The 56,853-nt window shown below is 39.0% G+C and overlaps 2 protein-coding genes across 3 annotated transcripts; both read right to left on the bottom strand.

Annotated features, from left to right (window-relative positions):
* Positions 1-22,901: 22,901 nt before the first annotated feature.
* Positions 22,902-35,665, bottom strand: si:ch211-266g18.9 (transforming growth factor-beta receptor-associated protein 1). Its single transcript, XM_053510098.1, has 11 exons — positions 34,861-35,665; positions 34,360-34,554; positions 32,474-32,628; positions 28,631-28,713; positions 28,194-28,538; positions 28,045-28,102; positions 27,246-27,387; positions 26,790-26,932; positions 24,203-24,362; positions 23,326-23,747; positions 22,902-23,200 (listed from the first exon to the last, which is right to left on the bottom strand). Exons 1-11 carry the CDS (start codon positions 35,525-35,527, stop codon positions 23,054-23,056), a joined length of 2,517 nt encoding a protein of 838 aa, XP_053366073.1. The 5' UTR covers positions 35,528-35,665; the 3' UTR covers positions 22,902-23,053.
* A 3,093-nt stretch (positions 35,666-38,758) lies between these two features.
* On the bottom strand, positions 38,759-43,173 carry fhl5 (four and a half LIM domains 5). 2 transcript variants are annotated; one of them, XM_053509828.1, is made up of 6 exons: positions 43,091-43,173; positions 42,758-42,918; positions 42,193-42,367; positions 41,371-41,540; positions 40,306-40,492; positions 38,759-39,203 (listed from the first exon to the last, which is right to left on the bottom strand). In XM_053509828.1, exons 2-6 carry the CDS (start codon positions 42,914-42,916, stop codon positions 39,052-39,054), a joined length of 843 nt encoding a protein of 280 aa, XP_053365803.1. In that variant the 5' UTR covers positions 42,917-42,918; positions 43,091-43,173; the 3' UTR covers positions 38,759-39,051. The 2 variants fall into 2 exon arrangements, with proteins under 2 accessions (XP_053365803.1, XP_053365804.1); XM_053509829.1 differs by having other exon boundaries at positions 42,758-42,939; positions 43,091-43,147.
* Between the last annotated feature and the right edge of the window lie 13,680 nt (positions 43,174-56,853).

Below are 56,853 nucleotides of genomic sequence, written 5' to 3'. Positions count from 1 at the left end.
GAGTTTGGGGACAGGATTGCTTACTGTACATTTTTCTTTAGTTCTAAGAAATGACACACGTTTACTTGGGGCCCTTTGACAGTCTTGATATTGAATGGTAAAATAATAGTAGAATATGCAAATTTCTTTGTGACATTACTTTTATAAATGAGCGTTAAAGCATGAGCTCACATTACAGAAAGAGAAAATCACTATGCATACACACAGGAACGAGCTCGGTTATTTAAACGCCTATTTGTCCTCAAGTCCATTGGTTCAACAAATAGAATTTGCATGACAATTAGACTTTTATTTTTTACTATTACTTTTATTTTTTCTGGAAAGAGATGGAGGGCTAAAAGGTCATGTTTGGTTATATTTATTGTGAAACAACACTGGAACTCTGCGAAACATTTGTTTCCCTGTTTCACTTTTTAACTACACCCTAAATCAAATCTAGGATGTCACAATCACTGTGATTCAATTTTATAGCAGGTTCTCCTCCAAAAGCCATCTGGAAATGGGAGATTACCAGAAAAGGTTTCAATCTCAGTACACATATATAGCACAATAGTGTTAAATTCTCAGATCTGATTGGTCAAATAGAGTCAATACATTTTGTACTACAATCACCACAACAGCAACAGGTCTGATTATAGTTAAGGCTGTTTATTTATTATTCATGAAAGGAGACCACATGAGTTTCTTGGTTCCATCCATCCATCCCTTGTAAAGATTAATATTGTAAGGCTTGTTCAAGGGGTGTTCAAGTCAAATAGTAAAACAGGCCATTGACATTTACAGAAGACTTACAGTGATATGTGTGTATGATAATCCTGGGCAAGGTGGCTCGGAGCCCACGGCACTTATTTCCATGAATATTCAACAAGTAGAACGTCTGATCCTTGAAAATGAACGAATAACTTAACGCATCTGTCTGTGTGAACTGTAAACACAATCAATCATCAACACCACAGGAACTCGGCAGGGATGTTATTGTCGTACAGTCAAACCTTTTCCACGTGTTTGAGCCATTAAAGGAGACGTGAAGCAGACAGTCCCATCATGGCTACGGCGTACTCGGAAAAGTTTCTACCTTGATGCATTAGTGTAGCAGGCGATTATATGGAGAAATAAAGGGTGTTTTAACTCATAACTGTGTTCTGTTATTCTGCACAATCAAAAGTCCCAGTTTGACTCGAACATCCTTAGTATTTTGTTAGCCTGCTTTTAGCAGTGATTACAGCATGCATTCAACGTGGCATTATTTCTGCAACCTTATGCATTTATTTCCATCCAGATTTGCACCTGTTTTTGGCTGAGATTTAGTTTCAGGGGAATCAAACCGCTCTGTAAAGACCTTTAATGGCATTAAGATCTGGACTCCCAGAACACAGTTTCATAATTTGAGCCTGATGAATCTTAGCATTGTCATCAGGGTGGAAAATAAGTGTATTGACTGTATAACCTGATCATTCAGTACATTCAGATAGTCAGCTGACTTTATTTTTATTGCCACATAACTTTGCTGAGCCACTCAATGATCTTAATTTATATGTCACAGGCAATATGTAGTTTCTGTAGTTACAACATTAATGTTAGATTACCATTAAAGTCAAGAACATAAGTCAACTTTATGTAAGTCAACTACATAAAGCATGTTGCAAGTTTTTTTTTTTTTTTGTAAAAAATACAAAATAAAAGAAACATATCTAAGACCATATCTTCCATTTTTTAATAACATTGTAGCAATGTATTTAACACAATAATTAACCTAAGATGTCGTATGGTACCTGGTCTTATTTCCTATATAACTTTGGCTTGGATTGGATTACTGAATGGTACTTTAGGTAAAGCTAAAAATAAGTATGAATAAAAGATTTAAGATGAATCCAAAAATGAAGGGACAAATTGTATCTAATTTAGTGAGGACGATATTTAAGACCAAGTCAAACATTTGCACCCTTTCTGAAGATTCTTATCTCAGCCATGCAGCATGTATACTTTTTAACCTAAGCTGAGGTTTGCAATTCAGCAAATTATAATGAAATTAACCAAATTATATTCTTTTTAATTTGGAAGCCTACTGTAATCTATACATTCACCCTCCATTATCTTTGAGGTTCCATGACATTTATGTAAAACACCCTTTTTCCAAATTAAAGGCCTGAGGCACGCTGAGGGCTGAGATTATGAGCTGTGTGTGTGTGTGTGTGTTTCTTTTTTTCTTCTCTTTTTTCCTTCTTTAACAATCCACACATGAGATCACTGGATCAGAGGCAGACGTCACACTAAAGCACTCATTGTTGCCAATAAACTCCCTTAGACTCAAACTCACAGTCAGTTGGAGGAATAAGAGGTAAAGTTGTGTCCTGAAGCAAATTGTGTAAATCTGTTAAAAGATGGCAGGTGGTCTCTATTATATAAGATTTATATTGATAAGTTAACATAAATATAGCACAATATAGTTGCATGATGAAAAGTTTACGCTGTTAAAGCTATAATGCACAAGGAAAGATCATGTCATGAAAATATGCATTAAAGAATTTTTCATTTCTGTGGCATGTCATATGAAATACTATATACTATGAATGCTTAAACACCTCTTTAAAGTCAGTTTTAAATAAATATTTTATTAATAAATTTATTTTATTTACATCCTTTGTGCGACATGAATGAGCCGTTGTTAAGAATCTGAAAATATATTTAAATATACTCAAATTCTGATCTGAAATAAAGCACTTTGTTTTGCTGCTGTAGAAAAAATAATCAATGATGAGGTTCTCAATACTTACATTAAAATCGTTTTAACTTAGACCATGTTGTAAATTTTAAAGGCACAATAATGCACTGAACGAACACATGAATAAACACAAACACACTGAATGAACACAAACGGCAATTTAATCTGATGTAATCTAATCTAACGTAATGTGACACAATAATATAATATAATGTGCAAACAATTTCCTAACAATTTAATGCTAACATAAAACATGTGAAAAAACTTTTTTTTCTCTTAGTTTTAAGAACAGAGGAAACTGAGCATGTGTGCAGAACGCCGTTTGTTGAACTGTTAGAGTGTAAAATGGTGCATGTAAGAATACATTAAACGTCAACATCAAACTTTCACAGTCCTTCCAGTCTTAAATTAAGCCCATCTGCAGTGATGTCGACAGATGATTTCCCTAGTTTCATTTCAAGAAAAAACAATTGCTCAATATAATTAAATTTATTTTATTGAAACAAGGCTTTAAAAAATGTCAACACAACAAAACTAATTCATATATTATTATTATTATATTCTTAAGAAAAAATTTCTTCAAAAACAAATAGAGAGCTGGGGAACTGTTTTTTTTTTCAGGTTTCCATTATGTGCTGAGTGGACAAGGGGAACATAATATCATGGAGACTTAGGACTAGAACTAGAGAACATAGGGATGATCCCTTCCTCAGGAGCCCCTCTTTTACCTTCTCTTCAATTTGATATGGGACAAAAATGCAAAACAAAAGGAAATGCAGCTAGTCATACAGGTACAGTAAGTCATAAAAACTTCAAAATACAGTTTTACAGATATAATAAACCCGATTGCACTGGAGACTCCAATGAAACACACCAAAATGATTAAGAAGCATCTCATGGCATAAAATGCATCACATCCTCCAAACTAAAAAAGAACATTAATATATAACATAGGACATCTAAGAGGGGTGTTCAAGTCAAACCAGGACTTGTGATGAAATTTCTGTCGAATGAAAGCATAAAAGCGATTGACATTGACGGAAGACAAATACAGTCAAAATAACGAAATACCACGAGTCCCTTGACTTAAACGTCCCTCGTACATACAAAAAAAGCATTTTGTAAGAAATAATAAAATAAAATGGAGTTGACCAGAGGGTTTTATTAATCTCATCAATGTCTCGGGTTATTTTGCTGTAACCCTGTTCCCTGAAAAAGCGGGAACGAGATGCTGTGTGAAAACGCTATAGGAACATCTTTTTGTGTTGCCGGTTGTGAAGCATGTGTGTATCAAACATGCCAAATTTTGGCTTATATAACCTCGGTCAGGTGACGTCATCTGATGAAGTGCACCTGCAGGTTATAAATAGGAGTGAACCGGAAACATTTCTCAGATAAATTATGTCTGAAAGAACGTCCAGTCACGCAAGCAGTGCGGCATTGGAGCGCAGCATCTCATTTCTGCTTTTTCAAGGAACAGGGTTACAGCAAAGTATCCCGAGGCGTCCCCTTTCAAAAGCTACACTCGATGCTGGCTGAAAACACTATGGGAACGAGAATACCAACGCCGCCGCACTGCAAGTGTCTGGACCCCCAGGGTTGTGTTGCGTGTGCGCACAATAGCCAAGGAGGTCTCAGATCTAGCTCTGGGAGGCTGACTCGAGGACCTGTAAGCCCGGAGTAGCATGAACATCCAAACATAGAATCTAGCAAATGTGTGCGGAGAGGACCAACCTGCCGCATAACACACTTGCTGCGAAGGGACACCTCTTGCCAGCGCAATAGATGAGGCAATCCCCCTGCACGAATGAGCCCTGATTCCTGAATGCACAGTGTGACCGCGCGCCTCGTAGGCTAGGGCAATAGCATCTCTCTTGAAAGAAGTAACTATAAGAAAAACCATCTTAAGTGTCAGAAGCCAAGCAGGTGCTGACTCTAGTGGTTTGGAAGGGGTGTCAACCAGACCCCATCAGTCAGAACATGACAAGCCGAAATAGTGGCTACGTATATTCTAGGGCATAAGCCCGGGGGCAACTTTTCTTGCAGAACTCCAGCACTGAAACAATTCGGCAGTGGACTGGGTCTACATGTTTCGCCATGCACCACTTTTAAATACCCTTACCTTGCAGGCATAAGTTCTTCTAGTGTGTGAAAGTTCCAGGGCTCTTAACTTCATATGCCCTAGAATGTAAATCGCCATAAGGGACAGGAACTCTTCCTGTGCCCAAAGCAAAACCTGGTGCGCTAGCTTATTTAAGTGGCGCGAGCACAGTCCGCCCTGGCGATTATGTAGAGTACGAGACTACCGTGGTGTTGTCCACCCGCACTAGGACATGGTAGCCTCAGCCGCTGAAGGGGAGTTTCAGGGCCAAAATAAAGCCGTCATTTCGGGGCAATTGATATGCCACGTGAGACCATGGCCTCTCCAGCTCCCTTGGGCTGGACGGCCATCTAAGATCACACCCCAGCCCCTGAGTAAATCCCCTGGCTTTTAGCCAGAATATACATCACCCTGTGGGACAGCGACTCGCCCTGTGCCCAAAGCAGAACCTGGTGCGCTAGCTCATTTAAGCGCCGGAGCATAGTTTGCCCTGGCGATTATGTACAAGACTACCGTAGTGTTGTCCACCCGCACTAGGACATGGTAGCCTCAACTGCTGGAGGAGGTGTTTCAGGGCCAAAATAAGCTACCAGTTCGGGGCAATTGATGTGCCACGCGAGAAGATGGCCTCTCCAGCTCCCTTGGGCTGGACGGCCATCTAAGACCGCACCCCAGCCTGTGAGGGAAGCGTCTGTCGTTAGCATCTCGCAACGACAAAAACGCACATAGAGTGGGACCCAAAGTCAAAGATCTAAAATTAGATGCACCCCCCCCTTGGAACTAAGAAATACCGGCTGTAGTAGGCTGACTCTCTGTCTAATAGGGGAACATGTTCTATGGCCCCTATGGTTAGAAGTTCGGCATCATGAAACATGGCAAGAAATGACCGAAGAACTAACATCTCATTGGAGATCGGTGGTGTCTGAAACACCTGTGGTGGCAAAACATAAACACCGACCTCCTGGGGGTGCCAGGGAGAACACTTCATTCTCAAAAGGAATTCTACGTGCCCCTCCCCGGGTGGTGGGGGGTCACCCTCAGGGTCTGAGCGAATGAGCCTCAAGAGTTATTCTTCGTGTAAAACAAAGTATGCCGGTCCGACTTCTTTGAGGCGCCTCAAAGAAGTCGCTCTTTACGAGGGGGTGCCCGGCTCAAAACACTCTCCTTCTGTGCTTCACGCCTCAAGAGGCCACAAGTGCCTCTCCACGGAAACCATCGCAGCCATAGAATGGCCAATAGCACAGCCTGTCTGCTTTTTTGCACGAAGAGACAAGTCTGTGGCTCGGCGTCTGTGGCTCGGAATAAATCGAAGTCGATGGCACGAAAAACATGGGATAAATATGGCTTGCTCCATGAAAGGGTTACCCCGTCATGGAGGTCGCTAAAGAAGAGGAGAGAGCGTGCTTGAAGTTCCCTCAAACACTCGAAGCAAAAAGTGTGGAGATCGCCCTCCGAAAGAGGTTTACCACACGGAGGGACGCATCTAGCCTGAAACTCTGCCATATCGATGAGTTAAACACTTTCTTAATTTTGCTTGTTCACACACACGCAAACACAACAAAGCAGTCCTGAAGACAAAAAGATCTGAGGCATGTTTCCGGTTCACTCCTATTTATAACCTGCAGGTGCACTTCATCAGATGACCGAGGTTATATAGGCCAAAATTTGGCATGTTTGATACACACATGCTTCACAATCGGCAACACAAAAAGATGTTCCCATAGCAGCATCGAGTGTAGCTTCTGAAAGGGAACCAGTTTTTCGCAGTAGCTACAATCCGTGCCCTTTGTCCATTTACAGTTACGTTAAATGCTAACAATGTTGATTTTTCAAAATTAACTGTTAAAAACATATGAAAAAATCATTTTTTTCCTTTCAGTTTTTAAAACAGAGGAAACTAAGCATGTGTGCAGAACACCGTTTGTTGAACTGTGAGTGTAAAATGGTGCATGTGAGAATACAGTAAACATCAACATCAAACTTTCACAGTCCTTCCAGTCTTAAATTAAGCCCATCTGCAGTGATGTCGACAGATGATTTCCCTAGTTTCATTTCAAGAAAAAACAATTGCTCAATATAATAAAATTTATTTTATTGAAACAAGGCTTTAAAAAATGTCAACACAACAAAACTAATTAATACACATCACTTACTCACTTGGACACCAGAAGGGGGAATTATGTTAAAATGCTCTTCATCGACCACAGCTCTGCATTTAATACCATAATTCCCTCCACACTCACCCCCAAACTGGATCACCTGGGACTCAGCTCATCTATGTGTCAGTGGATCTCCAACTTCCGTACTGGCAGACCACAGGAAGTGAGGATGGGCGGACACATCTCAGCCTCCATCACTCTCAGCATTGGAGCCCCCCAGGGTTGTGTTCTGAGCCCCCTGCTGTACTCTTTGTACACATATGACTATGTGGCCACTACCAGCTCCACCATCATCATTAAGTTTGCTGACGACACCGTTGTGGTGGGCCTGATCTCTAATAACAACAAGACGGCCTACCTGAAGGAGATTAGGAATCTGGAGAACTGGTGCCAGAGGAACAACCCCCTTCTAAACGTCAGTAAGACAAAGAAGTTGGTAGTGGACTTCAGCACCAAGCGGGAGAGGAACTACCAGACCCCCGTCATCAACGAGAGCCCAGTGGAGAGAGTGGACAGCTTCAAATACCTCGGTGCTCACATCACGCAGGACCTGTCATGGTCCTGTCACATCAACACCGTGGTGAAAAAGGCCAGACAGCGTCTCTACCACCTCAGACGCTTGAGAGACTTCCGACTGCCCTCTAAGGTGCTCAGGAATTTCTACTCCTGTAGCATAGAGAGCATTCTGACGGGAAACATTATGACCTGGTTTGGGAACAGCACCATGCAGGACAGACGAGCTTTACAGAGGGTGGTGCGATCAGCTGAGCGCATCATCCGCACCGAGCTTCCTGACCTGCACTCGATCTACAGCAAGCGGTGCTGGACCAAGGCCAGGAAGATTGTGAAGGACCTCAGCCATCCCAACAATGGACTGTTCTCTCTGTTGAGGTCAGGAAAGCGATTCCGCTCCCTGAAGGCCAACACAGAGAGACTGAGGAGGAGCTTCTTCCCGCAGGCGATACAGTCTCTCAATCACAATCACATCAACACACAGTACTGACCCACACATATGGTTTTTACACACACACTGGACATTCTGGACATTTGTTTACACTATTGGCCACTGCACAACTACACTTCGTGGTCATCAATTCAAATCACATCAAATCACTCCAGCACAAATCACTTTAAGCATATTTGCATGGCACAAATCACTTTTAATATGTGGATTGCACAACCATGGACATAACCCTTTTTTTTTATTACCATTCATTCGGCTGCTCTTATTGTTTTACATTTTTCATATATTTTCCATATATTTTCTATATTGTGTATTTTGTGTACAGATATTTTATTTTAACTTTTATTTGTATATTTTTATTTTTCTTTTATTCTTCTCTAGTTAAACTTACCCTTTATTTTAATTTTCATATTTATTTCCTATTCATATTCTTAGGTCACGAGCAGTTGTCTAAGCATTTCACTGCATATCGTACTGTGTATGACTGTGTATGTGACAAATAAAATTTGAATTTGAATTTAATATATTATTATTATTATTCTCTTGAGAAAGAATTTCTTCAAAAACAAATAGAGAGCTGGGGAACTGGGGAACTCAGGTTTCCATTATGTGCTGAGTAGAACATAGGGGAACATAATATCATGGAGACTTAGGACTAGAACTGGAGAACATAGGGATGATCCCTTCCTCAGGAGCCCCTCTTTTACCTTCTCTTCAATTTGATATGGGACAAAAATGCAAAACAAAATGAAATGCAGCTAGTCATACAGGTACAGTAAGTCATGACGGAAGACAAATACAGTTAAAATAACGAAATACCACGAGTCTCTTGAATTAAACGTCCCTTGTACATAAAGAAAAAGCATTTTGTAAGAAATAATAAAATAAAATGGAGTGGACCAGTCTCAAAGGGTTTTATTAATCTCATAAACCAGATACAATCCGTGCCTTTTGTCCATTTACAGTTACGTTGAATGTTGTGAGACGTCCCTAAAACTAGTTTCTGTAATCACTTTAATGTTCTAACAGCTAGAAGTAATTGTTCCCTCATGAGCCTATCTCATTCATCTCTTCTGTGTCTCTTTAAGTGAAGTATTAGGGAAAAGGGAAACAAAATGCAGCTTGCTAGGTTACTGTGTCGTTTGTTTTGAAGACATGAAGGAGCAGCTCGAGTTGTTGCTGTGGACTGTGTTAATGTGGTAAGCATTATTTTACATCTTTTTCACAACAATAAAAAAGTGCATTAAATTCTTAGACTTTTGGGATATAAAATGAAGTGAGCATCTCTTCTGAAAAGAAGAGATAATGTACTGAACGAACACATGAATAAACACAAACACACTGAATGAACACGAATACAAATCTAATCCAATGCAATCTAATCTAACGTAATGTAACACAACATTATATAATATAATATAATGTGCAAACAATTTCCTAACAATTTAATGCTAACATAAAAACATATGAAAAAACTTTTTTCCTCTTAGTTTTTAAAACGGAGGAAACTGAGCATGTGTGCAGAACGTTTGTTGAACTGTTAGAGTGTAAAATGGTGCATGTAAGAATACAGTAAACGTCAACGTCAAACTTTCACAGTCCTTCCAGTCTTAAATTAAGCCCATCTGCAGTGATGCCGACAGATGATTTCCCTAGTTTAACACGTGCACGTGTGGAGTTTGGCAGCCTCGAGTATCTAATTACTTTATGTGTGACGTTCGGTTTGTAAGAACTTGATTGTAACTCAGACGGCGTTAAGTCTGTAATCATAAACGCTACATTCCAGATGGCTTTAATCCTCATATTTACTGCCGCGCGGCTATGCTTGAATGACTAGCATTAAGTGGGTAAAGACACATCAAGCACAAAACGGTAGCATCACCTCGTAATAACGTTTTCTATTCGCTGTTTTTCTGACTTTGTGCGAGCTTTGAGGGTTTAACAAAAGATTCAGACCTTAGTTTAAGCGCTGAAACAAATCTGTCTGGAATAGGTGACGCTTTAAAGTTAAATCGTGTGCATTTGAAGTAGTTAAAGACCTGCACTTGCTGCTTACGCTTCTGCTCATGCGCTAACAGACATACCTCTGAAAGAACCACAAAGTGCCTGTAATAGAGCAGAACTAAAGCCACAGTGTGGATTCTGCAGGAGTCATGAGTCAGCAGCAAAGCTTGGACTCGCTCCCGGGAACGAGGAATGAACCGTAGTAAAGGAGAGCTTGTATAATACACTCAGGTCCACGAGTTTTTTCAGCGTTTTTCGTATATCTGGTTTAAAATCGTGTAACTGCACCGTGCTGGTTGGGGAAACCTTGATTTACGGACTCCCGTCAAAGTGAACAGGTAGAGTGAGAAAATGGCTAATTAAAGCTATTTCAGTCATCAATTAAAGCTTATATGGCATCACTAAGTGTCCATGGAACATTTCATTAACATTTCATTAAGCGTTCAAGTTTTAGCTGACTTAAAGTCAAATGCATAACTGCAGCCCGTTGCTCCATCTATATTTACCTGTTTCGTCTCGGTACGTATATTTGGACCCAGACACGGTCAGCTGGAAATATTCATGAGAGCCTTCTTAAGAGCCACATACATTTTGTGCGGTGTTCCTGTTTTCCATCCTGCCTTTAGAGATGACTGGAAATAGCACAATCGGACACTTGACACTTGAAGCTGGTCATTATAGTTCCTGCTTAGGTGGCATTTATTCATACCATCGTATAGGTTTATTTCCTTGTCACAGTGTGCTGCACTGTCAAATTACATACTGTACGTGTGGCTGCATTGGGAAATCCCTCATCTGGGAATTCATTTCTGATTATTTCTATATACACAGAGTTTCCTGAAATAAAGAGTGTTTCTCGAGTGTGTGTGGATCTCGACCAAAAGTAAAGATATTTATGGTAAAGTATTGATGGTATTAATGTTTTTTTGTTTTTTTATTGTTTAAATGAGCTTTTAATTTAATATGCAATACATAAGATATATGCACTACTGCTCAAAAGTTTGGGATCACTTTCTAACTCCATGGTCATTCCTGATTTTTATTTCTTTCTACGCTGTAAAACAATGCTAAGGGCATTTATCCAAAAATACACAATAATTTCCTTTAAACAGTTGATATTGAGATGTATCTGCTATTTCTGCTCTGTAAAGCTTCATAATGCCTTTAATCTGAGGCTGGGGACTCTAAATGAACTTCTCCTCTGCAGCAAAGGTACATTTTGGTCTTGCTTTCCTGAGAAGGTCTTCATGAGAGACAGTTTCATCACGGTGCTTGATGGGTTTGGTAATTGCACTTGACTGTTCTTGCAAAACTGTTCCAGAACAATTGACCTTCATGTCTTAAAATAACAACTGAATGTTGTTGTTATTGTTATTATTATTGTTGTTACACAATTACGTAATTCCACATGTGTATTTCCATATAGTTTTGAAATCCCCAGTGTTGTTGTAGAATGTAGAAAATTAATCACAAAACAAAAGAAGGAAATTTGAAATTGATCCCAAACTTTTGAGCGGCAGTGTAAGTTTAATACGATTATACAATATGAGTTTGAACATGTTAACTACCTTCAAGACTGGCTGATGGGATCACAGTGAGAACAATCAGGGGTTCAGGTGTTCCTATTAATGTGGCAGATGAGTGTCGTGCAAATGGTTTTCTCAGGTGACTAAGCATATTAAGGTGTGCATGGTACTGTAGAATACTCTGAAATTATTTTGTTGTTGTTGTTGTTGTTGCAAAAATAAAGTACAAAAAAAGGTTTTAAAAAATTCTAAAACGTTTTTCTAATTAAAATATCACATCAAAGTGTTAACCAGTGAACTGAAATCACAAAGATTTTCCCCAGTCAAGATTTTGAAGCTTGAAGCCAGAAATGTGTACAAATCCTGCGTGGGCGGAGCCTCTGAGGCTGAGAACACAATTCAATTTATATACATGACCACCATAAAAATTGTAAAATTAGTGTTGAAAGATTTACTGGGTGAACATCACAGAAATGAGTCGGTGATGTCTGAGCTAAGGGGCGAAAAAAACTGCCAACTGTAACGAATTAAATGGGAACTCCATGCCTGCTTTGAGTCTGCAGCTCCACAGTCAGCAATAAAAACCACAGAACTGTTGTGTTGCATGTAAGCGTTGTCTCCGATGACGTATTTGTCTCTGCTTTGACAGATGGCAAAGTGCTACTTGTAAAATCCTTTTATTTGCACCAAGCTTAAGTTAACACGACATCTGATTACGTTCACCCCTGAAAATGCTGCCTGGTTGTTTGGTGATTCCCTGTATGCGGTGATATTTGTATGACCATTTTGATTCATACAAATTCACATTTCATACAAACCTAAATAATTCTTTTGACTATGTAAAGCTGCTTTGCGGCAATGAAAATTGCTAAAAGCGCTATACAAATAAAATTGAATTGAATTGAATTGAATATGCACTTCCCTCACTGTGTAGCATTAGCTTGGAAAATTCCAATTACGAGCTTATCTGCTAATGCAATTATATGTTGTAATGATCATGCTACACAACTTGCACCAAACAATCTTACACCTGGAGAAGTTCCAGTCGAAACACATCTGAGCAACTAAGCACTGTAAAAAAATCTGTGTACCAATTGAAATAATATTCTCTCAGAGCACTCTGAAAGTTTATCATTTAATGCTTCAGCTGAAATCTAGTTCTAAATTCCCCTTGTTTTGTTCCTCCTCCAACCTCACCGTTTCAGTGTCTATGTAAATGAGCTACCCCTATGCCACGCCCTCTCCAGAGAACAGCAGACTTGAGCACTTAGCTGAGGGAGGGTTTTCCTTTTATGATGTCAGAAAAAAGAAAAAATCTAATTGGCTTGTTTAAGCCTTGAACAATTCACAAAAAAAACTGAAAAAGGCTACGTACATGGAAATGACTAAAAAGTGAATTTTGCATAATAATGCCCTTTAATGAAAGGGGGAACAGTTCTAACAGTTGTTCACTTTTTATTAAGCTGTTAATATTTCTCTCTTTCAGAATTAATAACCTCACCTGGATAAACATAAGTGCCTGAGCAATGGCATACCTCGTGCTGATGTCCTAAACCGCGTAATGTTCACATCAAGTAGGCTAAATAATATTCTCGCGATGACATTTAGCTGCAACACCAACCCAGGACTTGAACTTTCCCACAGTGAAGGTTGTGATTTCCAGATTTAAAATGAGAACTCTGCGTTTCCATTTTGGTTCACTTCCTGGACCTGTGGTGCCTACACTATACTGTACACATCCAAAGTACATTCATGGATTGCAAAGTCCTGCCAGTCATTGCGATATTGCCAAACACTGCGTACATTCCGAGCCTTCTTATTGTTGAGATAATTTGACCGTTATCCTCCTGGTTTGTCCTTTGGATGATCCTCTGGCCTGGTTGCGCTGTGATTTCCTGTTTTATTACTACTTCACTACTTGGACCTGGATTGTGATTTCTATGTTCATTTTTTCTATTATTTATAGCACCTCGTTACGTATTAATTAAAGTGCATTTTGGTGTCTGAATTGTTATACCAGTGTTGTTTCCTCATACAAAACTCCAGGGTCACTGGTTCACTCTTGGTTACTTGTGGGTTTCCTCTGGGTTCCTCCCAGCTTGTAAACACATTCCGGTAGGTGGACTGGAGACTCTAAACTGCCCCAGATGTTACAGATAATTTAGTATGTGATATTTATGAAGGTGTGATAGACTGATGTCCCATTTCGGAAGAATTCTTTCGCCCTCTAAAGAACCTCAACGACCCAGACCAAAATAAAGTTGTTGTTGGTGTTTCAGCTGCTCTCGGCAAGGGGTCACCACAGCGGACCATACACAAGCTTGGCGCTGGTTTTACGCCGGATGCCCTTCCTGGCGCCACCCTCCCATTTTATCCTGGGTTGGGACTGGCACTGCATCCAGTGGCTGAGAATTGAACCCAGTCCTTCCACATGGCAGGCGAGAATCCTTCCACTGAGCCACCAATACCCTCCTGATGGAAATAAAATGAATACTGAAATTGCGCTGAGTGCCGCTAAATACATAAGTCAATCCCAGTCAGCTTGTACAACAGCTAATTCCGATAATCTCAATAATGATTAGATTCCTTAACAAATGACACATTTTACTTGTGTTTAATGTTGTGAAACTAATTTATTTCAGCTGGATAATTAATAATATTTCCCATATTTTATTATTTTTTAACAAGTTAACACAGGCTTTAGAGCACCCTGAAAATCTATCTTATCTGTTAGTGCTCCAGCTGAAATACACCTGCAATGCATCATTTATAGGGTTCAATTCCCGCGACTGGTCTGTTTCCGTGGAGTTTGAATGTTCTACCCCATGCTTGGTGGGTTTCCTCCAGGTACTCCAGTTTCCTCCAAAAACATGCAGATTAGGCTAATTGGCGTTCACTTTATTATTTTCTTCACATATCCTAGCTTGTGAAGAAACTGGGGTCAGAGTGCAAGGCCATGCTATGGTGCCCTTAATGCAGGGACGATTAAGGGCTCTGGTCAAAGACCCAACAGTGGGAGCTTAGTGGTGCTGAGGCCTAAAATCTTGATGTCCTGATCTGTAACCAGTTGAGCCACCACTGCTCTAAAATAAAGCATAAATCATTGCAAATTCATTTGTCCTGCAGACTTGTCTTGTGTAAATCTAACTATTATAAAACACTGACACTGGAGACTCCTTCCATAAATGTTAAAATCGTTGTCTCCTTGTAATGTTTTTTTTTTATGCTAAGCAACAACTTTGCTAGACTTTTATGTCATTAGCATTAGACCATGTGGAGCGTCTGCCACGGGAGTCCCAGCTTTATTTGTTTTTATACAAGTGATAACGCATTAGAACGGATACGAATTTCTCATTACGACTATTATTGGGAAACTCATCACGCACAGAACGCATATTGAGAGGAAACATCTCATTCCTGTTGCTGTGAATGAAAGGGTGACACTGCTTGCACTGTTGAGGAAGCTAGCCGACCAGCAGTGTGTGTGTGTGTGTGTGTGTATATTTGGTGAGTAAGTGTGTCCGCGCTGTGGCTTTACTCCACACGATATTCTGCAGGAGCCTGTGGTCTCGTCCCACCCCCCTCGTGTCTGCCGTGGTTTGCGTCCTTACACTCCCCTGGTGGTGTGTGTGTGTGTGTGTGTATGTGTGTTTCCCCAAACCGAAGGTAAAGAAAGCTGTGGAAATGACAGTGTTGCGTCTAGCGGGCAAAAATAAACGTTTTGATCATTCTCACAACTATTTGCGCACGTGTTTATTCCTTTCCATCTATAGAATTAGTCATTTTTAGGGGAAACCAGAAATTAAAGTAGGTTCTGTCTTTAAGGCCCATCTGCTAGCTAACAATTATCACAAGCCAAGGGTCGTAAATTAAGACTGTCCTTGTCGCTGCGTGACCAAAAAATGCGTCACGGGAGACACTCTGCAATCATACAGTATGTGGCTGGTTTGTTAAAAATAGATGAGTTGCGCCTCATCTTATAGTTCCCAAGCCCAACTTTAAATAGTGATACTGTATAATTGATTCGGTGCCAGTGTTTGTTTTACGCCCATGCTGCCTTTGATTTAAATATATGCTATAACTTAGAGTATGCACAAAGGTGCATTAATGATAAATGTATTAGCCAGATTAGTGAAAGCTCTACACTGTTGCTCATCCCCATGTTTTGGTAACAGACATGCTAAAAAGCGCTTGCTAATGTAAGGTACTGACGTATGGCGAGCTAGTTAGTGGGTTGAGCAGATCAAAAGACTAAAAACAATAAAAGATGATTGATAATGCTGTTTTAAAACAGTTTCTAACTGTTTCTAGCGACAGTGCTGACCACTGAGCTTTAAAATGTTATATTGAATTAAATGATGTGAATTAAATTCATGAAATGCGAACATTAGTTGTGTCTAAAGATACAGTTTAAAAAATCTTATTGTTTTTTGATCTTCAGTAGCAACCTCTCGTCTGTTCCAACCACTCAGCATTCAGCACTTATCATCATCTTAAACATCTACAGGTACAGGGACTGAAAATAAGAGACAAACAAGTCCTTCTGGAGAGCTATTCCTCAGAATGAGATTTAAAAAAAAATACGGGAAAAGTCTGGCTCTTTGGAGGCAAAATATAAAGAAATGAGGGGGGGCCAAGACTTTTGCACTGTACTGTAAGTAATAATCAGCATGTTTTTCCTTGATACTTTGCTCACTAAAGCACTGATCACTCCTTTACAGCATAACACTATAATAGTTCCTGAGTTGTCTACCTTATGAATATTGTTTATTAAGATTTATTCATCCATCTCAAAATTTTTCTAATCTTACTCTCAGAACACACACACATACACACACATCTCAGTAATTTAATGCACGACGTCCCTAATGCTAATCTCCCCCTGTTTGTACTGCACCTCACTGCGGTCTGCAAACACGACCAGTTCCATTTCGGCACCGTTTTTCGTCTCGTGTTAAAATAAATCTGAAACAAGCTTTAGAGTAAACACTTCACAATTTGTCTGCTTTTTATATTTAGTGAAGAGAATGTTCTTGTTTTTCCGTCGCTTCTGTCTGTGGCTTAGATATTTATAAAAAATAAAAAAAAGATTCATGTCTGCTCCGCTACCGTACTTTTTATTTATTTTTTGCATCGTTTCTGTTTCCTTAAGTGTAAAAACGACCATCTGTGCAGAAGCCATTACAGATTCTGAGAAACCGTTCAGTCTCCATCAATGATTAGTAGGTTTGCAGGTCACACAAGACATAAGATGGTTTAATCGTGATCGTAAAAATTTCCCGTGAACAAGAACATTTCGGTCTGTCTGAGTTCTTCTGTGTCTCTCTCAACATCACAGTAACGTCTCAATGATCCTGCAAGCTTTAACATTTTATAGCAATAATTAAAAATTAAAATTCCACCCTGAACACCAGGAATGCGCTTCGGAATTCTAGCGCTAATTTCTTGGTTCATATCATGCCATGTGCTTCTGTTTTGGTTCCTGTCTTCTTATTAAGCTCGCCTGGTCAAAACTAAACTATATAGTTTATGTCTTTATACCCAGTGGTGCTTTTGTTTCATGTTCCATGCTTTATGTTTGAAAGTCTGAGACACTCAAACATAACCTCCATTTAGGTCTAGTTTCAGTCTTTCTTTTGCATGCTTTTTATTATTATAATATTAATCTGTTCATTTGACTTACATTTTTGAAGTTGCACTAATAAATACACAGATCAACCATAATATTTAAGTCATTAACATTACAAACACATGGGTTTTTGGTTCCTCTTGTGCCACTATGGTATGATATGGCCCTTTGGGGCGTGGCTCCACAGCGCCTCTAGAGGTGTGCTGTGGTGTCTGACACCAGGATGTTGGCAGTGGATCCTTTAGGTGTTGTGGGGTGGGGCCTCCATGGATCAGACTTGTTTTTCTGGTGCGGCCCATGGGGGCTTGATCTTATCTGGGGAGTTCTTCGCCCGCTGGCCGGTGGGCTGTGGTGCACAGGGTGTTCTGGTGCTTTTGGTCCATGCTTGCTTGTTCTGGTGCTTTTGGTCCATGCGTGAGCCTTTGGTGCCCATGATCCTGTCACCAGTTTACTGGCATATGGTTGGTGATCGATGTTGATCAATTCACTTGATGGTAGAATTAATGCTATGGTGGAATGATGTACTTAAGGTGCAAAAATGGCATTACATTAGCATGAAAGTAGAAGCTGTAATCTGTTTGAAAAGCGTGCAAGTTAAGGACTAAAGCTTTTAACAACATTCTCTTCAGGACAACAGGTGGTAGGATGCACATGCTTGGTTTGTAAGCCACCACAAGAGGAAAAAACAAAACAATGAAGTTAACCTTCACATGATGCGTGAAAAAATTAAAGATCAGTGCTCTCGCTATACATAAACTTCCTACTTTATCAGCTATGGCTGTGCGTTGTGCAGGTACGATTGGTTTCTATATCTGATTTAATTTGTCCCTGAGTACGCTGTATCGTTCCTGAGACCACAGCTACCAGTGGACTTGGGCACTGTTCCCAGGCGCGGGATGATGGAATGATGAGGGGCCCCAATTTGAAACGCCCTCAATCTCACCAGCACTGCTGACAGCAGGTAGACAAACTGCAATCTGGGTAAAGTAGAATCCTATTAAATTTTAAAATGTAAAAATTAATGGAAAATAAATCTCTTGCTCTATTAAAGATTATATATCGTTATATACTGTAAATGTCCCAGTGGATTCCTGGTTTAAAAATCTAAAACTTTCCTGGCAGTGATTACAAATATAGAAAACATTGCTGGAAGCCACAATATAAACAATACTGAATGTTATTGTCACATGAGCGTGGTAGTGAATCTCCCAAAGAAAAACATGGTCCTTTTTAATTTTCTCAGCATGTTGGAAGTGCGTCCTGGCTCCTGGTCACTGCATCTGGTGATGCGTTTCCTGTGTGACTCAGTCGGAGGACAGGGATACACAAAAGGACAACAAGAGGCTTGGAGAAGAGCCTGCTGGACATGACCGAAAACCTCAGGACAACCAGGGACACGCCTGGTGATGAGGACATGAAAGAGAAGAATTGGAGAAAAATAAAAATAAATATTTACACAGTTTATTCATTCGTGGTCTGTAAGCCAAGACATGTTTAGTGTCCAGCGCAGTAGATTTACATTGGCTCGATCCTCTTACAGTGCCATTACTTTTGGTGATGTCTAAAATGCATGTTTGTGTTAGGATTCAGATCCCTATTCATGCAATTATTGCAAGTCTATAAAAGTAAGCAAGTTAAAATCTCCAGAACATTTCACTAATATTTATTCTCTAACATGTTAAACATGAGGACAGTTTGAACTTTGATGGTGGTGTATATTTCGTTGTATCTGTATTGAATACAAACAACAATCTTTATCAATATTTAGTGAATCTTTATTCGCGTGCTGCTGCTCTGTCATACCGGACTCTCAGTTCAGGGATTTTACACACCCTCAGCTTGGACTGCTGCGCGTACTTTTGCTCTAACGATCTGGGTTTTGTCCCACAGAAAGAATAAACATACACTGGGCTGCCCATTCATCTTTAAAGGTTCAGTTTTCATAGTCTACTTTCCGTTCCCTGGAGTAAGCCATGCTGTGTCGCGCTTTCATTTCGGTTTCTTCCGGACACTATCTGTCTATACACGGTCAACTATCACGTTAATTGGCTCTGTTCACAAAAGTGACACGTAAACTGTAGGCACGTCCACCTTAAAGGAAAAAGCGCTAGAATACTGTGAGAGAGCTCGTTCACAATTTTGTCCAAGAACACAGCCATGAATAAAGAATAGTACAAAAACATCCTCCGAGAGCGACTTCTCCCAACCATTCAAGAACAGTTTGGTGATGAACAATGTCAGCATGATGGAGCTCTTAACCATAAGGCTAAAAGGGATCACTAATTAGCTCGAGGAATAAAATATAAAAAAATTTGGGTCCATGTCCGGGAAACTCCCCAAATCTTAATCCCATTGAGAACTTGGGGTCGATCCTCAAGAGGTGTGTGGACGAACAAAAACACACAAACTCTGACAAAATCCAAGCAATGATCATGTACGAATGGGCTGCACCATCAGTCAGGATGTGGCCCAGAAGTTGATTGACAGCATGCCCGGACGAATTGCAGACTTTTTGCGTAAAATTAATGTTATCGATAAAAGCCTTTGACACTTATAAAATGAACCCTGTAGCCTACTGTAGCAATAGCCTTAATGCTTTTGCTTCACTGGATTAAAAGGACGTCTGCCCATGCATCCTGCATCACCTCAATTTTGTGGCACTTTACAGAAAATTCCATTAAATTATACACACTACCTGAATTTTCACAAATAGAACATTTTTGGTGGGGGAAAGAAAAAAGCCTAAAGGAACACTGAATGGCACGGATCTGAGAGATAAACAACAAAAATTCCTCTATGCTTATAATTGCTGACCTGCTGGTGGAGCGGATACAGTAAACAAGAGAACGCCTGTCGCTCCAGCTGGCAAAATAAACTGTGTTTTAGTCTATTTAGGCCTTTAATATACTTCTCTGGATGATACTCAATAAAATCAAAACACCAGGGTTGATATAAAACCGCAGGTTTACGTTGATATTTGTGTACACTAGGGCTGTTGCGTAAGTATCAAATCTGTGTGGTTGGAGTTGGACGGATTTATATCAAATATATAGAGAATGTAGCTGATGTGGCTTTCTCTAAACGCTCGGCAGGAAGAGCGTTTAGGACGTTAGTGTCGCGACTCTCTCTGTATAACACATCACTGCACACCCCGTCTGTGGCATTTATTTTCGTATCTCAGTGATGTACACAATCTGAACTGCGATATTACTTATGTAAGGTGTGTTTTATGTGTTTGTGTGTGTGTGTGTGTGTGTGTATGAGATTTAGCCCCACACGCTGAACCATGGCACATGCAGCTAGAAATGTGAACGCATGAAACAGGAATTCAGTCGAGTCAAATGATACACAAATACTCACAAAAGTGTTGTCTATTCGTTTGGTTTTAAGAAGATTTGTAAGCGCCGGAGGAGAAAGAACGTGAGTGGGATTTATTCATTTTGTGTTTCAGTGCTTTTTTTTTTTTTACTGCTCTGACTTTTTTGTCCTGCTGAGCTTCAGCTTTTCTCAGCTCACTTGCAGAGAGAGAAAACTTTAAATAGAGCAATAAATCTTCTTATATAAGATATGGTTTCCTACGTTTAAATCAGAATTTTTGGCAAAAACGAAAAAAAACAAACAAAAAAAAAAAATGCTTTTTGCTTATTAACATCTAAGAATGAACCTGTCCAACAGAGTGAACCTTTTTGCCAACCATGATACAGTATCATATTAAGCAACCTTGAGCAGGACACATGTTGAGGAGTATAGAACACGCCAAAAGCAACCTCAGATGATGTGCACTGTAGATGATGAAATTAGTGGCTGCTGCACTGTACATGCATGTCATACCGGTCTTGCATAGTTAAGAAGAAATGAGCTGGAACCACAAACAAAATAGTAACGTCTAATACAACAAACATTCGTCTTCATTAACCGTTTCATCCTGATCAGGTTCACCATGGATCTGGGGATCACCGCTGGATGTTATTAAAAGCCCATCGGGATGGGACGCTGGTCTACAGACGGACAAATTCACACCCTCAGACCCATTACACATTAGCAAACCTTTGGACATGTGAAGAACATTTAGGACATTGAGGGGCAGTAGCTCTGCTCACTAGGATTCTTTTCTCTTCCATATAAAGACAAACACAGATGCTTGCAGTATGGTTTTTATTAATTCATGCTTTTTTTATTCAAAGGCTGTATGTATCTAAACCCTAAAAGAAAACATTACTATTTGTACAACTATACAGTCTTATGTTATTTATCAGTCTTCCGCTTGATAAATAACAGATTTTGGTGATTTTTTTAATTGAAAAGATGTTAACAGTCTCTCTTGGAAATGGAAAAAATAGACAATATTTTCAGCAAGCATTGATGCATAGTTACTTCTTATGCCATAAATTGAACAAAAATAAAAATAAAAACATTATTATGGCGCTGTGCAAAAGTTTGGGCACCCTAAGAGTTCCAGAGGTTTCTTTTTACAAGGTTTCAGACCATAATCAGCTCATTAGATCTGATGTCATTAGTAATTGGCAATTTTAAAGGTAAACTTTAATACTTTTTAAATACTTTGACTCTTCAAACCTCGTGCACACACTTGCAGGCACTCAACAACCATGGGACCAAGCTCTAACCAGCTGTGTAAGACTTTAAAAATGAAGAAAGTTTTCAATTAAAAAATCACCCAAATCTGTTATTTATCAAGCCTTGCTCAAACGTTTGCATAGGACGGTACATAAATATACATGTAGTATTGTGCTAATTTGCTGCCAACATTACATACTGCAAAGAATTAACCTTCTATAGGGCACTTATTGAAATACTTGTGATTTCATCTACATCTTCTCCACTACCTCTCATGAGTTTGGGATCACTTTCTAACTCCAAGTTCGTTCCCGATTTTTATTTCTTTCTTTACAGTAAATCATTGCTGAAGGCGTTTATCCAAAATACACAATAATCTCCTTTGAACAGTTGATATTGAGATGTATCTGTTACTTCTGTAAATCCTTCATAACGGCTCTAATCTGAGGTGCTGGTTGTTAATTGGTGATTTCTGGGGCTGGTGACTCTAAATGAACTTCTCCTCTGCAGCAGAGCTCAGTTTTGGTCTTGCTTTCCTGGGAAGGTCTTCATGAGACACAGTTTCACAGTTGGAGCTTGATGGGTTTTACAAACACACTCGACACAATACTGTTCTTGTGTTCCAGAACAGCCGACCTTCATGTCTCAAAATAACAACTGACTGTTTACCTAATTCCATTTGTGTTATTTAGTAGAATGTAGGAAATAAATCACTAAAGAAAAACAAAGAAATTTGCAAGTGATCTCAAACTGTTGAGCGGTAGTGTTTACTGCTTATCCTGTATACAGGGTCACGGGAACCTGGCGCCTATCCCAAGAAGCTTATGGCACAAGGCACAGTACACACACACACACACACACACACACACACACTACAGGCAATTTGGGAACATCAATAAATCTAACCTTCATGTCTTTTGAATGTGGGAGGAAACCGGAGTCCCCAGAGGAAACCCACCAAGGAGGGGGAGAACATGCAAACTCCACGCACACAGACACTGAGGTGGAAATCGAACCCGGACGAGTCCCCAAGTCATCATGCCTCCTCTTTTGTGATTTTTTTGAAAAACAATTTTATGTTACAAATCAAGATCAGTGAAGACCTTATTACTGTCAAGAGTAATATTTTTTCTAAAAAGTATATATATATATATATATATATATATATATATATATATATATATATATATAATTTTTTTTAAACACATTGAAAGCACATTTACTGCATCTAAACATAAAAATGTGAAAAATACAAACAATATACGTCTATAAATATGTGTGTGTTTTATTGAAGTATTAATACTAGCACTTTAAACGTTACCTAATGTGGTTCTTCACCAAACTAAGCATTAAAATTGTGTGATTTAAAGTGTTTATGAGTTGTTGTTTGTGCTGGAGCAGTGTGTGTGAACGAGCTCTCCTGTAGACCTGCGCAGAAATTCAGGCCCTGTGAACTGCCTCCGACAAGAAGAACACACCCGGCTTCTGTCCATTCTGACCATTCCCTGTGTTGCCTCCGTCTGTAGAAATGATCACAGGAACTATAATGTGATCTACAGTACAGTACAACCAGATTTTTTTTAAAAACATTGTGATTATTGGCAAATTGCCGAGGAATGTAATGAAGCCCTAATGTCCTCCTCACCCAGGCGTGTCTCTGTCTGAGGTTGTCCATCCTGGCCAGGCTCTTCTCCAAGCCTCTCATCCTCCTGTCGTGTGTCGTCGTTCTCAGTGACTCACACAAGAAGCGCGTCACCAGCTGTAAGGACCAGGAGCCAGGAAGCACTTCCAACACCTCCAGCAGATTAAAAGCCGCCGCGTTTGCGTTCAGGAGATCCACCGCCGCAGACATGTGAGGCTTGGACTCGAGGTAAGCCTGGAGCAACCAGCTGAAGATCTCACCTGTGAACTTCCTGTCTCGTCCAGCAGAGGTCCTCCAGCAGTAGTTTTCCGCAGCCTTTTCGTCTCGTTCTTCGTCGACGAGAAGCCGCAGGGCCTCTCTGTGATCCCCGGCTCGGCCCAGCAGGATGGCTTTCTCGACATGGAGAGCAGATGAGCGTATTTTGTCTGAAATATTAATAAATCAAGGCATTATTTATTGTTCCTGGCTGCAGGGGGAGGGATGTGCTTTAAGCTTTAATGTTCTGTTCAGTTCTTTATTTCTGATTTGAAGTTTTTATACAATTTAAAAATTGTTTGATGAATGCGCTGTACGCTGAAAAAACATGCAGTTTATAATCTTGCACAAAATTGCTTATTTTTCTATAACAGCATGTCCAGGAGTTGTTTTTTAATAATTTGGCAATTTGGCAAAAAAATATTTTGTAATGAATATATATATAAGCATATATAATGCTTATATCATATATAATCATTTATAGTTATCACTAAGACGTCTTGTTTTGTTGCTGTTTTATTGGTGATTTAAATAAATTTCCAATTCAAATACAAAAGCAACTCTCTGGCTCTAAACTCCTGATTTTCTCCAGCCTGTGTGTAGCAGAAACGAGATATCTCTTTACCATACACAGCATCAGCATCATATAAGGAGGACTGCCACAGGAACTGCTGCAGTTTGTGCCTCATTTCCTCCCTGTGTGTATCAGCGTTCTGCATCTCTGCATCAGCGTGGAGGATCTGAGTGGCGTAGGTGTTGGCCAGCAGAGTGTGGTGTTTCTCCATCTAGGCAAAGAGGAGTTTTTCAACTGTACAATGCAGTGAGAGAGGGATGTGCTCACTTTGCATTTTAAAAATGAAAGGCAAGAACAAAGACATGTTTTCTGCTGAATATGATACCACTTTGTATCAGGTACTCAAAGTTAAGGAAGCACAGGAAAGTTATTTGTAAATGTATCTTGTGCACTTAATTGTAAGAACTTCCAAAAGGTTCATTTTAGAGATTAATCCGGTTCTCAAACCTGGTCCAGGAGGAACCCCTGTCTTGCACATTTTGGTGTTTTTCCTGATCCTGTTAGTGTTGCTCAGTTTTATGCTGAAAGTCTTACTGCTTCCTTCTGACGTGTGATTATGGTAAGCTGTGTAGAATATTCATGAGGAGAATAAAAAATACTAAAATAGCTCAAGTCCTGAACTCCTGGATAAAAAAACATCCTCAAATTCAGGAGCATTTAAATTATCCAGCTCTGTTTGTGAAACATGTGCCATTCAGATTTTTTTTTGTCATTAATGCAGGACTCCGATGCTTTGCTTTGTAGTCTGTTAATCCCGTATGTTACGTTCTAAAAAAATTAAAATGCAGCATTACACCTGTTTGTAGAGTTCGTCTGATAACTTCATGTACTTTGTAAAGGACTTTTGCAGAAAAATCATTATTCCAGCACTGACCTACTGTACGTCACTTGAATTATATCATATAATATATATTTTATATAACATTAACTACAATTCAATATATTATAATGTATTGGCACATGTACTTTGCTATAAAAATTAATCTAATAACATGTAAAATAATAGATCCAACTCCAGTCTTTGAAATTTTTATAAGATCATTTCTTTCTTTCTTTCTTTCTTGTTTGTTTGTGTGTTCGTTTGTGTGTTTGTTTTTAAAACAGATACTTGGCTTGGAGTTTTAATTATTATTTTAATTATATATATATATATATATATATATATATATATATATATATATATATATATATATATATTTAATAATATTATTATTATTTAATAATAATAATAATAATAATAATTTTTACCTGGGTGATTTGCTAACCTGTTAAAATAAATTGAATAATTTAATAATTATTTAAAGGATTTATTTACACACAGTGGACAAACTGTCTTCACTATTTTATGGTCTTATATGACGTTAGATTTTCTGATCACAATAAACAAAATCAGGATGAAAACAATAATTTAAATATTTTTGATTAATATGTGTATCATTTTACAAAGTGTTTAGATGTTATAGTATATATCCTATTTCTTCTCACACTTTTAACTTTACTTTTTTTACTTTTAACTGTAGTTCCACTTTAGCTTTAAGACTAACACTATTGCTCTAAATCCATAATGTGTGAGGCTTTGGAGGTTTGCTGATTTGTGTAATTAAGAAAATCATGCAAAGCACAAAAATAATTGTGTAAAACTCCTTCTTTAGCTCAAACTATCACAGCTTAAGTGAAAACAAAGGCACATTCAGTACATGATTACATTGGAGAGTGATAACTGCACTTCAGCTTCAGCATTTCTTTTCACATTAAATGGATTAAATGATTAGTTTAAACACTGCTATAATTTTTCTTCAGGCAGACTTGTTAGGATTGCACGAAGCCTTTTTTTCTTTATGAAAACAACATAATAAAGGGTTTTATGATTTGCACTTGTATAAAAAAAAGGAGCAGCACTAAGTTTCCAAATATTTTCTTCCACAGCACTGTTGAATTTATTTCTATTTAGATATTTTTTGTTTCTATTGATATCTATTAGATATTATTACCTACTGCATCTTCCGTTTGTTATAACACATTTATTGTAAATAGGCCACTTATGCACTTCTGGTTGGATGCCAACTGCATTTCTTTGTCTCTGTACATTACTTTGCACAATGATAATAAAGTTGAATCTAATCTAATCTCATGTAATTATAATCTATTATATTATGTTATTATTCTGATTGGTCATAAGATTTTGATTAATTTCATAAAACAGCATTTAGTTACACCTGCGAGAGAAATCACTAGTTCATAGGAATGCAAAATGATCCAGAATCATAATAAACAGATATATAATGAGTTGTTTTATCAATAATGAAAAAACTTTAGGTTTTCTTCTATGGGGAGGTGTTTGTGCCAGTGCACTTTATGGTTTCTAATACGATAATCTATGGGGTTTAATTAATGAGCTTCGTTGTCGTGTAATCAGTGATGTGATGGACAGTTTAAAATCTGATTTGAGGGGGGGGGGGGGGGGGGCATCCAACTTTTTTACTGTTTAGACTACATGAAGGCAAAGTGATTCCAATCTGATTCACACTCCTAATGCAAATAAGTAGCTGCTATTAAATTTCCATTGACATTAATCATTAATTACAGTAATTGCTAAAGTAATGTGTCTGACAGGTTGTGTATGAGGTAATGCACCTACCTGACTTTGCTGTTCATTGACCAGAAATTCCAGATAGCAAACTAAAGCAACTGGATAGTTTGTTAAAATAGAAAGTACTTCTTGTGGTTGAAATGTGCTTTGATCAGCGGGATCTCTCTCAATAAAGATTAATACTCCAACCTGTATATTATAAAAATAGGAATAAAAGTTAGTAAATTGGATGGATAAAACTTTATTCTTATAATGAGAATAAAATAAGATTAAAAATATAATAAGAAGATTTAAAGATGATAAAAATTATACTAATAGTAATTAATCTTTTTTTGTGTCTATATACAGTATATTACATTATGTACAGTATAAATAGTCCTTCTATTGCGTCAAGACCGCACTTGAAAGCCAACCTCAGATTATAAAACACTTGCATTTGACTCTGTGTGTGTGTGTGTGTGTGTGTGTGTGTGTGTGTGTGTGTGTGTGTGAATATACTTTCTTTTTGGTCTTTTTGAAGAGCCCAGTCTATAAACTTCATGATGATAGATTTCTCTTTCAGTTGAGAGAGAGTTTTTACAATGTGCAGCAGAACATTTGGCTCGGAGGAATCCACGCTCTCATCATCCACCATCCACACCCAGGTCTAGCAAAATTACAGGCTTGTTTTTTCATTATTTCAGCACATTCTGCACTATATTTAGAATGATTCCATTGCAAAGAAAAAAACATTTTATGTAACTGTGCCAGTCATTCTTATTAATTACATTATGCAAATGCATAATGAGGATCTACTTTTCCATAGTACACTGGCCCACCATTATTGCCCTTGTCAACTTTTTCTCAATGGCTTGCTCCCCTCCTTCACACTATACTGCCCTATAATGTAATGATGTATGTACCTGCTCTCCTGGCTCACTCCTCTGCTTTGCTTGGTCCAACCCTTTCCACTAACCGGATCCTCTCATCCCCATTGCCCTGGCCCACATTTTCACCCAACCTGCTTCATTCTTCCATACTGTCCTGTAGCTCACCACAACTGCCCTGATGCACCTTTTCCTACTGCTCTGGTACACCCTAATGGTAATATCCCTCTGACCAACCTAGACCCCATACTAAATGTCCTAACCAACCCTTCCCTGGTCCACACTTGTCCTACCACTTTGGGTAAACCTTCCCCATTGCCACGCTTCACCATTTCCCATTTCCCTGTTATCCATGACCGATCTACCCTACTGACCTGTCCAAATGTAATTTTGCACTAAGGTATTATTAAGAATCATCAGGTTATTGAACAGCAGACCTGAATTGCATCGAAATGCTGACCGTGGCTTTGATAGAGCAGTCCGATCGCGAAAAATCTGAAACATAAAGAAACACCGGTGCTTAAAAAGACTTGTTTAGTCTTGAGATGCTATACCCAGTAACTTTTTTTCATTTTCAGATTCCAACCTTTTATAGTGCTCCAGATCTGGCATGCACACATCCAGCATGCAATAATTACGAGAAGACACAAGCTGGTTCAGGTCATCATGATGTCCAAGCCCTATGTACACTCTAAGCAGGGAAGTGTCAATGTCCTGAAGGAAGGTTTGGCCCAGTTCACTCCCACGGATCTCTCTCAAATAAAGAGCCAGGAAGTTCAGGTACTTCTGAAACTCTGTCTGGTCTTCGTTATTTAGCTTCCTCAGGTCTTTAGCGTTGCTCACGGTAGGAGGCTGAGATTTAAAGCCTTCACTGATGACAGACATTCCTGGGTAAAGTCTAATCAGTTCTCTTGGGTCCAAGTCACCTTCACTGAGAACAACAACGCGACATGTGTAAAGGACATCTAGAAATGATGAGATTTTAATAATAATAATTATAGGAAGGGGAAAAGTAAATAATACATGAAAAGTTCTTTGGCATCAAGGAAAGCTTCTTTGTAAAAATGAATCCATCCGTTGGTGCAAACTATACTGCTGTGCAGACTCTACAAGTGAAATATCAGAAAAAGAATTTAAATAACATTTCATTATGTAAATGTTACAGGCACATTTTTCTGCATTTATATAAATAAAAGCCATTATTATAAATGACGTAAGAAAAAAAAGTTTGTATAACTTATAGGTTGTTCAAATCAAACCGGGACTTTTGATCTTGCAGAATAGTAAAAACTCCCTTTATTTCTCTATATAATTCCCTGTTACACTAATGCACTTATCCTAGTGTTTCACTAGTACTTGGTTTCTATCAATCGGAGCTATGATCGGACTGCATGCTTAATTTCTGAAAAGCTGGCCTCCCAGGAACTTCTTTAATGGCTCAAACATGTAGAAATGGCTTGGCGCGAGGTCAGGACTGTACGAGGGATGTGGCAATAACTCCCAGCCAAGTTCTTGTAATGTACAGACAGGGGCGTCTCTTCCGCAACTTGCCAAAAGGTTATGTGTCCGCGACCAAGATCGTCAATCATGGCCTTCTTTAAAATGTTTGCACAATTTAAATATTTTGATCATAACTGTCTCATCACTGTACTGTGCTTAAAGTCCTCAGTAATTGTCAATCTGTCAAAGTCAATTGGTCAATCATCTTCATACACAAGGAATTTCCCAGAAAGTCCAGGATTGACTCGAACACCTTTCATATAATTAAGCTTTGTTACCGTTGCATAGTTAATGTATGCATCTGATTTAGTGTAATACTGCACTACTACTGTCAGTGGTATTCTGAGGTTTCTTACACAAGAGATAATTGATGACGTTATGGACTACGGGATATCTGTAGCTTTACTATAGCTGCTTGATTGAAATATTTGAATGATTTTTAAATGTACATTTTAAAAGTCAAATAAGCAAGTATGTACATTAAAGCATTATATTTTATTGTTAAATTATAATTTTTCAAATTTACCCACTGTGGGATAAATAAAAGGTATATCTATTCTTATTATACTTAATTAGTCACAAATAAAAAAAATAAAAAAAACTTTAGACCATTTATCATAAAAAAATATCATTAGACCATTGGTCATCTATAGATGTAACTTCATCAATGTTGTAAGAAAGAACAAAGTCTTGTGAGACTATAAAAAAATTGTTTTATGTAACAGCGCCATCCAGTGTTCAAACAGGGAACCTTTTTTGTAAAACTGAACTTTGGTTATTTTTAAAACAGACATTTTATAATGCATGCAGGCACACAGTATGTAAATTAAATGTATACGCACTAATCATTTTTACACATTCCACATCTAAAATGGTAGTTCATGACCATAGGATGTAATTTGACCTTCAAAGTTAAGAACAGGTCACTCATCACCACGTCCAGGTTTCTTTATCATGCAATACCAACTGCTATGAGTTCACAGGACACTCAGACAAACAAACCCAATGGCATGACTCATCACATGATCTTTACTTCATTCTGGTTCTCTCTCATAAATAGTCCAAATGTTCTGGGATTCTTTTTAAAGGTTCACTAAAAACATTTCTGTAGTGACATCACTGCACATTTTGTTTCCAAACAGGCGTTTCTCTTATACGTCTGGTATGTTTCGGTTATTGACTGGATCTAATTAAATCGGTCTGATAATCTCCTGATATATTGAATAAAACTCCTGCGCTTGGACCCAAACCCCGTCCATGCCTGTCACGTAGCAGATTCTGCGTCAGAATCAATTTTAATAAGGTCGAGCATTGCTGGGATTTTAACTAAGCCTTGTAAATTATATTTTCGAGGTCACTCAATGTTGTGCAAAAAGACAAGAGGAATTATAGAGTATTTTCACCAACACTGCGGAAAAAAACGTTAACAAATAAGCATCTCTTCTAATGTGATTAGCTCATAATAAGTTCATATATTCTGTAAAAATATATTTCAAAAAAACAACAAGCATGATTACAGAGCTTATGTTTAACGGAAACCTAGCGTGGAACCCAGGAAATCTAAAAATAAAACAAAACTGGTAGTTTGGTTAGCACATTAGCCTATTAGCCATAATTGACAGCGTCCTAGATAGCTAGCTTGACAAGTAGCTAGCCTTAATTTAGAAGTGATTGATGCTGGTTGAACACTTTAAGGTTTAAGACATTAATTTACACATATGTGAAAAAGTCTGCAAAATCTTCGCCTAGCTTCCAAACCTGGTTTATTTAGCATTATGTGGTAGCTAGTTTAACAAAGCAACAGATAGGTTAGCTAGCTACCAGGCTTACATGAAGGCTTTCCTGCAATTATGAGGTCTGTGACTGTTCTGTGACACAGGAAGTCTTTACGGTAGAGCGCATTACAGTTCTTTTGCTGAACCACATTTTCTTTTCCTTTTTACCGTCAAGAAAGGAATGAGTATTTATAGCTACTATAACGTATGTTTTAAAAGGACATAACTTTGAAGTCTTAATTTTCAGGGATTACTTCTGTAATTATTCTTACTAATCATTAACGTTGTCTATTTGCTGGGTGGTTGTTGTTGGTCTCTCGGCTGCTCCCGGCAAGGGGTCGCCACAGCGGAATACCCAGTACGCCGGATGCCCTTCCTGACGCAACCCTCCCATTTTATCCGGGCTTGGGACCGGCACTGCATCCAGTGGCTGGGGTTTGGGCACTGGCTGGGAATCGAACCCAGGCCTTCCGCATGGCAGGTGAAACACCTACCACTGAGCCACAAGTGCCCAAATTATAATTTGGTTGTATGAAGAATAAAACATTTTGAAATGTGTTGGTGAGGGAAAATAATCAACATCCATGGGGTAACAGTGACCCAACTTCACTTCAGGCTGAATTCCACCACTCTAACATTCATTATGTTTCTATAACATCACACCCCTCAAGTGTTTTATTCCTTAGTTAACACATTTACACTCTATTTTGTATATTCTGATATTTATTATCTATTATTATGTTACTGCATATACTTGTTTTAATATATAATTATAACCCACACGTTAAAATTTGGACAGTGCTTATATTTGCACTTATGTATATACTATCTATCTATCTATCTATCTATCTATCTATCTATCCATTCGTCCATCCGTTTATCCATCATGTCACTTCCTCCACTGTCCCTTCATTAATTTTGACAATCGTATGCCTGACTGTTGACAGACAGCTATGTTCCTATAATGATAAAAATAATTATAATGAAAATTAATTCCTCCTTTCTCTCCTTTTACTCATTTTTACTACCTTTGTTGCTGTAGCTAACAAACAAACAAAAATTACAGTTGGGTAAATTATTCCTGAAATCAAAATTTCTTCTATTACTGTTGGACTTATCAGCGCTGTGAATTTAATCTCTGCTTTTCCTGTTCTCTGGGACGTTTTTAGAAACAGGTCAGAAAGCCGAGCTGGTTTATGTTGCTTGGTATTAAATATGGCATTTATTCTACATGTTGTGGTAATCCTCTTTTTAGCTGCTTGCTGCTGATACTGATGATGATGATGATGATGATGATGATGATGGGGATGATGATGATGGGGATGATGATGATGGTGGGGATGATGATGACGATGATGATCATGCAAAGTTTTTTTAGAATGCAATTTATTTTTTCTTTAGTCATACCATACAGTGTGTTCTGCATGAGAGTTTAGCTGTGCACCTTTTTCTACGGTCATATAAGGTAAAAATGTGGATAAAGATGAGCATTGCAGTGGATTACAGCTGATTTACATATCCTAAGAGGATGAGGATTAAAGCCACTCTGTTCACTGTTCATGGCTCTGTCATAATTTTTTTTTTTTTTTACCTTATAAGAAGTGTTAGGCAGAAGAGACTGAACTCCATCCAGAAGCATGAGAGCTTCATTCACCCTCTCACATCCGAGCAGCTTTTGGACTTGCAGCTCCAGTGGACTCTGGGACAGCTGGTGAATCTCCTGCTCGGCGACTACAAACACACTGTCTGGACAAAAAGAGCCAATAGATGAAAATAAGTCATGCTGTATGAATCACAAAGGAATTTTGGAACATTTCAACATTGAATATTTACCAGAAAATCTCATATTCTGTACTTAAATGAAAGACAAAAGTAAAATGACTGTTAGAAATAAGAACATGTAAACAAAATATGATATTTGAAAACCATATTTTTTGGGGGGGTGGGGGGGGTGCAAATGATAGCCAGTGTAAAGTCGGTAGGCTTATAGGCTACTATATGTAGGATTGTATTAATAGACTATATATCCAAATAATCCAGCTCAGTGATTCTCAAGTCCTTGAGCAGATGTTTCTATGAGTAAATATCTCTCTTCATCTAACTGTGCCAGCATGTCAACAAGCTCAGGGTCGTTCCACAAACCGAGGATAAATATTTAGATGATGTGTACGCTGTCATGAGCTGTGCTCTCTTATGTGATGAATAATGCATGAATGTATCCATATATCCATATGTGTAATGATCAGTTCCTTTGTAGCACTCCGAGGTATAAAATAAGGAAAGAACGGCGCTCATGAAATGTGCTCAGACTTTGAATAAATAAACCGTTTGACTGCAAAATAAGTCCAATAAATCCGTTCTGGTAGTTTCGATGGAAAAAAGCAAGACATATTGTAAATTGATGTTGAATATTTTGTGCATGTGCATGAGTCGCATGGGTGTTACAAAGCAAAACGCTATAAAAGTTTTGTCCCAATGTGTCCCAGTGTATTTGTAGGCACAGGCAGAAGAAAATGTGCTGAATTTTGATGCACACAAAAACTTTTCATGTATAAAAAAGATCTGTTGAAGATCATGTAAGATGACATAAACAATATTAAAAAAAAAAGTCCACTTTACAGCATTCTTCTCTATCGGCTTTATGAAATAATTGACCAAAAAATGCGCGAAAAAAAAAATGTGTTTTGCAGTCAAACTGTTCATTTAGTTTTTAAGAATGAGCAAGCACAATAACACGAAGCGGCGTTCAAGTCCGATTGGCACGGTGATGAGACTCTTAGTGTCAGCACAGCATTTGAATGGTCTAAAGGCCGTACGTTCAGAGCTCACTGCAAATGTTCCCGCGAACATTCAGCATATGGAATGCATTTTTTTTTTTGAAAATCAACAGATACCTTGTCACTGACTGAATTGCAGAAGAGACGCATCATTCACCAACATTACTTTCACATTATACAGTAGCAACCTGGCTGGGAGTTATTGCTACATCCCCCGTACAGTCCTGACCTGGCTCCAAGCTGTTTCCACATGTTTGGGGGACTATAGGAGTTCCTCTGAGGCAAAGCGTTTCAGATATAAAGCAGGCAGTCCGACTGAAAAAACTTTACACCTTGATGGTGTCCAAGCACTAGTGAAACACTGGGATAAGTGCTTTAGTGTAGCAGGAGATTATAGAGAGAAATAAAGAGAGTTTTTAATCAATATCTGTGTTTTGTCATTGTGTACAATCATAAGTGCTGGTTTGACTTGAACGCCTCGTATGACTTCATTATTTTTATACAATAACTTTTTTTCAACTGTTTGATTCTTTACATAATGTAATAAAATACAAGGTCAAATCTCTTTAAAGGTTCTGCGTTCATCTTGACTGTAAAGCATTTCCAATATGCATCAGCTTAAAGGAAGAAACCTTTTATAAACTAGATAGCATAATATTTTGAATCATCTGATCAGGTCAAAGGTCAGAGATGAACGAACCTGAGGTTGAAAGGAGTGATTTGCCAGTATTTAAGAAAATGGTCTGTTTAAGCTTCTGGTCCAGCATGCTGTAGACGTGGAGCGCTTTACTCTGTAGCACCAACACATAGGGGAAGTGAACTGCCGCATCCAACACTCCATCCGGCCATGGCACAGGAGGACGCTGGGAAATTCCACCGCTCATCACAAACATGCCTGCACACATATAGGTACATTGATTAAAAAAAATAATAATTAATCAGTTATTAGACTTCTTATAAACTATTTAAATATTTTTGGTTAGAGTATGTTTATTTAATTTATTCATTTCATTAAAAGAATTAAGTTTTTTTAATTAAGTGTTCAAATGTAATATATTTTTCAGTCTTTTATTGTATTATTATTAATAGTATAAGTAGCAATAGAAATCTACATTTTCTTTCAAATAAGGCCATAAAATGTTATTAAACGTTAATGTAATTTAAGTTTAAATTGTGAACGCCGTAAACTCCAAACCCTCACCCAAGTTCCCTGGGCCGTTAAGAAGAAACTCTCCTTTCACACTTTCCTTCGCGAGGACACTTTGCTTCCCCAGGTTATGTGTGAAGAGCTCGAGACTGCTCTGAGTCTGGTAATCATGGAGAATATATCTGTCACTCGTAGCCACGCACAGGCAGGTCTCGTGCACAGCCAAAGCCACGGGGTCCTGAGCCAGAGCCACGCTCCCTACACACTCCCATCTGTCCACACACACCTTGTGTATGCTCACCGATTTCCGCTTGGTGGAGGCAGCGAAGAGCTCCACGGAAACCTGCTGCGTGTGAACTGCGGGTTGGCCGAGGCGAAACAGAGAAACATTCTGGATCTTCTTCAGGGCTGCTACGGGCTCCAGAGAGAACATGTTTAACACGGTGATGGAGCCGTCCCAAAGCACAAGAAGGTGGTTCAGGACTGGGACTGCTTTCAGCTGGCTGATTTCTCCACCTCGGCCCATCTGTCTCTTCCTTACCTCTCGCAGAGTCTCGCGTCCTCCGATCCCGAACTTCGAGCTTGTAGTGAAATGCTGTAGGACGCCGTCTTTCCTTCCAATATAGAAGTTGTCACAAGAGCACTCCATACACTGAATAACGGACTTATCTTTGCCTTTGGCAGCCTTTTCAAACACCAGTAAGGAGCTAAAGATGTCCATGATTGTATGTGTGTCTGGGTTTTTTTTTTTTTTTGAAAATTAGATTATAAATGCAAAAACGTCTTTAAGAAAAAAACACACTTAATGTAAAGTTTCAGCTCAAGTGATTCTCAATCCTCTGCAGTTGTTTCCAGTTCTTTTGTGAGTGTATTTTGACCCTGCCATGTGACTCATCCTGTGAGGAAGCTAGCGTCAGCACTTTACCCACTCTCAAACTGGAGCGCTGCACAAAGTCGCCCGTGTGTACATTAACTCCAGGAAACGACTTTAAAGTCAGGCTGCACTCCCGTATAATGTAATGTTTAACCAAAAAATACTTAAACGTTTTTTGATTTCGGTCAACGAGAAATATTTTATTGGGCACGAACAACATATTGGCACCCGAGTACATCAGGAGAAATGGACCAACGCTGAGTCAATACGATCTGGGTGGTGGATCATTTTCGGTGGCATTGCCCAACATGAAAAGCTGTGTTTATTTATTTATTACCATTGCAATTAGCATCATGATATCTGCACTACAAAAAGTTGACATCTTAGCAAGTCAAAATATCAAATCTTTTTACAACGAGGTTGTTAGAGAGCAAATACAAGGAGTCAAACTGGGACTTTTGCAGAATAACAGAACACAGTTCTGAGAATAAAACCTCCTTTTATTTCTCTATATAAACCCCAGATACACTAATGCACTCATCCCAGTGTTTCACTAGTGTTTGGACAGGAAGAATAGGAAGTGTTAGGATATTGGAAGCGTCCTGCTGCTTCACGTTTAAAACGCTGGCCTCCCAGGAACTCCTTTAATGGCTGTGGAAATGGCTTGGAACGAGGTCAGGACTGTATGAGGGACGTGGCAATAACTCCCAGCCAAATTCCTTTGATGTGCAAGTGGTGTTGATGAACTATCGTGTGCCCATTTCCCACAGACGGATGCATTTCTTCTGCAAGTCAGCAACAAGTTATCCAATCAGGTGTTCCACTCGCTGAATGCTCACGGGAACGACCGCAGTGAGCTCCGAGTCATCTCGGCCGGGATGTTGGAGGCCTTCTTTAAAAAGTTTCCATTTAAGAGTCCTATCACCATACTGCAGTTGAATTTTATTCACCAGAAAGGTCATCATAAGTCCCGGTTTGACTTGAACATCCCTCATATGTCAGAATATTTGAGCATGATTCTTTATAATTTGACTAATTTTCAGCTTGAAATTGCTACAGTTTGCTTGCATCATGCATAACTTTCTTTCAGATTAATAATTAAAAAATATTAATTGTTTTATTTCATTCTTTAATTTAAAAACATTAAAAAGGCAAATTTGTGTAGTTCAAGAGCTCACATCACATGCTTGGATCGCAACAAACTTCATCACACACTCCATAATGTTTTACACTCTGTTTTACCTTAGCACAACATTTAATTTGTCTTGAGGTGCTGCTGTAAATATTACTCCGAATCTCCCATACAGTAAAAATATGATTGAAGAATGATTGAACGCTTCTGACGGCGATCAAAGAAATCACACAAAAGTCAAGTAAGTGTTTGTTTTTTATTGTTAAAATCTGTTTTTAAGATCTGCAGAATTATATATACATACTCATAGTAGTTGTACTTATGCAGTAGTACTGTAGGAGTATATCCAAATGTTACTGCACAGTACAATGTAGCTGCAAGGTTCTATTCATAGGTCTATGAGTATGGCATACACATCAACTATTTTTCATTTATCATAATACAAGATCAAATACCTTAATTTATTTAAGGTCTTTAAAGGTTTTTAAACCATTAAGCCATTTCTGTTAAAACCATACAAATAAAAATGTAATTGAGGATGTAATTCAGTACACATTGTCAAATTTCACGGGTTTGTTAATATTATATCAATGATGCTAATTATTATATAAATGTTAGTTCTGACCAAGTAACCTGGTTGGAAGAGATGCATTTCACAAGAGATATCGCTCTGATAATAGAGCGTAACGGAACTGCGCGTAATCACTCGTTCTACAGTCGTTAATTACACTAACTCTCGGTGCCGGTGTGGGTGAAAGTAGGTCTGTTCCTGAGTGAGCAGCCACCTGCCAAAACCCACATTCGAAACCAGTCACAGAAGCAGTTTCAACAAAACACGTACCAGATAATGTTTCATCATCTTAGGGTTAGTCCACACGAAGCCGGTGCATTCCCTATCCGATCATTTTTTTCCCTCGTTCTAAAAAAAAATTGCGTACACACGAAACCACTGAAAACGGTGTAGTATATATGCCAGACCAGTATGGGGCGCTGTAATTCTGCCATAGAGATACACTATACACGGAGAAGAAGACTTTGAGTATGCGCATAACCTTGCGCACTGTATACGAACCAAGATGGTGTTGTCCATTATCGCTTGTTGCTCAAACAGTTGCATAGAAGCAATAGATTTTGCTGTAATAAAGCTAGCAGGCTTTGTAGCAACACGAACACAATCATGTAGTCCGCCATTATTGTTGTTGCTGTTACGTGTGACGCAGGCGACAGGTGATGTGATGACATCATCGTTTCAGAAAATATACGAATTGGCCGTACACACGAAAACCCAAGGGTGTCGTTTTCAGATTTATCCACTTTGGGACCCGGTTTAAAAAAATAGCGTTTTTTTTCGTCCGTGTGGACGAAACGCCAATACAATAAAAAATGTATACGTATACAGAGAAACGCGTCTCCGTGTGGACAGGCCCTTAAACACCATGTCATTCAGAAATGTCTTTTATTTACTATTCCAAAGCTAAAGAGCGTCTAACACGAGGCTGAATCCCAAATCCCTCTCTAACCCCTGATCAAGGGCACTACCTAGTGTGTGGAACTAGGGATTATACACCCTACTGTACATAGCATGCTAGCCTTCTGTTTTATGCTGGTGTATTCGGGATTCAACCCCAAAATCGCAGAACTTAGCTGATATTCTAAAGTGGAATAAGTGTAAATCTAAAGTAAATCTTGTAAGTTTCTCAGGACTGTCCACTCCCTCCATGGTTTATTCTTCTCACCTTTTGCCTACATAGTATTGATTAAAGTTTAAAACTACTTTTACCCCTTAATTAGTATTTCTTGTGGTCTTTTTTCCTGTGGACGGACAAACTTACAAATAAATGTGACGCGAGCACTTCGGTGTGTCGTAAACCAGATATGCACATGCAATTTTTTTTACTCTTGCTATACTTTCATTTAAACAGATTGATTTCCCATTTACATAAATCTTAAATAACAGAGATTTATTAATTTTTTTAAACTTTAACTACACTTGATTTAAGGAAATAACAGACTTGATCATGATACACTGTATACTCGTATAGATTAGAATGAGTAAAAGGAAAACTATAGATCCAGAGGTGATCGTTTCTGATCTGTAAAGTTAATACCATCCACAAACTTCAGGGCTTAGGATGGTTTTTCAACCAGATACAATAATGAAGACATGCAGACAAAGCCGTTTTAAGAATAATAGAAGAAAACTGATCAAAAGCTGTGATTTCTTTTCCCGTGCATGATATCACTTCTCACGTCCACAGTCGGTGCACAGAATGTCGTCACGCTGCGTGAGGAAACCGCGGCCCACGAGTGACACGGAGCACTGCATGCATGTGAAACACTCGCTGTGCCACTGACGCTCCTCGAAAGAGACATATTTTGCTCCGCCCAAACCTAAAACACAAAAAACACACCAATTGTCCAGAAAATTCATACAAATGTATTTGTTTATCCAGGAGACTTACAATTACTTTCTAATGCATGAAAAAAAATTTTGTAAAAGAAATCTTTTTTTTTTAATGATATTTTCTGTGTATTGAACAGAACAGAAATTTGGCAAGAAAGAGTGACGAAACATAAGCCCTAGAAATCTATGTTGCTAGGAGACACAGGATCTAGGTAACACAAAGCAACTTGGGAGAACATAAAAATTAGGAACCATGAGGCCTGGGAAATGAATAATGGGGAGAAAAACAAGGTGTATAAGAATTATGGAGGAACAAATAAGGAAACAGGAACTAAGTTTCACATGGACTAGAAACTAAAAACCACAGGAAGCAGGAAATACAGCAATAATGGAAAGTAAGAAATATTGCTTTTTTATTTCCCACAGTAATCTCGAAAAAAGAATAAATATATATCACGAGGGTTGTTCAAGTCAAAGCAGCACTTTAGATTGTGCAGAATAATACGAAACAGTTCTTTGGGTAAAAAAAAAATCCCTTTATTTCTCTATATAATCTCCTGCTACACTAATGCACTTATCCTAGTGTTTCACTAGCGCTTGGACACCATCAAGGTAGAAAGTTTTCTCAGTACACCGGAGCCATGATCAGACTTCCTGCTTCACGTCTGAAACACTGGCCTCCCAGGAACTCCTTAAATCGACCAAACATGGAAATGGCTCGGAGCGAGATCAGGACTCTATAGATGATGTGGCAATAACTTCCAGCCGAGTTCCTGTAATGTGCAAGTGGTGTTGGTGAATGATTGTGTGTACAGTTCACACAGACAGATGTGTCCCTTCTGCAAGTTGGTGACAAGTTATCTATCGTTTTTTTTTTTTAAGTTTAGGCTTTCCTTTCACTGACATACGGCCTTCTTAAAGAGTCTCTTCACTGCACTGTGCTTAAAATTTTCTGTAAATGTCCATCGCCTTTACGCTTTCATTCACCAGAAATTTCATCACAAGTCCCAGTTTGACTTGAACGCCCCTCTTAAATATTTTTCTTATAAATACTATTTTAAGAAGTATATATTTATGACTACGACTTACTCGTTATCGGCTTGGTGCAACCGACGCATTTCTTAGCATACAGGTTGCTGAAGCACTCCAGACAGTAGGGGTAGTTCTCTCTGGAGGTGAAGCGTTGCCCTGCCAGCTGTTTCTTACAGCCAATACAAGTGAAACATTCACGATGCCAGGGCTTGTCGTTGTAGGTCACTCCGCCAGTAGTGATGGCCTTTAGAAAATAAAACAGCGAGAGAATTTACCTTGAAACTTATTACTTCCACTTCCAGAACACCATCACTGAATCACCATCTTGACCTTTTTATTGCCATTTTTCATTGCAATGCTGACCTTTATTTATTTTTATTTTTTACCATTCTTGGATTCTGTCATGTTTTTGGATTTGATAGTAAAGCACATGACTAAAGCTATAAACCAGAGGTATATGGGCTTATCCAGAAATGGCTGCTGAGGCTGCAAACTTTCATTCAAGCCGAATAGGAGCCACAATTGATAGTTGGTCGAAGACCACGATGAACTCATTAAAATGGAATGATGTTCTCATGTAATTAGCCGTACCAGCTCTTGACGACCACTGTTATGAACTACCACATGGCTTACTGTATGCTTTAGATTACCAGTTTATATTAAAAAAAAAAACACAGTTGAGAGTCAATCCCATACATCCCATCATTGCAATCTACAGTTTAACAGCTTGTTTAGACCTACATAGAGTGACACTGGGGCAGCATATACCCTGCCCAAATGGGTCTCTATTTCTGTATTTTATAATCCTGTAGTTACTATTTTTGTGTATGTGCAATAATGCTTTAATGAAGATTTTTGAATGCCCTGCATTATACTGCGCAATATCTAGAAAGGCAAGCCCATGGATCGTATGCATTGAATACGTCAAAGAGTAACCTTTTTCAGAGCTGTGAATGAAGATTTCATGGTAATTTTTTCCACACAGAAGAATGTGTGAAAATAGTGTCCAGAAATACTTAATACTATCTAAAGTGCACTCCTTAAAACGTCTTCTAATAACACTTTAAACGCTGTTATCCAATTCCAATGAATGCATCATCTTGTAGAAGTCGCGTCACTCACTTTCTTGCAGGAGCAGCACTGATAGGCGAACTGCTTCTCGAAACAGGCGACACAGAAGTAGCTGCTATCTTTGGGGATGAAGGACTTGGTTCCTATGGGCTGCTGGCAGCGCTGGCACAGAAAGCAGGTCTCGTGCCAGCTGTTCCCCTTGTACTCCATTTTCCGCGAGCCTAATGCAAAGACAAACAGAAGAGATATTTTTATCAGCCGACAGGACACACTTGCTTTTTATAATCAGCAGCATTTGTGTTCTTTTTGTGCTCTGTGGATTATTTCGATATCCTTTGTGCTGTTCTGTAAAGTTGGTGCGTACCGGGTCATTTCCCACAATGCCACGAGTGATTACTGTATTGTGAGTGAACGCGTTCTTATAGCATCTGGTTTATTGTGCTATTTTGGTTAGTTTTTTTTTTTTTGTGCATTTGTTAATAAGCAATGACATTCAAAATCCACTGACTCAGTAGAACTTGCTATCTTATTCAGATCCAAAATGTGCGTCCGTCTCATGAGACCCCATTCTTGCCAGCAATGCTGGGATAAAAGCTTATTATACTGTAGATCTGTACACATGAGGCACTTTCAGTGATTCAGGAATTAATAAAAACAACTAGAGCATGCTCTATAGCTACAGTATAGTGTAATAATCAGCTACGTTTTGTGGTGATGTTGCCCAAACTGAAGCAGTGTGAACCTTTTGAAGCACCTTGGAACTCCCTAAAATGATTCCAGCGATTCATTTTTTCATTTTTTAAAGAACAAGGTGCATTTTTGCTACTTTTAGAGTTAGATTTAATATTGTGAACCTGCGTTTTCCTGTCCTACCTGGCAGGATAGTTTTAGTGCAATTAGTGCACTTGGCCGAGTACTCGTTGGAGTAGCACTCGGTGCAGAGCAGAAGGTCATCTTTAGCAGCGAACGCTTTTTCCGCTAAAGCGCGCCCGCATTTGCCACACTTGAAACAGTTCTCATGCCAGTGGCGGTCCTTGTACGAGAGATCCTGGGATGTAGACACAAAAGATTAGAGTTTAGCCAAAAATGAGCGTTAAATTTTACAGCTTTAGCTTTCAGCTCTTAATCTTATATTCTTTAATCTTATATCTTATAATCTTTATATTCCATCACGGTATAAAGATATTGTTACTACAGCATTTCTATTTACTGTATGTTGGTAGCTCTGGCCATAAATGTAGCGCATATGTTCTGTAAGGCTAGCACGTAGCATCCAGCGCACAAAAGTCTTAAACTCTTTATGAAGTCTTTATGAACTACAATTTAGTTTTACTCTTATTAGCTAAGCTAGTCTGTCCAGTTAGCCTAGCATACACATAAGTGAAGTGTTTCTTAAAGTTTTAGGACCCCCCCCAAAAAAAAAAAATCCTTTCCCTACCTTGTTGTTGCACCCGATCGGTAAGGAGCAACTCTCGCAACAGTTAGCGAAGAGGTTCTCGTAACACTTGGTGCAGTATTGCGTGTCCTCTTTTAGGATGTATTTTTTCCCAAGCAGCTGGTCTTTGCAGTAATGGCAGTCGAATCGTTCAGTAGACATCGCTGTTTATAAAGAGATGGACTCTTTAAAAAATCATTAGGAATGGTTCATCAGTATGCATGAAATGAAACAGTTGCCTGCTATTGCAAGCAGGTTAGTAAAGTCGACATGCCTGGTCTAGTGCAACACACTGAAATCCCCAAACATTTGTTAATACACAATGGCTATTCGTACCTTTTAGTAGTGTTCAGGGTTGCTCTGGCACTGTGTGGAGTGTGTGGTGTCCAGGTCGTTCAGCTGGAGAGTCACAGATTAACAGGACACATTGAAAAGACCTTCTATAAATACAGTCCCTTTATTAGCGAAAATCTCTGGGGAGGATGACCATGCTGCTCATGTCTACACCTTTTATGGGTGTTCTCCCAGAACCCCATGTCTCGTACATCCATGCATGATTAGATGTACTCTTTCTCTGCGTGTCAATGTATTCAATCCATTCCAAATAAATCTGATTCAGACCATTAAGCATGAAAGTTTAGGGTTGGATAAAAGTCATGGCTTGTTATTCGCCTTTTAATAGTAATAGCCATATATACAATAATAGTAGAGTTTACGTTAATGAAACATCGATCAAATATGCAAGCATTATGTCATCACATACTGTATTCTGCATTCTTGTCCCATTATGAACTATAACACGTTATTAGCATGCATTTATTATTTTTCTTAGCTTTTCTGTTCACCGTGCAATACAAAGCCACGCCACTGGGCTCGAAATGTGCCAAACAGGGGAAAAAACATCATCTTAGACATGTTTTTAAAATAGAAACAGGTTTCACCAAGAACATAGAAAACCTGAAGAAATAGAAGAAATAGAGCAGATGCAACCAGACTGTCATGCCATATGAGGCTGGACTGTATGTCTGTGTGTTTCAGACAAAAACATGTTCACCCAGAAGCTCAGACTTAGGGGAAAAAAAACAAAGAACAAGTGGAGGAGCATAATGAGATACTGTGGAATAATGAGCAATGCACAGATTTGTACAACATGAGTTACTGAGTTCTGGAAACCGACCCTGCTGTTATCAAGTTGAACATGAACAAATTTATTCTGTGGGTTTACAGTAATGTAATGTTTAAAAAAGTAATTGTTGACAAAAAAAGTCAAAAATTTGCCTCATTTTAGTGTAACAGTTTTTCAGCTAATGGTTTCCAAGACAAACACCTCCATAGAGCTCATAATGTATATAAGGGGGGTTCATCTGTGCATCCTGGTCGAGGTGGCTCAGACCCCACTGCAGTCGTTCCGGTGAACATTCAGCGAGTGATCACCTGATTCTTGAAAATTAACAGATAACTTGTCACCAATTCACGGAAGAAACACATCTGTCTTTGTGAACTGTACGCACAATCATTCACCAACACCACTTACACATTACAGGAACTCGGCTGGGAGTTTTTGCCACATCCCCCATGCAGTCCTGACCTCGCTTCAAGACATTTCCATATGTCTGGGCCATTAAAGGAGTTCCTGGGAGGCCAGAGTTTCAGACGTGAAGCAGGCTGAGAACCCACACTCTACAATGATGGTGGCACTAGTTAGGCAGAGGATTATATAGAAAAATAAAGGGAGTTAATAACTCTCATAACTGTGTTCTGTTATTGTGGACAATCAAAAGACCCTTTGTAGATAATATATTAAACAAGTTATTCAGATCACAGAGGTTGTGTTTGAATGTTTATGGTGTAAATGTAGCAACAGAAAGTTATTATGGGGTAAAAATTTGCCAACTTGTAAGTAACCACATTGAAGTATTTACTGCCTTATCCTGTATACAGGGTTGCGCGGGGCCTGTAGCCTATCCTAGGAGACTTAGGTACACCCTGGATGGGATGCCGATCCACTGATGGACACACATACAGTACACACACTCACATGCTTACTGACACACTACAGAGCAATTCAGAAGCGCCAATTAGTCTAATCTGCATGTCCTTGGACTGTGGCAGGAAACCCACCAAGCACGGGGAGAATAACGGACCCTGGAGGGGCAAAGCGACTCTGATCTGAAATATGGTCCCAACCAAGCTGAGTTTATTATCATTATCCCAGTGGTGCATCATTTGTCTCAGCCTTTCTATGCAAAAACATTAATAGTTACAGAATACACTAATCAATTATGTGATATGATGTATTCCCATATCCGAACAATTTTTAATGTTTAAAATTGCAAAATCTTATAAAATTTCTTTCGAACCATCCAGATGGCCAAGGGTGTTTCTCGAGGATAAAAAAAGAGCCACACTTTAGATAGCAGATTCTGTGCAGAAGGCAATAATGGACTGGGCACAGCTGAAATCGAGGGATTTTATGAGAATTACTAATTTACTCAGCATTTTGTGTGACTTGTGAAAATAATCCCAGTGAAGCTTCTGATTGGAAACTTAAAAAAAAAGTTGAAAGTATAAAGGCGATAAATACATATTGAAGGCAAGTTACTACAGAAGCCAAGAAGCTTCACAGCGCTCACTCTGACTGTGTCTTTAGCTTAAAAATGCCCTTTTTCTTAAAATCTTTTACACATGACGTAATGAACAGCTATGTTTGTTTGGAGTTTATGAAAACATTTAAGATGTTAACGCAGCCAGAGCGCCGCACACGTTCCCTGTGTATCGTAACAATATATCGTGCCAATATTGTTGCTTGTAAACATATAAACATATAACCCGATCGGTTACCGCTCTATTTGCTGCAAATATCTGACATTTTGATTGCACCGTGTCCTCAGACACTCGATGCCCGTCTGCGCGTGTAGGCGGTCGCTAAAGGCTTAGCATGAACCGGTGCCAAGCGCTGACTCCGTGCCAGGCGTCTTACTATCCGCTGACATTGCTTCGGCTTGGCTGAGCATCAGCCCGAACAGAGCTGTGAACTAAATCTCCATCGCCAGATTTCCGAGAGACGGGGATTCTGCTAGCGAGGGCTGAATAAACATGAGTTCATCATGCGGAAGAGCACAAATTTTATGCTGTAATTCAGCTGGTTTGTGAACTGCATCATGATTTCGATGTGGCTCACAAGTTATGGACTAGTTTAAAAATATGGATCATAAGGATTCGTTTATCAGCCGTATAAGGAATGTATTCCGGGGCAAAAATAGCTCGACTTCTCTCGATCACGGCTGCACTTGGGGAGGGCCATTTTTCTGGACAGGAAATATTCTACTCTGGATTCTTCTCATTTTTTTTAATTTTCACATGCATGCCAAATGATAGCCTGGCCTCCTGTGTTTGTAAAGTGTTCCTGCAATCGTATCCTTCATTGCTTGGCTTTTAGCTCCCGCCAGTCTTGCAGTTGCCTCCCATTAATCTGTGTCACTGGATTATAGGTACTGTCACAATAAACAAATGTACACAGTCAGAGTTGCTAGGCATCGCTGATACAGATTTGTGTATGTGTGTGTGTGTGTGTGTGTGTGTGTGTATATCCCTTTCGACCGGCCTAAAAATATCAGTGACTCCAAGCAGCTCAACAACTTCGGTTCTTAACAAAAGGCACAAAATGCTTACATCTTGCTTGTTTACACTCTACTGATTTACACCAATATGCAAACTATATCTAAAAGTTCTGTACAAACACTTATAACAAATTACAATATGTTAAAAAGAATCATTTGTAAAGATGCATTTCAATTTATACCCATGTCTGTTTTGTATTATGAATAGTCTGTATGCAAAGTATTATAAGTGCTGAGGTTGTGTACTAAACTACTAGACACGTTCAAGTCAAACTGGGACTGGGTGATGAAACTTCTGGTGAATGAAGGTATCAAGCACAGTATGGTGATGAGACTTTTAGCCGCAGTAAAGATTTGAATGGTGCATTCATGTACAGTACAGTCCCGGCCTCACTCCTAGCCAATTTCCGCATGTTTGGAGCAATAAAGAGTTCCTGGGGGGCCAGCGTTTCAGAAATTAAACTTTCGATCTTGATGGTAGCCAAGCACTAGTAAAACACTGGGATAAGTGCATTAGTGTAGCAAGGGATTATATAGAGAAATAAAAGAGTTTTCTCTAAGTTTTGTTATTCTGCACCCTTTTTTAAAGTCCTGCTTTGACTTGAACACCCTTGTAGATTATTAATATGTTACATGCAAGCAACTAAGCCAGCAATAAAAATTCAATAAAAGTATACTGAGCTGAATTTTTTTACTTGCACATTGTGAAACGGTGAATATATTTAAGATTTTGAAGTATAAGAAATAATAAAGGTTGTTTCTTATTAAGGTTGATTGATGGCCGTCCACAAAATTTCAGAGTGTTTCTGTGTGAATTCGTGCCCATTTATTCTGTAGAGCTGTTTTTTTTTTTTTTTTTTTTACTAACTGTATATAATGCAGATTAGGATACAGATTTGCTCATACTGTACATACACACATATAGACAGATATTTTGACTATCATATGTGCAACGTTGGGCTACACATGAGCTACAGAATACTGTGCAGAGGTATTTGCTCCCTGCTTTTCATAGAACTTTCAATTTTTGTGACTATGGTATTAAAGAGCTAGAGGCTGAAAATAATGCACGTATTAAAGAGCTGAAAGAGCTGAAAATAATGCATGAGGTAATGTGATGATATGAGGTCAGGCGTTTAATAAGTAAGATTTGCATGATTAGATGAAGAAAGACTCTACCACCGTCTCCATTTCACTAAAAGTTAGGTATGTGTGTGTGGTGGCCTAAATAACAAAATCTGATAATTTAAGCTTTTTTTTTTTTGGCAATCGGATGGGCGACGCTAATGCATTAGCTTCTTCATTCTGATTATGTGCAACAAGAGCGGCGTTTCACAGTTTAGCATGTCCAACAGCTGCTTAAGCAGGTGCTGACAGCATAAGTGGTGAGCCATTGGCTTGAGATCAGGTGACCATTCCAACACAATCTATTCGCTTAGAGTCAGGTAATGGCTTTAGTGGGGCGTCTGGAACAGGATACACTCAGGAGAGATGAAGACAAGGAGGCACATTTGCGGAACCTTATGATCTTGCAGAACTGTAAACCCCTTCAGAGATTCAGGAGAAGCATCCAGACCCCCTCGGAGCTGCTCATACAGAGAGTGTGGGACAGTGACGAGAGAATCCGGGTCATGAGTGAGCTTGTCGTCTCACAGCGTAAAGTCCTTTCTGCGCCTTTGATAAAAACCTTGATGAGCGTGTGACCTCCAAGAAATGGAAGCAGGGTTAGATTGGTAATGCGGTGGATAGCGTTATACTGTATGTGCTGAAAAGCAAATAGCAACAAGGATTTATGTAGTTATGTACAGCGTGTACGTCTATATTTCTTGAACCTCTTGAAAAACAAGATTAATCTCAGTACTGCAGTGGAAACGATTTCATCTGGACTGAAAACAGACTCTGTGTTTAACTAAAGTGGTTTCTTCTGATTTTATTCAACAACATAGTGGTTAAAACTTTTAAATTGCCCCATATAATGTAAACGACTCTATCCTTAATTCTTTGCTGTTTGCTGGTTTACAATCCTGGGTCTATTCACACTTTACATCATGTGTTTCTGGAACAGTAAGAAGGATGGAACATGGTATTATTTTATACAGGGTATTGAGATCAGGTTAACAGGTTGAGATCTGGTGACTGTGCAGGGCATTTTAGTACAGTGAACTCATTGTCATGTTCAAGAAACCAATTTAAAATGATTCAAGCTTTGTGACATGATGCATTATCCTGCTGGAAGTAGCCATCAGAGGATGGGTACATGGTGGTCATAAAGGGATGGACATGGTCAGAAACAATGCTCAGGTAGCCCGTGGCATTTAAACGGTGCCCAATTGGCACTAAGGGGCCTAAAGTGTGCCAAGAAAACATCCCCCACACCATTACACCACCACCACCAGCCTGCACAGTGGTAACAAGGCATGATGGATCCATGTTCTCATTCTGTTTATGCCAAATTCTGACTTTACCATTTGAACGTCTCAACAGAAATCGAGACTCATCAGACCAGGCAACATTTTTCCAGTCTTCAACTCCAATTTTGGTGAGCTCGTGCAAATTGTAGCCTCTTTTTCCTATTTGTAGTGGAGATGAGTGGTACCCGGTGGGGTCTTCTGCTGTTGGAGCCCATCCGCCTCAAGGTTGTGCGTGTTGTGGCTTCACAAATGCTTTGCTGCATACCTCGGTTGTAACGAGTGGTTATTTCAGTCAAAGTTGCTCTTCTATCAGCTAGAATCAGTCCACCCATTCTCCTCTGACCTCTAGCATCAACAAAGCATTTTCGCCCACAGGATTGCCGCATACTGGATGTTTTTCCCTTTTCACACCATTCTTTGTAAACCCTAGAAATGGTTGTGCGTGAAAATCCCAGTAACTGAGCAGATTGTGAAATACTCAGACCGGCACGTCTGGCACCAACAACCATGCCACGCTCAAAACTGCTTAAATCACCTTTCTTTCCCATTCTGACATTCAGTTTGGAGTTCAGGAGATTGTCTTGACCAGGACCACACCCCTAAATGCATTGAAGCAACTGCCATGTGATTGGTTGATTAGATAATTGCATTAATGAGAAATTGAACAGGTGTTTCTAATAATCATTTAAGTAAGTATATTTAAATGTCTGTCTGTGTGTGTGTGTGTGTGTGTGTGTGAAAACTATATAAGTAATCAATCGATTTATTTTCTATTCTATATATAATATTTCTATTATCTTTTCATACATTAACTAATCAGGTAAACTAGACTGATGAGAATGCTTCAATTATTACTAGTATAAGACATTATAAAACAGCTAATGTTACCTGGCTAGCTAAATAAGCTAAATGCTGTTAAGTATTCAGTAGTGTGGTATGGTTGTTAGCTACTGTGGCTAACTAGCTCATGTTAATTCTTCCATGTTTTTAGCCACATGCAGTATTTAGCCATCTAGCTTCTTATACTTTAACATGGATGGCGGCAAAGTGAGACAATTCAAGAAAACATCAAAAGATCTGGCTCGCTTATCTAACTTATCCATCTATCTTCAACCGCTTATACAAAGTCGGGTCGCGAGGGTAGCAGTTACAGCAGGGAACCCCAAACTTCCCTTTCCCCAGCTACCTCAGTTAACTCTGACTGGGGAATCCCGAGGCGTTCCCAGGCCAGTGTGGAGATATTATCTCTCCATCGTGTCCTTGATCTGCCCCGTGGTCTTCTTCCAGCTGAATGTGCCAAGAACACCTCCCTAGGGAGGTGCCCTGGTGACATCCTTACTGGATGCCCAAAACACCTCAACTGACCCCTTTCCACGCAAAGGAGTAGCGGCCCCTTTTTCGCGTTTCTCACAGATGACTGATCTTATCTTATTTCTAAGTGAAAAGCCAGCTACCCTTCTGAGGAAACCCATTTCGGCCGCTTGTATTCGCGATCTTGTCCTTTTGGTCATGAACCAACGCTCATGACCATAGGTGAGGGAAACAAGTCTGACTTACAGCCGAGAATCCGAACACAGCTCTTACTTTGGGCGTAAAGGGATTGTCTGACCAGGACGGCCCTGATCAGGACGGAATCCACATTGTTCCTCTTCAATCTGTGGTTCGACAATCGTCTGAACCCTTCCTTTCCAGCACCTCAGAGTACACCTTTCCAGGGAGGTTAAGTAGTGTAATGCCCCTATAGTTGGCACATACCCTCTGGTCCACCACCCCAGTCTGCCACACCTTAGGCACTGTCCTGGACTTCCACGCAATCTTGTGGAAGATGTCTCTGCAACAGAGGGTGAATTAGTCAGGTTCAGGAGTTCCTCAAAGTGCTCTTTTTACCGCCTAATTACCTCCTCAGTCGATGTCAGCAGTATTCTATCCTTGCTGTACACACCTTGGGTGGTTTCCCCATTTCCCCTTCCTGAGATGCCGGATGGTTTTCCAGAAGTACTTTGGTGCCGCCCGAAAGTCCTTCTCCTCGGATTCTCCGAGCTCCTCCCACACCCACTGCTTTGCCTCTGCTACTGCTGCGGCTGCTGTCCTTCGGGCCGCCCGGTACCTTGCAACTGCTTCTAGAGTCCCCCAGGATAACATATCCCTGAAGGACTCTTTTTTCAGTCGGAGAGCTTCCCTAACCACAGGTGTCCACCATGCTGTTTGAGGGTTACTGCCCCTTGAGGCACCCAGAACCTTAAGACCACAGCTCACAGCTGCAGCAATAGAAGCTTTGAACATTGACCACTCTGATTCAATGTCCCCAGCTCTTACTGATCTAACTGATATTGCTCCACCTCCCACACAAGCTTCAGCTCCTCCCCCCACAGAGAAGTGACGTTCCACGTCCTCAGAGCCAGATTCTGCCGTCTGGGTCTGGTCCGTGGAGGCCCATAGCCTTCACTGCTACACAAATAACAGCGCACCCAACCCCATTGGTTTTTTACCCTGTCTTCTCAGGTAGTAAAGTGATTGCTTAGGATTGCCCAGGATTGCTTAGCTGTTTTTACTGCACCAGGCAATTGTGCTAAGCACTTTGGTGCCTAAAGTGTAGACGTTTATGAGGATTTGTTTTGACTGGATCCTAAACCTGAAGTTATTAAAAACTTGGACACTGAGTTTAGAGTCTTCTCCATCCAATGGAAAATAAAAAAGGACAAAAGTCTGGTCTAATCAGCTACAGTACATGTGACATATTGGGAATTGTATAAATTAGATTTTTACAAAGGGTGTTCAAGTTTATCCGCAACTTGTGATGAAATTTCTGGTGAATAAAGGCATAAAAGCGGTTGACATTTACAGAAGACTTCAAGCAAAGTACGTTGACGAGACTGCAGTTTAGCTGCAATAAAACGTTTTAAAAAAGGCCTTACGTTCGTGAATGGCGATCCTGGCCAAGGTGGCTTGGAGCCCACAGTCGTTCATGTGAACATTCAGCAAGACTAACTTGTGGAAGAGACAAATCTGTCTGTGGAAACTGTACACATAATTATTCACCAGCACCACTTGCATGTTACAGGAACTCGGCTGGGAGTTATTGCCACATTCCCCATACAATCCTGACCTCGTTCCAAGCCATTTCCATATGTTTGGAGCATTAAAAGGAGTTCCTGGGAGGCCAGTGTGTGAGAAGACTTTCCACCTTGATGGTATATCTAAGCACTAGTGAAACAATCAAAAGTCCTGCTTGGACTTGAACAAACAAGGTTGTATTTTACCCTTTAAATCGTCATACGATGCAGATTCTTTCACCTCTTCATACACTCGTTTGTTTATCATAAGATCAGAGTGTGTGATGGGACGGCCGGTCGTAAAGTTCACCCTGTAAGCTCGGCACAAGGTTCAGAGGTTCAGACACCAGGAGGTTGGTTAGCTTTAAATGCCAGAGTATCACCAGCTCTTCGGGTCCCCAATAACAGCTGTTGTAGAATTTGGCTGTTAGCATGGCGATATTGTCTCCTTGGTGCAGTTTGTCAGTTTACAGTGTATGTGTCAAGCTATTTATACCAGCTGGGACGTGGCTGAAAAAGCACACAGCTCATCGCAGGCTTCAGACTGTGCTGTTTAACGCTCGGGGCCTGTGATTGCTTGTACATAAACACCTTCGAATTATTTTTAGGGTTTCTTAAACCTCTCCGGTCATCCCTAGGTCACTGAAAACGATACATTAGCAACTTTCTAGCCTGCCATTGTTTCTTTAGGACGTATATGGTGCATGCTCTAAATAAACAGATTTTAAAAATGCAGGACTTTTTAAATAATAAAGTGTTATGTTTATGTAATCAATTTTGTCCCCATGTGGTCCATTTGTTTTTCAATTAATCATAAATTACAGCATGACTTGTGAACGTTCCTCATTTGAACTGATATCTTCGAGGAAAATGCTTTTTTTTAACAATTTTTATGGATACATGATAAAAATCGAGGTGGATAGAAATGACAGAGCGTGCAAACCTCTGCGCTTTACTCCTATCTTGTACCTGCATGCATGATGTAATACGTTTCCACTAAATACAACGTAACACAAATGCAATTTAAATCAGACATTTTTATTTTCAGGACACTAACAGACATCAGACATCTAAATCATTTGGCAAATAATATTTTGGTCAAATTTCATGTCACGATCAGTTCAGAAAATCCGTCCGGTTCACATGTTAAATGCGTAATGCATAGAGAAACACTCTATGAGAAATGGTACAGTATATAATGCAGCCTGTGCATTCAGTCACACACACACACACACACACACACACCCTTAATGCAAAGACAGTCTGTTAAAGGGAACCAAGACCTCACAGAGAGAACTAGATAGAGTGCAGAGAGAAAGGAAAGCAGGACGATGCAGTCAAGAAGCAATAACATCCTCTATCACGAAGAGCTCTTACTCAAACACAAGACCAGATATAAAAGTTGTTGGTGTTTTTTTTTTTTCGGTCCGCCTCACCTCTGGGGCATCTTTTGAGTCATTGTTGAAGCGCCGCAGGTGCAACGAAATGCTGCGAAGTAATAAATAAAGCCTGTCCTGAATCCATTCACATTTTACTCGGGATTATTGTTTTGCTCGAGGAGGATGTCCTACGAGCCTTCACAATCAAGTTTCTTCTTCTCCACTTCCTGTCTATTTCGGCACATTTGTTTGTACTCAGAGCTTCCAGCAGCTGCCGTTTTCGTGCTCCTTACACAGCGTGGTGTAAATGGTGTGATCACAGCTGATTCTCAGTGAACAAACTTTATCAGAAAATATTGTATTAGTATTGTGTACAATGTCTATTGTGTGTGTGTGTGTGTGTGTGTGTGTGTGTGTGTGCGTGTGTGTGTGTGAAGTAACATCTTTCATATAAAAAAAAAAGGTCTTGCATCGAATTGACATTAGATCACAAAATACAGACACAACACAGACACCAGAAGCAACTGCACTGGTAAAATAGCATCAGATTAAGGAAAATAAAGGTACAGTAATATTAGAACATCGTAATGCATTTGTGTGACAAAATGAGCATCCAAGATGTGTGTCCTACCTCTTTACATAAAAGCTGACGTACGCTGAAACTCTGACTCTTGTGATTAATGTGTGTGGGTGACTCCATGATTGGGCCGCATTTGTGATATTAGGATTAGATGCATGGAAAGCGTCCTTTACAGTAACCTATGAGCATGTTTCACCCAAGTTACTTATTAAAACAACATTTTTACTCATCCCTATGCAGCAACAAAATAGAATATTCAGGCATCCTTCTTCGAAAAACATCATTTTCATCCATGGCAGTCCAGGAAAACTTTACCTTTCCTTATTCTAGCCCAACAAATCTAATTCTGTCCATCCCAGCACAATAAACCTTGACTTTTTCTATCCTAGTCCAACAAAACTTTTTAAAAATTTTCTGTCTCTAAGCAACAAAAATGTATTTTTACCCATCCCAGCAAAACAAAATAGATTTTTTTTTAAATCCCTTTTTAACAAAACTGCATTTTTCTATTCTACCACAATAAGAAAAACAATTTTTACCCAACCCAGGCCAATATAACTGTATTTTAGCTAGTTCCTTTTGAACAAAACAGCATTATTTCCCATCTCTGTCTTAGAAAACCTCGGTTTTACCAGTTTTTTCTGCCCAATAAAACTATATTTTTGCCATTCGTTTGCCAATGAAACTGTATCTTTGCCCAACAAAAGTAAATTTTTGCCCGCCCCTGCTCAACAAAACTGTATTTTGCTATTCCCACCCAACAAAATCAAATTTTTACCCATCCCAGCACAATGAAACTGTATTTTTCTTCTCATTTTAGCCCAACAAAACAGTTTTTTCCTATTGCAGCCCAATAAAACAGCCTTTTTACCAATCCCAGCCTAAAAAAAACGATATTTCATCTTATCCCAGACCAACAAAATATTGTTTTTCCCTAATCAAACCCAATAAAATTGTATAATTTATCAGTCCCAGACCAAGAAAACAGCATTTTTATCCATTCCAACCCAATAAAACAGTTTCATTAAGTCACATGTTGAGCAGGAAGCCATCGTCCATATTTCCTGAAGATTGTGAGAAGATGACGTCAGTCTCATTCTTCTCTCCTAATTCTTTAATAATATTGTAATACTGACTGGTGTGATTGTATTAAAGGGACAACTTTTTTTTTTTTTTTTTTTCGAAAATTAGACTGAAATAAAATTATTCATTAAGAAAAAGCTACTTACTAGAAAGTCCACGTTTGGTAATTTGACTAACTCTATAATCAACAGCAAGCCAAAAAACTCAGCCTGGGATCTTTAAAATGATTTAAATGATTAAATCCATGCTTTCTTAGGTCCAGTACTAAAATAAAAAGGACTAAATGCAGCTGCAGCCATGGAATCTCCCGTTAGTAATGAGCTAAAGTTAGTCGAGGAAAACAAAGCACAGCGCTTGAGTAATGTGTGTGCATCCACGTGATAATCCTTTGTGAATTTATCATACAGTACTTGTTAGATTACACTTATGCAAAAATAGACTTTCACAGTAAAAGTAGATCAGAGAAAGGAAAAAGGAATCAAAGGAAAAGCTTTGGCACTGAACACATTTGCTAAGCTAATGTTTATGAATAGAGCAATAGAGAGCTACATTTCTCTCTTCATAAGAACAATACAGTATCTACAGTAAAAGTCCATAGACTTTCTCATTTATCACCCCCACTCCCCCCCCAAAAAAAAGACAGGGTCTCATATCATAAACCTTTATGTGTGTGAAGAGTCCACAATCTAAAACACATGCACACATTTGCATAACGGACTTGTGCTCTTGATTTCACTTTTTTTTTTTTTTTCACTCTGCTAGACAAAAAAAAAGCACGGCGTTTAAATCAGGACAGTAAAAAACAGACTGGTGTGATCATAAATAAAAATAAAAATGAAAATAAAAAAATGCTACAAAAATATGCTAAGCTATTTTATATCTATGCTATGCAACTGTGTTACTGAATTTTCTTTTTTTTGCAAAATTTTGCCAAATATAAGCCAAGCTTTCCAATTTCTCTGGCGTTCGGCAGTTTGTACTGTAATGCTCTTTAAGGTGAGCGATTTATTAAATTATTGTTTATTAAAATGCATGAAAAGCGGGGAAGTGTGCATTGATATAACTTTTTTGCACAGAATGTTTACATGCGCCAAAATGTAAAAAAATAAAAAAAACTCTAGTAAGCGTTCAAGCCGCAGAAAAGACGAACAGCTATTTGGCACTCGAGAAGACATACTACAAGTAACGACCTTTGAGTAATAAGGTGGAAATGAGCTGGTATGTAATGTTGTCCTTTTCAAAAATAAAAATGACGTTGCTCTGGATAAGAGCATCTGCCAAATGCGTAAATGTAAATGTAAATGTGGACACCGTGAACCTGGCCTTGTTTACCAGTAGGAACTTCCTTTGTTCTTTCCTGTTAAGCCATCACTGATGTTCTGTATAAAAGCAATAAACAACTAGTGCAGCTAAAAGGACTTTTCTACAGTACAAATCAATCATATGAAAATGAGTACTTCACATTAATTAGCTCTGTTTTTGTTCCCCATGAACCCCAAGCTCGAGTTACAAGTTCCCCATGAACACGTGAACATGTTCATAATCTTGCACTTAAGCTGCTACACTTGCATTTTATGATCTTAGCTAGCTAATTGTGAATAAAGTAAAAGTGTAGTTAGTTGGTTTTAAGTGAATTAGCTAGCTAGTTTAGCTTCCTTCGGAATGTTGAATCAAGAAGGGTTGCGTTGGGATTTTGCTAAAATAAATAATAGTGATCAGGAAAAAAAAAAATTTCAGTTACGTATCACGATTCTTTTTTATGGCGAGTCATGTATCACCACACTGACTCCAAAATAGATTACTAATTTTTAATTTCTAATAATTTAAGTTTTTTTAAGGTGGTAAAATGTGCAGTTCCTTTCTATTAATGCATATCATGTGCTCTAAACTCCTTACACATTAGCAAAAATTATTTTCTAAGTTTATTTAGAATGGTAACAAATCAAAAAAAAAAATTCAATCAGGATATTTAT

This window comes from Clarias gariepinus, chromosome 13 (assembly GCF_024256425.1).
Source record: "Clarias gariepinus isolate MV-2021 ecotype Netherlands chromosome 13, CGAR_prim_01v2, whole genome shotgun sequence".
Classification (NCBI taxonomy): domain Eukaryota; kingdom Metazoa; phylum Chordata; class Actinopteri; order Siluriformes; family Clariidae; genus Clarias; species Clarias gariepinus.
The sequence above is the reverse complement of the archived record's forward strand: the minus strand, read 5'-3'. Positions and strand labels throughout refer to the sequence as shown.

Coding starts and splice junctions, on each gene's coding strand:
- si:ch211-266g18.9 (XM_053510098.1), bottom strand. CDS start 35,527: ATGGACATCTTTAGCTCCTTACTGGTGTTTGAAAAGGCTGCCAAAGGC. Junction 28,714..32,473: donor TGCCTAACACTTCTTATAAG/GTAAAAAAAAAA, acceptor TTTCACTTGTAG/AGTCTGCACAGCAGTATAGT. Junction 23,748..24,202: donor TGATGCTGATGCTGTGTATG/GTAAAGAGATAT, acceptor TTAATATTTCAG/ACAAAATACGCTCATCTGCT.
- fhl5 (XM_053509828.1), bottom strand. CDS start 42,916: ATGTCTACTGAACGATTCGACTGCCATTACTGCAAAGACCAGCTGCTT. Junction 41,541..42,192: donor CACTAAAACTATCCTGCCAG/GTAGGACAGGAA, acceptor TCTTTGCATTAG/GCTCGCGGAAAATGGAGTAC. Junction 40,493..41,370: donor AGTGCTGCTCCTGCAAGAAA/GTGAGTGACGCG, acceptor TATTTTCTAAAG/GCCATCACTACTGGCGGAGT.